This window comes from Puma concolor, chromosome B4 (assembly GCF_028749965.1).
Source record: "Puma concolor isolate L17-30 chromosome B4, mPumCon1.1.hap2, whole genome shotgun sequence".
Classification (NCBI taxonomy): Eukaryota; Metazoa; Chordata; class Mammalia; order Carnivora; family Felidae; genus Puma; species Puma concolor.
Genome location: NC_141673.1, coordinates 101,168,290 through 101,237,960, shown reverse-complemented (window position 1 = coordinate 101,237,960; position 69,671 = coordinate 101,168,290). Strand labels below are relative to the sequence as shown.

The 69,671-nt window shown below is 45.9% G+C and overlaps 3 protein-coding genes and 1 long non-coding RNA gene across 7 annotated transcripts; 2 read left to right on the top strand and 2 right to left on the bottom strand.

The window, feature by feature from the left end:
• Positions 1-11,421: 11,421 nt before the first annotated feature.
• C1S (complement C1s) lies at positions 11,422-21,236 on the top strand. Of its 2 annotated transcripts, none has more exons than XM_025930404.2 (12): positions 11,422-11,592; positions 12,552-12,663; positions 12,914-13,121; positions 13,253-13,430; positions 14,536-14,661; positions 15,332-15,531; positions 15,744-15,897; positions 16,337-16,452; positions 16,866-16,944; positions 17,434-17,562; positions 18,583-18,657; positions 19,988-21,236. In XM_025930404.2, the coding sequence occupies exons 2-12, from the start codon at positions 12,641-12,643 to the stop codon at positions 20,785-20,787; spliced, it is 2,088 nt and encodes a 695-aa protein (XP_025786189.1). In that variant the 5' UTR covers positions 11,422-11,592; positions 12,552-12,640; the 3' UTR covers positions 20,788-21,236. The 2 variants fall into 2 exon arrangements, with proteins under 2 accessions (XP_025786189.1, XP_086570303.1); XM_086714177.1 differs by having other exon boundaries at positions 12,497-12,663.
• A 20,529-nt stretch (positions 21,237-41,765) lies between these two features.
• C1R (complement C1r) lies at positions 41,766-51,412 on the bottom strand. 2 transcript variants are annotated; one of them, XM_086714174.1, is made up of 11 exons: positions 51,275-51,412; positions 50,315-50,543; positions 48,566-48,758; positions 48,099-48,245; positions 47,801-47,997; positions 47,365-47,512; positions 47,136-47,257; positions 45,266-45,344; positions 44,755-44,910; positions 43,132-43,206; positions 41,766-42,658 (listed from the first exon to the last, which is right to left on the bottom strand). In XM_086714174.1, coding segments are annotated over exons 1-11 (2,127 nt in total). In that variant the 5' UTR covers positions 51,277-51,412; the 3' UTR covers positions 41,766-41,879. The 2 variants fall into 2 exon arrangements, with proteins under 2 accessions (XP_086570300.1, XP_025786707.2); XM_025930922.2 differs by lacking the exon at positions 51,275-51,412 and adding an exon at positions 50,638-50,776.
• Positions 50,857-54,074, top strand: LOC147579360 (uncharacterized). The gene is made up of 3 exons (XR_015253836.1): positions 50,857-51,106; positions 51,647-51,743; positions 52,922-54,074. It is a non-coding gene; the product is annotated as an uncharacterized LOC147579360 (long non-coding RNA).
• A 1,439-nt stretch (positions 54,075-55,513) lies between these two features.
• C1RL (complement C1r subcomponent like) lies at positions 55,514-69,110 on the bottom strand. Of its 2 annotated transcripts, XM_086714175.1 has the most exons (6): positions 68,952-69,109; positions 68,256-68,484; positions 62,150-62,339; positions 60,324-60,437; positions 60,112-60,186; positions 55,514-56,838 (listed from the first exon to the last, which is right to left on the bottom strand). In XM_086714175.1, exons 1-6 carry the CDS (start codon positions 69,032-69,034, stop codon positions 56,066-56,068), a joined length of 1,464 nt encoding a protein of 487 aa, XP_086570301.1. In that variant the 5' UTR covers positions 69,035-69,109; the 3' UTR covers positions 55,514-56,065. The 2 variants fall into 2 exon arrangements, with proteins under 2 accessions (XP_086570301.1, XP_086570302.1); XM_086714176.1 differs by lacking the exon at positions 62,150-62,339 and having other exon boundaries at positions 68,246-68,484; positions 68,952-69,110.
• Between the last annotated feature and the right edge of the window lie 561 nt (positions 69,111-69,671).

Below are 69,671 nucleotides of genomic sequence, written 5' to 3'. Positions count from 1 at the left end.
ACCCTAGTACTTTACTATGATGATAACTTAGATAACATATTCATGACCTCTTGGACACACTGTAATGTTCCTTTAGCTTCTGACGCTTGGTTTTTAGGATATATATATTATAAAGGACTTTTATTAGGAAAAGTCTTTCAAAAAGGACTTCCTAACTCAAGTTTAACCTGCATTATGTATGACACTCAACAGATTGACCATTGTGGCTCTATAAACTTAGATGATAATTTATTAAGAAAGGTTCCTGGGCACAGTGGGAGCTTGGGTACAAGTGACAGCTTGTCCGACACGCCAAAATATCCCATGTATTCACAGACCATGTTTTTGTAGATGGAATGGCCTAAGCCAAAAAAACCAAAACCCAAAAAACCCAATGGGTATCTCCCAGAGATGCTACTTTAGCAGAGTGACTTGGTGGATTCATCCACCTTCTAAATCTGACTTTGTCTTAGGACCCAGAAGATTATGAGAAGCCTCATGGCATACTCAGACCAAATTACATTGAGAAGTTCCTACTACTCAATTAGCACTAGTCTGGCGAGCCCAACGCTTTTGGGTTCAAAATCTTTATCCTAATTGTACTAAAGCTGTTGGTTTACAATGGCAGCAACACGTTTGGTGGATAAGTCAGCACTGGCTCCAGTGAAGAAAGAAAACTTTGGGTGGCATAAGGATCAGGTCTGGGTATCCTCCCTCAGTCAGGCTGAGCTTGCCTTTCATAAAGACATGTCTGGGTGTCTGGGTGGCTTAGTCAGTTAAGCGTCCGACTCTTGATTTCAGCTCAGGTCACAATCTCACAAAACTTGAGATCAAGTCCCACAACTTGCTTGGGATTCCCTCTCTCTCTCTCTCTCTCTGGTCCCCCACCCCCACTCCTATGCATGCACTCTCTCTTTCTCTCAAAATAAATAAATAAAAACTTAAAAAAAAAGTTCTGGGGCGACCGGGTGGCTCAGTTGGTTAAGCATGCGACTTTGGCTCAGGTCATGATCTTGTGGTTAGGGGAGTTTGAGCCCAGTATGGGGCTCTGTGCTGACAGCTTGGAACCAGGAGCCTGCTTTGGATTCTGTCCCCCTCTCTCTCTGCCCCTCGCCCGCTTGTGCTCTGTCTCTCTCTCTCTCTCAAAAAATAAATAAACATTAAAAACAATTAAAAAACAAAACAAAAAAACCAACCAATGAAACAAACAAACAAAAAAGACATGTCAAAGGGAAAAAACACTCTTGGACAAAAAGGAAAATTAGAAGAATGTTTATTTCAGGAAGAAGGTAAAGGATGGAAATCTGCATCTGCTTGGGCTGATAATCTAGCCTTTAATAAAATGGCTAGGGGCACCTGGGAGGCTCCGACTCTTGATTTTGGCTGGGGTCAGGATCTCCTGGTTCATGAAGTCAAGCCCTGTGTAGGGCTCTGCACTGACAGCTTGGAGCCTGTCTTTCTCCCGGTCTCTCTGCCCTTCTCTGCTCGTGCGCACTCTCTCTTTCAAAATAAATGAACATTTTTTAAAAAATGGCTAAATCAAACAACATATTATGATGAAAAATGCTTGTAACCAACAATGGAGAAAAGCATGTACTTTAACCCGAGGGCTCCTAGACATGCTAATCCACATGAATCTGAAGTATCTATATGGCCAATGGCCTTTATTAACTGCAGAAACCCAAAATATACATTTATGGAAATTTTATAATTTCCATAAATATATATTTATGGAAATTATATAGCTCTCCTAATCTGTAGAAAATCCTTAAAGCCTCCTGTAACTTATATTAAATATTTAATTTCTGCCTTAGTACTTACGGCAACTTAGTACTTATGGCAAATTTAGGGTCAACCAGACTTAGGATGTTGTTCAATGAGTAGGAACAAAAACTGTTGTAAATACGAACAGAGTTCTTCCCGTTGGAGGAAAATGGGCCTTATTAGCCATTGATTCTTACTGGATTCCAATATCTACTAACATCTGTGAATTCAGGCAAAATATGTGGTTATTCCCTAACCAACAATGGAATCCTGAATTCATTCCAACGTGGCCTACAATGGCTATGCCTATACAAACTAACATAGGGTATACGGGAAAAGGAAGATTTTGTTGGGAAGGTTTATAAAACACCTCTGCAATACTCCTTGATTTATTTTGTAACCAGAGTACTTTTCTTCACAACACTACTGCTATATGGTACAATACTGGCTTTGCAACTCAAATAGAGTTGCCTGATGCTAACAAAAATTATACTAATATTGTTATTGATGACCAAATGGGGAGAGAGAATTACACCCACCACAAGACGTATTATCTATGGAAACTAATGGGCCAGAGAAGTCCTTACAGATAACAGAAAATGTAATTACCATTTTAAACCAATCAGCTCAAACATATCACAAAGCACAAATAACTGTAGATAAAGAAGATACTCAAATTAATTCAAGATTATCAGAATACCTGTGCTGGATTTTTTTGGATTCTTCTCTTGTCTTTCTGAATCTATACTTACTCCCCATTGGGTGCTTTAAATGTTATTAATTGGATTTTTATTACTATTTCTATATTTATGCTATGAAGGTTACAAAAAGGCAAAGGGGAAAAACACTCCACAAAGCACATGAACAATGTTTGCACGACAGGTTGATCTCATTGAAAAAAAAAATCAGTTGTTTTTTTTTTTTACTTAAAAAAAATTTTTTTTTTCAACGTTTATTTATTTTTGGGACAGAGAGAGACAGAGCATGAATGGGGGCGGGGCAGAGAGAGAGGGAGACACAGAATCGGAAACAGGCTCCAGGCTCTGAGCCATCAGCCCAGAGCCCGACGCGGGGCTCGAACTCCCGGACCGCGAGATCGTGACCTGGCTGAAGTTGGACGCTTAACCGACTGCGCCACCCAGGCGCCCCAAAAATCAGTTGTAATATTTCCTATTTAAAGGCCATACTGTTGACCTCACCGCCCCCCCCTCCCCCCACCATAGACTCCTAGGCCACCTAAATCAGGCCTAGAAGGGAGGGACATGATGGCCCCATGGTGGATAAGGAATCACCCTGACATCAAGGGACAAAATGATGATCATCAATGCTTTCTGTCAAAAAATTACTGATCAAATGGGGGAACTGATGAGAGAAAAACTCTCTTAAGTCTTGACCTGAGGGAGGCCATTTTAGATTTCCATCTAAGTCAACATGACTACATAAACGTTGTTTAAACCAAAAACTTGATTTAAGGCCCACCAAGCATGTGTAGGACATCTGCTTTATAAATGAGCAGCCTGGGGGCGCCTGGGTGGTTCAGCTGGTTAAGTGTCCAACTTTGGCTCAGGTCACGATCTTACTGTTTGTGGGTTCAAGGCCTGTATTGGGCTCTATGCTGACAGCTCAGAGCCTGGAGCCTGCTTCAGATTCTGTGTCTCCCTCTCTCTCTGCCCCTCCCCTGCTCGGACTTTCTCTCCAATAAATAAATAAATAAATTAATTAATTAAAAAAAAAAAAGAGCAGCTTGAAGGAAAGCCTCCTGTCCTTAAGATGTCGATCAATGCTCCTACTTCTTAGTCTATGATGTTAAAACTCGTAAATCCTGCCTGCATGTTAATTTATAATTTTTTTGAGAGACTATACCTCTGACATATTGATTTATGGCTCTTTATGTAAAAAAGTATATAACCCTGTAAAAACTGTTCATTCCCTGGATCACTTTCTTCCCAGTGAATATTGTGTTTCCCAGGCAGCTGTCCTAATCTGGGCTCAAATAAAACTCTATGCTCTTCTCATATTAGAGTTCTTTCTGGTCAATTTATGTCGACAGAACTAACATAGTGCTTTGTACTTCATAAGCCATAGGTACATGTACTTTTAATGATGTAGTTTAGGTGGGAACAGAGGAGCCCTCCAAATTGGCTTTACTTTGTTACTCTTTTAGTCCATTTGGACTGCTCTACCAAAATACCACAGACTGAGTGACTTATAAATAACAAAAATTTACTTCTCACGGTTCTGGACACTGGAAGTAAACCACAGGCTTAAAATGGCATCACTTAGGCTAAGATCTCAAGCCAATAAACCAAGGCTTAATACCTAACCTAACTGCAGTTTTGACCTCCCCCCCTCCCCATAATGTAACCTTTAGCCAGTCAACATGGGAATTTCCTGATAAGCACTAGGAAATTCACTGATGGACCCCTTCTGCTCTCCTTAGGAGGTGACCTTGCCTAAAACAATGGATTCTTTGCTAATAATTTCCTTTTTTCCACTCCCTCTCTACCTTTATTTATTTAAAAATTTTTTTTTACATTTATTAATTTTTGAGAGACAGAGCGTGAGCATGGGAGCGCAGAGAGAAGGAGACACAGAATCTGCAGCGGGCTCCAGGCTCCGAGCTGTTGGCTTAGAGCCTGACACAGAGCTTGAACTTGCAAACAATGAGATCATGACCTGATCTGAAGTCTGGGCTTAACCAACCGAGCTACCCAGGTACTCCTCCCTCTGTATCTTTAAAAACCTTTCTTTTTCTGTAGCCCTTTGGAGTTCCCCTCAACTTGCTAGATGGGATGTTGCCTGATACATGACTTGTTTAATAAAACCAGTCAGGTCTTTAAGGGGTGTCTGCATGGCTCAGTTGGTTATGCATCTGACTTTGGCTCAGATCATGGTCTCAAGGTCCGTGAGTTTGAGTCCGGCATCAGGCTCTGTCTGTGCTGACAGCTCAGAGCCTAGAGGCTGCTTGGGATTCTGTTTCTCCCTTTCTTGCTGCCCTTCCCTGCCCCCTCTCTCCCCCCAAAAATAAAATAAACATTAGAAAGAAGTTAAAAAAACCCAATTAGTTCTTTAAAATTACTTAAGTAGATTTTCGTTATTTAACACTCTTAATTTGGACTTAATAATACAGACTGGGTGGCTTATAAACAATAGAAATTTACTTCTCACAGATCTGGATGCTGGAAGTCCAAGGTCAGGGTGACAGCATGGTTGGGTGAAGGCCATCTTCGGAGTTGCAGAAATTTCGTTGTTCTCACATAGGGCTAGGGAGCTCTCTGGGGTCTCTCTGTCTCTTTCTCTCTGTCTTTTTCTGGGGTTTCTTTCAAAAGAGCACTAATCCCATTCTTGAGGGCTCTACCCCCAAAGACCTCATCTTCTAACACTAGCACATAGGGCGTTAGGATTCTAACTTGTGAATTTGGGGGGACACAATCATGCAAACTGTAGAAATTACTGCTTCTTTTCCACGTTTACTTTCTTGTAGCCCCCTCTCCCACTTACACTTTATTCTGATACAGCTACACTTTTTTAAAATGATTTTTTCCATGTCAAAAAAGTGCATCAACAAAATGATCTCGATTTGGTTTTATTGAACAACGAACTGGTATTTTGGCGAGCATTGTTTATATTCGAATTTTTGCAATAATCCGGACACCCTAGATGTAGTAGTCGTGGGGTCCTCTTCCATTAACTCCTGATGTTTCCTTACAGGAATACCTCCCGTAAGGAAGCTGAGTTCTGTGGGTGCTACAGAGCACTGGGAGAGTAGCTTTCATATGTGAGTGCCCGGCTAAGGTAATGAGTGCTCAACTGGCAAATGCCTGTCTACATTCAGGGCCAAGGAAGAAGTTGGAAAGACTGATCTTGAATTCAAGCGGCTTGTTCACAGGCTTGAGAGCGGCAGATTCTCAAAAAATTACTGAGTGGGTTTCAAGGTGATATCTTTTTTTTTTAAAATGTGTTTTTGATTTATTTTTTGAGGGAGACAGAGAGAGAGAGAGAGAGAGACAGAGCATGAGGGGGGGAGGAACAGAGACAGAGGGAGACACAGAATTCGAAGCAGGCTCCAGGCTCCGAGCTGTCAGCACAGAGCCCGATGCGGGGCTCGAACCCACAGACTGTGAGATCATGACCTGAGCCAAAGCCAGACGCTCAACCGACTAAGCCACTCAGGCACCCCCTCAAGATGACATCTTTATGGTAGGTAGGCTTTTCTGGCATTGCCTGTGCCCTAATTTGTGAGGTCACCATAATCTATTATTGACATTAAAAAGTGGAAGGAAACTGGTAGTAGGGTATCTGGCAGAGGTATTGGTCCTTCCCAAAGTGCACAGGCTTCTGAACCTTCACAATGAACCTCAGTTTCAACAATCTACTGAGGGTCTTTTTTGCAGCTGAAACAAACATGGGGACGAAGAGAAAGCCTTCCTTAGTGGGAAGGCTTTTCAGCTCTGAGAGATTCCATAAAAGCGGCAAAAGCCACGGAGGCATATGTTGGAAACCATCTGTCCTGTACATCGTGGAGGCTGGATTGTAGGCAAAGCTCACCTATCAGTGCAGCCCTGGGTGCCAGAGGCTTGGGACCAAGGCGGGAAATGGAAGGGAAATGTGTCATATAGAAGGACCCCCATATGGTAAATGTAGAATGCCCAGATTAGCCTTTTCCTAGATGCTGTCTTTCAGTGGTGTTTAAGTTCACAAGATATGGATTCTGAACAGTTGGCATAAACCAAGGGGCATTAAGGTGAGATCAAAAACTAAGATTTTCTCTTTCCCTCAGATGCTACTGAATTTCTTCTTCAGTCTTTGGCAACATGAAGTACTGGGTTTTGGAAATGTAATTTTAATTTTTCCTGGGATGTCTTCTTTGGGGTCTGGGGATGGCTTGTTTTAGAAATTTTGTGGTGGTGGGGCTAGTGTTACGATATTCTTGTGTCTCATGAACTCTTTGGACTTTCCAAAACTGGGCTCAGGAAAGGTGTGCCTCAGAGCTATCTGCACAGTCTCTGGGATTTTGCAGGAACTAAATCATTGTGGCTCCGGCTGCAGCCACTCAAGGAGCCACACCACCGCTCAGGTATGGAAACCCCCATAGCTGAAACTCAACTGAACACAAATTGGGACTGATGGTTTCATGAGTTTAACTTAAGAACTTTGGGCTTCAGTGCCTTTGGGATTTCTTTTGCAATGAGATTTGGACTTTGATTTTGGAGTTTGATAATGAGAGGTTTTAAAATAGTTGTTCATATTGGCAACACCTCTTTATTGTTGGCATTTTATTGTTGGAATTCCTTCCTCCTTTCCTTTCCTTTCCTTCATTTTTCTTCCTTCCTTCCTTCCTTTCTCTTTCTTTCTTTCTTTCTTTCTTTCTTTCTTTCTCTTTTCCTTCCTTTCTCTTCTTTCTTTCTTTCTCTTTTCCTTCCTTTCTCTTCTTTCTTTCTTTCTTTCTTTCTTTCTCTTTTCCTTCCTTTCTCTTCTTTCTTTCTTTCTCTCTTTCTTTCTTTCTTTCTCTTTTCCTTCCTTTTTCTTTCTTTCTTTCTTTCTTTCTTTCTTTCTTTCTTTCTTTCTCGTTTCCTTCCTTTTTCTCTTTCTTTCTTTCTTTCTTTCTTTCTTTCTTTCTTTCTTCTTTCTTTCTTTCTTCTTTCCTCTCTGATGACACCCGACACTATACTAGTGAGGAGCCTTGGTTTGGAGAGCAGATGCTGGGATGGACAAGAAGCGCCCATCTCAGGAGATTTTCCTGGACATCAGGTGTTCCTCCACGCAGATTTCGAGAAAACACCATCCTTGATGAAATCCCCAGAGGGCCGCGCTGTGACTGCCAAGCAGCAGGGGTAGGGGGCGCCCTAGGCACAGCAGGGCTTCGATGTCAGGCTTCATGTGGATGGTTAGAAAGCAGCAGCTGTCCCTGCGCATAGGCACACCATCTGGGCCTACCAGGAACTTCTCGAAGTTCCAGGTGACGTCAGTGGGGACACTGGAGACCAGATGATGAACTTGGGGCGGGTCGTGCGCGCAGTGGCGTCGTCACTAGGGGCAGGCAGAGCCTACCGCAGGAAGGTGAAGAAGGGGTGCGCCTGCGCGCTGTTCCCCTGGCACTTCTCAGCGTGAAGTTGGGCTCGAACCAGCTACGGCGTTGGAAGTACTCAGGGAATTTCGGATCTCTTTGTTCTTGGCATTCTCCTGATGCACGATCTGCTTGCAAGAGAAGCGGAGCACCACAGGCCTGGGGCCCGAGGTGCGGAGGCAGCTCGTTCATCTGGGCGTAGTCCCGGACGGTTGTGCCTCAGAGCAAGGCCACGTTCTCCTGTCAGCACTTGTCCCGCAGGGAACCCAGGCCCTGAGCTCCCCACAGGCCAGCAGGCACGCAGAGGTCTACACCCAGAGCGGGGCCTCGAGTAGAGAGGCGTACGGCGCGGGCTGTCAGGACAAGAATTTCTCTTGTTGGAATTTTTTAATACCGTCATTTAATCCCATTGCAGAGCTCTGATAGCTGTCTTGGCTGACAAGGCTGGGTGTAATCTGGGATGGGAATGGAATAGGTGAATTTCCAACCTTGGGTGCGGAATATACTTAATGTTAATGGATTGTTCAGAATCATTTGGGGGGGCTTCTGGGGCCAGTGGTGCTGGAGGACACAAAAGGGGAGCAGTGGTTGGCCTTGGCCGAATGGAGCCCTCATTAGATTGCTGAGCCTTTCTCCCAGGTAGTCTGCCTAGCTCATTGTATGCTTAATTGTCAAATCTAACAGGTTAAAGAAGAAAAGCCTTGGGAGTGTTGGGGAGAAATATTTGTACTACCTCTGATAGATCTTTCCCGATGGAGAGAGCTCCATGATATGACTCTTGTGGCCACTCCATTCCATCACTCACAGCCCTGGGGAGATAGAGTGATTTATCTACCTGGTAAAGGCAGAAAGAATACGTGGGCATGTCCTTACCTTGGCCCTTCTTCCTCTTGGGAGTGAGCTGTCCAAGGGGAGCATGTATTCTCTATTTGAGAAGGCCTTCCCTGGACTAGCATTGTCTGTGTCTAGAAGGGTAATTCTTTTTTTTTTTTTTTTTTTTTTTTTTTTTTTATAGTTTATGTATTTTGGGGGGAGGGAGGGGCAGAGAGAGAGAGAGAATCCCAGGTGGGTTCCACACTGTCAGCGCACAGCCCAGTGTGGAACTTGAATCCACCAACCGTGAGATCACGACGTGAGCCAAAACCAAGAGTCAGATGCTTAACTGACTGAGCCACCCAGGCTCCCCTAGAAGGGTAATTCTAACTCTGGCAGTCAGTTAGCCACTATTTGGCTTTTACGCTAGGCTACTTGCTCGATCTTGGCATTTATTGCTATTAGAGATATTACTTTGGGCTCCGTTTGCTGCTTTTGTTTTATTTCTCCATCTCTCTAGAACTTGGAATGGAAAGAGGGATGGTATTATTCAGCCCCTCAGAGACCCTAACATTGTGAATATGATAGTTAGGATTCTGAGTAGCACTAGTGCTCATATCCTAAAATGTACTTCTCATGTTTGTGGTGCTTGTGTAGCTCAGTCGATGAAGCATTTGAGTCTTGATTTCGGCCCAGGTCATGATCTCATGGTTAGCGAGATTAAGCCCCATGTTGGGCTCTGTACTGACTGTGTGGAGCCTCTCTCGAATTCTCTGTCTCCCTCTCTCTCTCTGCCCCTCCCTCCCTCTCTCTTTCTCAAAAATAAATAAACTTAAAAAAACTCCACTTGAATCAATCAATCAAGATAAAATGTCCTTTTCATGTTTATACCCATGTGTGTTAGTTACATTTAATACTAACACGGAAGGTTCTAAATTTGTGGTTTGTATATTAGCATTGTCACCTCAGCTGGGGTTCAGATGGCCCTGAGGATGGCGATAAGCACCATCATTTTTATGACTCCCCAGGATACTGGGAAGATTATGTAACATGTCCCCTGTCACTGTAAGAGCCCTTGGCTTGACCTCTTGCTGACCCAGGGAAGGTAGCAGGGCCCAGAGATGTCCTCACATGTGTCTTGAGATTTCGAGGGGAAAATAAAATAATCTAGTTGGATGACAAAATTGAAAAGGAGAGGTCAAAACACGGAAGAGTAGGAGAGAGTCACTAACTTTTCTGGTGAGTGTTGAATTCAGAAGGAAAAGGGGAAGGAATCCTGGACAATTTGGTAAGATGCTCTCTTTTTCTCGCCGTGTGCTGATGCATGCTGTGAAGCAGGCTTCGGGCTCTGAGCCATCAGCACAGATCATGACCATGAGATCATGACCTGAGCTGAAGTTGGACGCTTAACCGACTGAGCCACCCAGGCGCCCCTCTTTCACTGTTTCATTAGCGTCTTCTGACAGCCATGTAAGGTAGGCAGAATTGATGTTATCTCTCTCTGTTTTATACTTGAAGAAGCTGAGAAGTTAGGTAATGAACCCGTCCTGGACCCGTCCTTTGATTCCAGGCCCAGTGCAATCGATTTCAAGGCACGTGGTTTCCCCCAACATTTGAATGCTCCTGAAATCAAGATTCATCTTATAATCAATGATATATCACAGTTTAACTGGCAAGTGTTTATTCCTAGTGGTGTGTAAAAGAAGGGAGCATCTTCCTTCGATAAGGTGTAGATTCACTGGAATGCAGTCACCAAATAGGGGTAGGAAGTAAAAAGGGACACAAAGAGGAGGTGAGAGATCAGGGAAGACTTTGTGGAGGAATCGTACAGCCTGCCGTCCCTTGGTCCCTTAGCTGCAACTTTGAATTCCAAAAGCCTTTTTGTGTTTGTGTGTGTGTGTGTGTGTGTGTGTATGTGTGTGTGTGTGTGTGTGTTGTTTGTTTGTTTGCTTGTTTTGAAGTTTGACACCAAAACCTCTTTGGTGGCAACACCTGACCTGAACCGATGTAAGGTAATTTATAACTATAAGGAATGTATAAATATCATATTTAATTATAACCAAATTATATAATTTTAGTTATTCCGTTTACTGTGAAGGTCAATATGTTTAGCTGCAGAAATATTAATGTTTGATAATGGAGCATTGTCCCAGCCCTTCGAGGGGAGGGGGGGAGAAGGTGTTACCTAACATTGGGTCCATGTCCTGCAATGCCTTTCTAAAATCTGTAAAATTCTGAATTTTGAAACCCGTCGGGACCCAAGGGTTATGGATGAGACTGGACTGTATCTGAACTGGGGCTTGATTGGTGGATAGGATTTTGATGCTTGGAGGGGATTTTAGGAAGAGGAAGACCATCATCCCACACCAGCTCGGGTCTAGGTCTAAGTCATTATCTAACCATTAAATTTGCTTTAAGGGCAGCGATGAGAGGCATTTTTGGTAAGTACTCTCCCTTAAGTCGTGATTCATACACAGTTGGAGGGTTGGAACTTCTGGGTTTGGCTTTTCCCCCACCATATTAATCCCCTCCTTTTCCTACAAGTCACCTGACTTCTGTGAAAACTCTGTTAACACACCCTTTGGCTGAAAAAGAACGTTGGGCAATCGGTGGAATTTCCCTCTCCTCCTTTCTCCCCCTGGAGCCCCAGATGCAGGGACCTCAGTCCTGACCGGAGTATGCAGTTCTTGTTTCAAAAGCAGAGGGAGCTCCAAGATCAAGGCTGAGTTACCCTTTCCCTATGTCCCGGTCTCCCAGCCCCCCCGTTTGTTTAGATCAGGGAATTTCAGACATGCACACTGGGGTAGAGAATCATATGAACAGAACCAGGACAGGGAGGCCGGCAGAGGTTCCTGCAGAGGGAGCGTCCAGGCCCTGAGCTGCTCTCCCTGGGAGTCGGCAGGGTCGCCCAGCATGCCCGCTGGCACGAGAGAGGGGACTGACCCACTTGCTCCCATCAGCTGCTGAAGGTAAAAACCTTAAAAACGGAAGAGCAGAGCTTTGATGGAAGACAAAAGAAAGGCAGAAAACTTCACATAGGAAGGTTGCGGGCAAAGATGGGGGGGGTGCTGGAAGGAGCAGAATAAAAGAAGGCAGAAGAGAGGCAACCTATTTCTCTTAGGTTGCCCCCCTCCCCCCACCGCCACCCCGCTACTTACCACTGTTTTTAGGGTTAGAAACATTTTTGGCAAGCCTCTTAACTTTGAAAAGAGATCTCTTTTTAGTAAAGGGGAAAAAAAAAAACCAACAAAACAAACAACAAACCCAAACCCTGGAAAATTAACATAGGAAATTGAGGGAATACCTTTCCTTCCTTTTGTGTTTCTGGTCATTCAGCTGCCCTTCTTCTCATTTCCCACCCAACCCTGTGTCAGACCACTTCTCCCAAGGTCACTGCCTTCCCCTAGTAAAAGAAGCTCTTTCCTCCATCAGTGGTCATCGGGAGCACCAAGAGAAATATGTGTGACAGTAAACACAGTAAAGAGAGCTGGCGTGAAGTGATAAGGGGGATCTTTGCCAAAAGAGGAGGGAGAAATGTCCTAGATGGATAGTCATGATGGGGAAAGACGCCTGAAAGCCTGAGTGGAAACGGGGATATTGTTTTGCGAGGGCAGGAGAGAGGCTGATAGAGAGGGGGCAGGGGTGGGGGGTAGGGGTGAAGGAGGGCAACAGGGAAGGAAGAAAATTGGGAGAAAGTGCTTATTCTTTGGGAGAAAAACTGGGAGAAGATCCTGAGAAGCAATGGGAGAAGGATAAGCTCTAGTTTTAGTCTAGAAAATGAATTGAAGTAGAACCAGGGAGGCGGGGAGAGGACAGGCCTCATGCGGTGATCAGTGTGCGGCTTTGTTTAGCTTGTGTGTTATTGTCACGAAGGTGACACTGAACCCCAGGTGACCCCACCACCAAAGAAGGTGCCTGTGTTTGTTAGACAAATACAGCCGGGCCTGCCACCCCTTTGCTCCAAAGTCCAGAGGTGCAGAGAGCCAGGACCAAGAGGCGTACCGCCGTTCACCAGGGATGAACAAATTGCCAGAGATGCGGTAAGTGATCACGAGTCTACAGAGATGTACGTACATGGGCTCTATTCCCTTTACCTTCTCAAGAAGGCAGCTCGGCTCTGAAGCCCAGGTTTTGGTTCAGCCTAGGCCTTTTTGCTTTATTCCAACGAGATTCTCCATGTGCTCTTGCCCTCTTCCTTTCCCCTCCCTTCTGCCCATGACAAATGCTCGAGCACTTCACTAGTCTGCCAGTACCTGGGTCACCCACGTCTCCGTATGTCTTGTCTTTCAGGTGCGTCTTCCTGTTTTCCCTTTTGGCATCCGTTTATGCTGAGCCTACTATGTATGGGGAGATCCTGTCCCCGAACTATCCTCAGGCATACCCCAATGAGGTAGAGAAATCTTGGGATATAGAAGTTCCTGAAGGGTATGGGATCCACCTCTACTTCACCCATCTGGACATAGAGCTGTCGGAGAACTGCGCATATGACTCAGTGCAGGTATATTATAATAAGCGCATAAAGGATAGGGCTGGGGGTGGTGGTGGAATGTTCTATTCCCTCTCTCCCCTTTTCTGACCTCCATGCCAAAATATTACCCTTTCTCAGCTTCCTTTTGATTCTTCTCTTAGATAATGTCAGGAGACTTTGAAGAAGGGAAACTCTGTGGGCAGAGGACCAGCAAGAGTCCCAACTCTCCCATCGTGGAAGAGTTCCAAATCCCGTACAATAAACTCCAGGTGATCTTTAAGTCAGACTTCTCCAATGAAGAACGTTTCACTGGGTTTGCTGCCTACTATGTCGCTGTAGGTAAGGCTCACCCCTCTTTATGTGCCTCATGGGTCCAGCTAAAAGATTAGAAGCAGAACAAACAGCAATTCAGCAAATAAGGATCCTGTTTGTAACTCTTTTTTTTTTTTTTAACGTTTATTTATTTTTGAGACAGAGAGAGACAGAGCATGAATGGGGGAGGGTCAGAGAGAGAGGGAGACACAGAATCGGAAGCATGGTCCAGGCTCTGAGCCATCAGCCCAGAGCCCGACGCGGGGCTCGAACTCACGGACCACAAGATCGTGACCTGAGCTGAAGTCGGACGTTTAACCGACTGAGCCACCCAGGCGTCCCCCTGTTTGTAACTCTTAAGAGGTGTTGACTTGATTTGGGTCTGTCTTTCCAGGAATTGCCTTTGTGAAATTCAAACACGTGGTATCTTAAGGGTGATGATGATAATGGTAAAAATAGGTAATAAATAGTGATTTATTGAGAACCACTATAAACTGGGATTTTAAAACCCAGGAATTTTAAAATCCAGGAATTTTACCTATATTAACTTAAGCTTCACCTCAACTCTTCAAGGTGGGTATTATGATCTCCACTTAAAGATAAGGAAAGAGAAGACTAGGAAAGTTAAGTAACTTGCCAAGAATCACACGAAGAATGCGTGGTATTCAAACCCATCCGATGGCAAACAAACCTTCAAATTCTGGGTGCTTCTGTACCTAACTCCAGGTTAAAGTGAAGTTAGAACATCTCATAAGGCTGAACTGTTGTTTAGATTTAACGCAAGTGCCCAAATCCTATAAAGTGATAAGTGTACTAATTGCTCCTCCCTGAAGTAGACATTTCATCATGTTGAGCCTGTAGAGTGTTGTCTCTGGAGCCGAAATGCTCTGTGAGAAAGGCCAACGGTCTCTGGCATTGAGAGCTCCCTTATAGCTGTGCAATGGCAGGGCACAACTCTCGAATCATATTTCAGGAGAGTAACACAGAATAATACCATCCTGAAAGGTGATTCACTCATTTATTTAAGTAACAGGCCGTTCCTACCGTTTCTTACCCTTGTAGGGTTGGGTTTAAACTCATTCTTCCTTCTAAGTCTCTGTCCTTGACCTCAATCTTTCTCTGCTTTTTCTAGATGTAAACGAGTGCACAGACTTTGCCAATGCCCCTTGTAGCCACTTCTGCAACAACTTCATGGGTGGTTATTACTGCTCCTGCCCCCCAGAATACTTCCTCCATGATGATATGAAGAATTGTGGAGGTGAGCTTGGCATCAAGAGGGGTGCGTGTTCCCTGGGGTTTGGAATGGTTTGAGGCTTCAGTTAGATCTTTGTTGGCCTTTCTAATTTTTTTTTTTAACGTTTATTTATTTTTGGGACAGAGAGAGACAGAGCATGAACGGGGGAGGGACAGAGAGAGAGGGAGACACAGAATCGGAAGCAGGCTCCAGGCTCTGAGCCATCAGCCCAGAGCCCGACGCGGGGCTCAAACTCACGGACCGCGAGATCGTGACCTGAGCTGAAGTCGGACGCTTAACCGACTGAGCCACCCAGGCGCCCCAGCCTTTCTAATTTTGACTAGCCTCAGCCTTGCTTTGGCACCTATCTTTAGTTACCCATAAGCTGTGGAGGAGCCCCAAGAGTGGAGGAAGACAAGCCTACAGGGTCAAGTTAGTGAATTGGAGAGGAGAAATAGATGCCTGTAAAGAGTCTACCTGGGGCTGTTCATAACCATGAAAGGCTTTATCATATGCAATGTGATGGAAACTGAGTAGGCATTGGGTATCTCTACTGATTTGCATGGGGTATGTAATTGTGGCATGGGGGCTCCAGTTAGGGATGGTTAGTTCACGAGAAGAGTCACAGAATGGAGCAGGAACTCCTTTGCTTGACCCTATATTTGATTGCCCTTTTCTCTTTTTTCTCCCATAGTCAACTGCAGTGGGGATGTATTCACGGCACTGATTGGGGAGATCACAAGTCCCAATTATCCCAATCCATACCCAGAGAATTCAAGGTGTGAATATCAGGTCCTCTTGGAGGAGGGATACCAAGTGGTCGTGACTGTGCGGAGAGAAGATTTTGATGTGGAACCAGCTGATTCAGGGGGCCATTGCCCTGACAGTTTAGTTGTGAGTGATGAATGATTAGTTTTCCTCCCAACTCACACAGATCAATTTCTCCCCAAAGACAAATTGTCTTTCCTTCTGCCCCTTCTTTTCTTCTTCTCCTTCTTATTTTATGTTACTTTTATTACGTTCTTTACTTTTGTCCCCTCCATTTTACCTACCTGTATCTTTTAGTTCTTTCTCTCTTCCGATTTCACCATTTTGTTTCTTTTCAGTTTGTTGCAAGAGACAAGCAATTTGGTCCTTACTGTGGTAATGGATTCCCTGGGCCACTAAATATTGAAACCAGGAGCAATGCTCTTAATATCATCTTCCAAACTGACCAAACAGAGCAAAAAAGGGGCTGGAAACTTCGTTACCATGGAGATCGTGAGTAACCTATAAGTTGGTCTTTGGTGCTACCGAAGTCCCCGGACAATGTAAAATCCAAACAGGTAGATTGTTGTATGGATAGTTCACCTGAGATACGTCACTTCTTCAGCAGGATCTAAACCTGTCAGTGGTCATTAGAAATGCCTTGACCTCTAGGAATCCTTCAGCTGGGCTTGCGGGTGCAGATGACGTGGAGTGGTTAGTATGTACAACTTGGGGTGGTTTGTTAGTATGTACTAACACAGCTGGGAGGATGAAACTGCCTTAATGACTCTTTCTGGAGTAGGTAAGGCCATATTGTTTTAGACATCTGCATTGGAATGTTAAGCATCAGAACTAAGGATGACTGAATGATTTTAGAAAGTGTGAAGGTGATGTAAATAGAATAGAGATTCTCCAACTATTTGGTAATTTGATTCCCCCTGTTCTTTCCAAGCAATCCCTTGTCCCAAAGACGTCACTGACAATTCTGTTTGGGAGCCTGAGAAAGCAAAATATGTGTTCAAAGATGTGGTGAGGATAACCTGCCTGGAAGGGTTTGAAGTCGTACAGGTAAAGTACAAATTTAGGGGCTTATCCCTAATCTCTAAGTCAGGATGAGCATACTGGAATTATCTAATGGTTTACTGAATGTCCTTGTTTGAGCAAGGTATAACCCCTTTTCCATAAACAGAATACTGCAGGATCTTTAGTCCCTCCTTGTAAGTCATGGAGCTCCTTGGCCAGATTGACATTCTCCTTCTGCTTTCAGTCTTCTTGAGGAAGGGATTCTGATATGCTGGGACAAAGTTGTCTTTTAGCCTCCACTCCTGGGTGCTTTGGGTCATTCTGCTAAGATAAGATGTCCCCAAACTTCTTATGGTCAGGACTCCTCATTGATCCAAGGCCAGAGATAGATTCCATTCTTGATTTTGGCTTCTCATATCTCTCCTTATAAATTAATGGTGATGTGTATTATTCTCCAGGGAAGTGTTGGCTCGAGATCTTTCTATTCTACTTGTCAAAGTGATGGAAAGTGGAGTAATTCCAAACTGAAATGTCAACGTATGTATCTCTTTAAAATGGGACTTTTTTTTTTTTTTTCCTTTCTAAGGGAATTGAAAGATGGGTTCATCAAGATTCAAATTCATGTTTTCCTCTTAGGCTTGTGAGAGAGTGGGTTGGATTTTTTGAAGAGAAGCCAGCCAATTAATTGCCAGCCCAGTTCTGGTCCTAGACTGGCCAGATTAGCAGGCTTCTTTCAAAGAAAGAGGCTGTGGGGTTGGTAGACTTAGTAGCACCAAAGAGGTCCATTCCTGGCTTCTGCAGGGGCCTCCACCAACCACTGAGAAGCTACTACTCCTTATAGCTTTCAAGGGGCTATCTGATTTGGCAGGACTCAGTGACCTGGGGAGATTCAGCCCAGGTGTCCTTATGGATGTGCGGGTGGGGAAGGAGTGAGGAGCATGGCCTGGAGGATGGAACTGGCTCCAATGACTCCTTCTGGAAGGAAGTGGCTTCCCTGACCATCACTCTCCTGCCTTCCTCTGATAGCTGTGGACTGTGGAATTCCTGAACCCATTCAGCATGGTACAGTCGAAGATCCAGAAGATACTTTATTTGGTTCTGTCATTCGCTATACTTGTGAGGAGCCATATTACTACATGGAAAATGAAGAAAGTGGTAGGTTTCTTTGACTAGGGAAAAGAGGAGAAAGAGTGAGAGTTGGAGAGTGAATAGCACACTCTTTCTGGCTTGGAGAGAATTTGGAGAGAAATGAAGGAGATGGGATGGACTTTATTTATTCTCTTGGCTTGGTCTAGAGATGCAGTTTTCCTATGGGATATAGGATCATCCGTAGAGAATCAACTAGCTCGGTTTCACAACTGTGGCCGGAATTCCCCCTATGATATCCATATTCATGTGGTTATCCAGCTTTTGGCCAATTATTTAATGTAGAACCTACGGGAATAATGCTTCCAGTGTCAAGTCACCATACCAAATGATTGCTTAAAAAAAAAAAAAAATATATATATATATATATATACACACACACACATATATTATATATATATACACACATGTATATGTATATATATACATATGTATCTGTATACTTACATATATGTAAATATATATATATTTAATGTTTATGTATTTATTTATTTTGAGGGAGGGAGAGCGCAAGCAGGGGAGGGGCAGAGAGAGAGAAAGGGAGAGAGAGAATTTGAAGCAGGCTCTGCATTGTCAGTGCAGAGCCTGATGAGGGGCTCACACTCATGAACTGTGAGATCATGACCTGAGCCCAAATCAGGAGTCAGATGCTCAACCGACTGGGCCACCAGGCGCCCCCAAATGCCTGGCTTTCTTGATGGAGGGGACTTGGCAGTACTAGATGAAAGATGGGTTAAGACATAATATGTACCACTTTGTTGCTTTTAATTGAATTTATTTTCCCACTGGAAGCATTTTTCCAATCTCTACTGTAATCCTCTTTCTGCTTAGGGGACTCTTCCTTTCCCTCCTTTGGCCGAATAGAGGACAGAAGGATTGTTTCGAGGGTGTTCTCAACATTCTGTTCTAGTTGATTTGATTCGATTCCCTCCTCAAACGCCAGAGTTGTGGAGGCTCTGAATGAAAGGGGGGGGTGGAAGAGAGAAGATGTGGTGGTGAGTGTGTCCTGTGTCCCTTGTGCTATTGCAGGGGAGTATCGCTGTGCTGGCAACGGGAGCTGGGTGAATGAGTTGCTGGGCACCGAGCTGCCAAAATGTGTTCCAGGTAATCAGGGCTCAGGGTTGGGGAGAGACCACAGACATAGGTGGAGGTGAGGGGGGCCACTCTCTGAAAGTAGCTGCAGTCTTTTTGGGAAAGGACTTAACACTCTGGGTCTAGCCCAGGGAGGTGGAGATAACACTGGGCTGTGGGCCCGCCAGGGCCTTGGGGAATTCCTCCACCGCCCTGACTCAGGCCAACTGACAGGAAATAGAAAATCAGCCAGTGACAGTTGGTGGCAGAGGGAGGGCCAGTTAAGTTCGGTAAAGTAGATGCAATAAGGGGATAAAGAATTGCTAAAAACAGGGCCCGAAAATTGAGAGTGAGGATTCCTCATGCAGAAACAAGACCAGCTGAATAGCTCAGTTATTATGTAAGAGTCTATATGGCAACAAGATATAGAGGAATAAAAGAAAGGAAGAGTTGCAGACAGATCAGAGTTGAATAGAAGAAGGCTTTCAGGCAAAGCCAGAATAATACTGGTGATCCTGTAGTAACAACAGTGTTATTGAGAGCTAGGGACTGAGCTAATTAATCGCATTTATTATCTCATTCCAGTCCTTGCAACAACCCTTTGAGGTGTTACTAGTTCCATTTCAGAGATGAGTGAACTGAATACAAGGTCACAGAGTTAGTAACAGGCAGCAGTAGACTTTGAACCCAGGTCTGTCTGAGTCCAAAGCCTGATATTATGCTCAACTCAGAGTCCACTCAGGCTGACTACTGAGGGATTTAGGTAAACTGACTTGGTCTGGAATAAAATTCAGTGGTAGTTGCATTCGGTAATGGCAAAATATTCAGGCCTGGAATCAATGGGGAATTGAAATGAGCGATGAAAGAAGAGAACCCTCTCTTTGCCCTACCTCCATGGATTACTAGGAGGGCCTCGGCTGCGGTTAGGACTTCGGTACAGAAGGCGATAAGCATTTGGTCTGGGCGTCAGAAGGAGGTAGAACGCCTGCCTCCTCCATCATCTGTATGAGGAAAGAATTTCCCAGCACTGCCTCCAGTTGGGCCGCTGTCCCCATGTGCTGAACCTAGGATGAAGTGTACCTCTAGAGGGCTGTTTTCATAGTGTGAGGCACTAGTTCATTTGGACTCCTCAGTTCACACACCAGACTCTCTCCCATGAGCCTGCCTGGCTTTGGAAAAGTGAGATGTTTGGTGATTACATTCAGGATGAGTCAGATACTCAGATGGTTGACCAAATGGAGGGTTGGCCCTATTGTGCTAGAGAATTGTGAAGCCCGGCAAGTTTTTGAGTAGTTGGAGGATCTGTAGGAGGCCAATAATTTATTTCTTATTCCCTCTCCACCTTGTTCTTGTTCTTTCCTAGTCTGTGGTGTTCCCAGTAAGCCCTTTGTAGGAAGACAGAGGATATTTGGAGGATCTGTTGCAGATATTCAAAATTTCCCCTGGCAAGTCTTCTTTTCAGACCCACGGGCTGGTGGGGCTCTCATCGATGAGTACTGGGTGCTGACAGCCGCCCATGTCGTGGAGAGAAACCATAACCCAGGAATGTACGTTGGGTCCACCTCAGTACTCCGCTCAGATCTGACAAAAACCAAGATGCTTACTGCTGAGCGTGTGATTATTCATCCGGGTTGGAAATTGTTGGATGACCCAGAGTCACGGAAGAATTTTGACAATGACATTGCACTTGTGCAGCTGAAAGAGCCCGTGAAAATGGGACCCACTGTCTCCCCTATCTGCCTGCCAGGTACCTCCTCAGAATACAATCCCTCGGTGGGAGACCTGGGACTGATCTCAGGCTGGGGCCGAACAGAGAAAAAAGATCATGTGCGCCAGCTCAGAGGGGCAAAGTTACCCATTGCTCCCTTAGAAAGGTGCCGGGAGGTGAAAGGGGAAAATCTTAAACTGGATATAAATGCCTTCGTTTTCACTAATAACATGATCTGTGCTGGAGGACAGAAGGGTGTTGATAGCTGTGAAGGGGACAGTGGCGGAGCTTTTGCTGTACAGATCCCCAGTGTAGAGACCCCCAAATTCTATGTAGCTGGTCTGGTGTCCTGGGGCCCTCAGTGTGGAACCTATGGAATCTACACACGAGTAAAGAACTACATTGACTGGATAAAGAAGACAATGCAGGAAAATAGTCCCCCCAGTATGGACTAATCCATACATACACCACCAGCTTCTTCAAGGGCTATGACCAATCCATTTGCTTTCTGTTCCTCTCAATATTCCTACGATTTCACTATGACTGAAAAAAGACCTGGGAGTGTGATTTAAATAGAACTTGATTGTTGGGGTACTTGGCTGGCAGGAGTGTTTGAACATTACATTGTGCTGGCCATTCGGTGTGGTCTGAATCTGTGGGGGTCCTCTCCCTTGAATACCAACTATGGATAACAACACGAGAAGAATGCTCCTATCTTGCGCTATTCCCTAGTGAGTCCCCTCTCCCCTCTCCTGATGATTGCCTGGCGATACGGTTCTGATTGTGAAATTTATTGTTGGGCATACCCTTGATTTTTTGTTTCCCCTTTACTGTTTGAAGTTCCACTTACCTTATCATACTCAGTGTCTACTATCTACTTGTAATAAATCATGTTTAAAACTCAGTTTTGGCTGACTTGACTTATTCCACATCAGGACCTCAGCCCCAGAAAAGGGCGAGGAAAGGGCTGTTCTGTCATGGAAATTCAGTCATCTAGTAGCTAATATTTAATTGTCATGAAAAGGCAATTCAGATTTTCTCCTCTCTTCCAATTGAGATTTATTGAATATTGTGGGTCAGCACGAATGTCATCAGTACAAGGTACCATAAGGTGCGTTTGAAATTTAAAAAAAAAAATTTTTTTTAACGTTTTATTTATTTTTGAGACAGAGAGAGACAGAGCATGAACGGGGGAGGGGCAGAGAGAGAGGGAGACACAGAATCGGAAGCAGGCTCCAGGCTCTGAGCCATCAGCCCACAGCCTGACGCGGGGCTCGAACTCACGGACCGCGAGATCGTGACCTGAGCTGAAGTCGGACGCTCAACTGACTTAGCCACCCAGGTGCCCCTGAAATTTATGAAACAAACCCGAACCTCATGCAGAAGTCCACAAACGACAGTTAGAATTGGCTGTTTAAGATCTTTAAGTATAAAATTTTGAGGCATGAATTATTTGTGTCTCTGAAAATTAATTTTCCTTTAATACTCATTTGTATAATACAATATTTTTTGGCATAATACAATATTATGGCTTAATAAAGAAGAAAAGAAGAAATTGAACACGCTCTTATCTGCTTTCCTCGTGGCTTTGATCAGTTGTCAGTCAGGCAACAATGCCTTCTCTGGATTAAACTCTGTGCCATGACATTATAGCTGAAAATTCTGGTGAGGATGGATGGACCCAAAGACTGTCCCTTCTATTCTTTTACAAGGGAGTGAAAATTAAAAACAAACACAAAAACAACACAACCTTCCTCCTCCCCACAAGATGGATTAGGAATGAAAAACAACCACACAATTGAGACTAGTATTTTTTTTTTTTATTTTTAAAAAAAATTTTTTTTTTCAACGTTTATTTATTTTTGGGACAGAGAGAGACAGAGCATGAACGGGGGAGGGGCAGAGAGAGAGGGAGACACAGAATCGGAAACAGGCTCCAGGCTCTGAGCCATCAGCCCAGAGCCCGACGCGGGGCTCGAACTCACGGACCGCGAGATCGTGACCTGGCTGAAGTCGGACGCTCAACCGACTGCGCCACCCAGGCGCCCCTAGTATTTTTTTTTTTTAACGTTTATTTGTTTTTGAGTGATACAGAGACAGAGTGCGAGCGGGGGAGGGGCAGAGAGAGAGGGAGACAAAGAATCCGAAGCGGGTTCAGGGCCCTGAGCCGTCAGCATGGAGCCCGACACGGGGCTGGAACCCACAAACCATGAGATCATGACCTGAGCCCAAGTCGGACACCTAACCGACTGAGCCACCCAGGCGCCCCTGAGACTAGTATTTTTAAAACTGTGGACAGGAGGCCTGTCTTAGGGTGGCAGTTGCCCTAACTGGGTGTCTTATGAAAGCCGCAGACTGAGCGTAAGAGTAGGAGTTCAGGAAGCCTCTGGTCTGTTTGATGGGACGTGAGGCTTTTAGGAGACCAGTTTTTTGGTTTTGTTTTTACACAAAAAGTGTGTCTGTGTGTTTTACACAAAAGGTGTGTATTTGGGGCCCATCAAGAAAGGACTTTCGTTTTTCATAGACCAAAAGGGCTAAATTCAACAGTTGACCTTAGACTGGAGGTTAACACATGTTGAAGTAACCAGAATTGTAACTGAAGGTCTGAAGAATCAAAGGAGAAAGAATTGAAATAATAGGGGAAAACAGGTAGCCTGGAATCCGACAAATAACAGACAAAGAAAGCCCATCCAGGCCAGAATCATCAGTCTCTTTGGGTTTTTCCCTTGCTAATGAGCTGGGGTATTCCCTCATTGCCTCATCTGGGCAGAATTCCCTCACTGTTGCTGCCTTATGCAGTAGGATGGTTATGGTTTTTGCATGGTTAACTTTACTACAAGATCATTACTTCGGGTGTATGGCAGAGAGGGGTTCTAAATGCATCATCCTCAGAGACTTTAGAGCCAGGAAGGACTCGTCACCAAGGCCTAGAGAATCATGCACTGTGATTTAAAGGGTATCAGTCAGACTGCCTCACATGTCACTTGGGAATGACGTATGTCTGCTTCACCTGAAACTCAGGAAAAGACAACTTAAAGAATTTTTTTTTTTTTTTTTAATTTTGTTGGGAGACAGAGAGAGACAGAGTGTGAGTGGGGGAGGGGCAGAGAGAGAGGGAGACACAGAATCCGAAGCAGGTTCCGGGCTCTGAGCTGTCAGCACAGAGACTGATGCGGGGCTGGAGCCCACGAACTGTGAGATCATGACCTGAGCCAAAGTCAGATGCTTCACCAACTGAGCCACCCAGGAGCCCCAGGAAAAGACAACTTTTTAAAAGCAGGTCAGGGGTGCCTGGGTGGCTCAGTTGGTTGAGCGTCCGACTTCGGCTCGGGTCATGATCTCACAGTTCGTGGGTTCGAGCCCCGCATCAGGCTCTGTGCTGACGGCTCAGAGCCCGGAGCCTGCTTCGGATTCTGTGTCTCCCTCTCTCTCTCTGCCCCTCCCCCACTCACACTCTGTCTCTCTCTCTCCTTCAAAAATAAATAAACATTAAAAAAAATTAAAAAAAAATAAAAGCAGGTCAATGGTCACACTTTGGTCAGAAGAAAATGGACTGGTGGATCAGTTTCTCACGCCAGGGAGAATAGAAGGTGCCCAGAGTCCAAGAGGACTTGATGGAAGGAACCTAGTTGAAACCGGGCTAGCCCAGAAGGTGCTCGTGGAATTTTGAGACCTTCAAAATTTGCTTTTAGTGTGATTCCTAGAATCAGCAATTTCTTCTGTGGAGATGTGACTTTATGCTTCCCGCATACCTGGTTTTTTTTGAACTAAAAATAAGAGAAAACTATTTTTTCAACTTTATTGAGGTATAATTGACAAAATTGTAAAATATTTAAGGTATGCCATGTGATGATTTCATATACATGTATGCTGTGAAAGGTTCCCCCCCCCCGGCCACCATCACATTAATTAATTCATCGCCTCACATATTTACCCTTATAAATATTTTTTGGGTGGTGAGAACACTTTAAGTTCTACTCTTTTAGCACATTTCAATTATACACTATAGTGTTACCAGCTATAGTCACCATGCTATACATTAGATCCTCAGACTTTATTCATCTTATAACCGAAAGCTTTTACCTTTTTCCAAACTCTCCCTCTTTCCCCTACACCTCACCCCTGGTGACCACTTTTCTATTCTGTTTCTATGAGTTTGACTTAATTAATTAATCAATTAATTAATTAATTTTTTTTAAGATTCCACATATAAGCCATACCATGCAGTATTTGCCTTTCTCTGTCTGGCTTATTTCACTTAGCATAATGCCCTCCAGATTTGTCCATGTTGTCACAAATGACAGGATTTCCTTTTTCTAAAAAGCTGAATAATATTCCATTGTATGTAATAGACACCATATTTTCTTGATCCATTCATCTCTTGACACTTAGTTTGTTCCATATCTTGGTTATTGTGATTAATGCTGCAAAGAACATTGAAGTACAGACATCTCTTTGAGATAATAGTTTGGTTTCTCTTGAATATATATCCCGAGGAGGGATTGCTGGATCATATGTATTTTTATTTTTTGTTAAAAAATATGTTTATTTTTAAGTAATTTCTACACCCATGTTGAGCTCGAACTTACCACTCCGCGATCGAGAAATGCACTGTCTACTGACTGAGTCAGGCAGGCACCTCCGTATTTTTATTTTTAATTCCCTGAGAAATCTCCATACTGTTTTCCATGGTGACTGTAGCAGTTTACATTCTCAACAACAGTGTACAAGTGTTCCCTTTTCTCCACATCTTTGCCAGCATGTTATCTTTTTTTTTTTTTAAATAGCTATCCTAATAGATGTGAGGTGATATTTAATTGTGGTTTTGATTTGCATCTCCCTGATGATTAGTGACACTGAGCACTTTTTAATGCACCTGTTGGTCATTGGTATGTCTTCTGAAAAATATCTATTCAGGTCCTTTTCCCATTTTAAAATTGAGTTATTTCCCTTTTTGCCACTGAGTTGTAGCTGTTTTTGTGTTTTTGGGATATTAACCCCTTATTGGATATGTGGTTTGCGAATACTTTCTTCCATTCTGTAGTTTTCTTTTCCATTTTATTGATGGATTCTTTTCCTGAGCAGAAGATTTTTAGTTTGGTGTAGTCATCCTTGCTTATTTTTGCTTTTGTTGCCTTTGCTTTTGGTGTCAAATAAAAAAAGTCATTGCCAAGACCAATGTCAAAGAGCTAACCTTCTATGTTTTCTTCTAGGTGGTTTATGATTTTAGGTCTCATGTTTAAGTCCTTAGGATTAAAGACTTTTTTTTCCAGTTAATTTTGGTGTATGGTGTAAGATAATGGTCTAGTTTTATTGTTTTGTATATGGCAATCCAGTTTTCCCAACACCATTTTATTTATTTCATTTATTAAAATTTTTTTTAATGTTTACTTTTGAAGGAGAGAGAGAGATACAGTGTGAACAGGGGAGGGGCAGAGAGAGAGGGAGACACAGAATTCAAGGCAGGCTTCAGGCTCTGAGCTGTCAGCACAGAGCCCAATGTGGGGCTCAAACTCATGAACCGTGAGATCATGACCTGAGCTGAAGTCAGATGCCCAACCGACTGAGCCACGCAAGCGCCCCAATTTTTGGCTCCTTTTTACAGGATTAGTTGGCCATCCATATGGGTTTATTTTTAGGTTCTCTACTTTTTGCCATTGATCTGTGTGTCTGTGTTTATGCCAATACCATACTGTTTTAATTATTATAGCTTTGTAATATAGTTTGAAACCAGGAACTGCCTCCTTGGGTGCCTCCAACTTTGCCCTTCTTTCTCAAGATTGCTTTGGATACACAGGGTCTTTTGTGGCTTCATACAAATTTTAGGATTTTTTTTCTGTTCTGTGAAAAATGCCATTGGAATTTTGATAGGGATTGCACTCAGTCTATAGATGGCTTTAGGTAGTAGGAACATTTTAACAACATTAATTCTTCTAGTCCATTTAATTGTATCTTCTTCATTTTCTTTTATCAGTGTTTTATAGTTTTCAGTGTATAGGTCTCTCACTTTCTTGGTTAAATTTATTCCTAAATATTTTATTCTTTTTGAGGCTACTGTAAATAAGATTGTTTTCTTAATTTCTGATAATTTGTTGTTAGTGTATAGAAACACGAGTAGTTTTTGTGTATTTATTTTATATCCTGCAACTTTACTGAACTTATCTATTAGTTCTAACAGTTTTATTTTGGTCGGATTTTAAGGGTTTTTCTATATGTTTTCATGTCATCTGCAAATAGAGACAATTTTACTTCTTTTCTAACATGAATTCATTTTATATCTTTTTCTTGACTAATCACTCTGGTTAGGACTTCTGGTACTATGTTGAATAAAAGTGGTGAGAGTGGGCATCTTTGTCCTGTTCCTTATTTTAGAGGAAAAGCATTCAGGGGAGCCTGGGTGGCTCAGTTGGTGAAGCATCCAACTTTGGCTCAGGTCATGATCTCATGGTTTGTGAGTTTGAGCCCTGCGTTGGGCTCTCTGCTGTCAGCAGGGAGCCTGCTTCAGATCCTCTGTCTCCCTTTCTCTCTGCCCCTCTCCCATGGGCATGTGCTCACACGCTCTCTCTCTGTCTCTCAAAAAAAAAAATCTCTACAATCAACAAAACTAAAAGACAACTGACAGAATGGGAGAAGATATTTGCACATGACATATCAGATTAAGGGTTAGTATCCAAAATCTATAAAGAACTTATCAAACTCAATACCCAAAAAGCAAATAACCCATGAAGAAATAGGCAGAAGACATGAATAGATAGTTTTCCAAAGAAAACCTCCAGATGGCTAACAGACACATGAAAAGATGCTGAAATCACTCATCATCAGGGAAATACAAATCAAAACCTCAATGAGATACCACCTCACACCTGTCAGAATGACTAAAATTAACAACTCAGGAAACAACAGATGTTGGCGAGGATGTGGAAAACGGGACCCTTCTTACACTGCTAGTGGGAATGCAAACTGGTACAGACACTCTGAAAAACCGCATGGAGGTTCCTTAAAAAATTAAAAATAGAACTACCCTACAACCCAGCAATTGCACTACTAGGTATTTATCCAATGGATACAGGAGTGCTGTTTTGAAGGGGTACATGCACCCTAATGTTTATAGCAGCACTATCCACAATAGCCAAGTTATGGAAAGAGCCCAAATGTCCATCGACTGATGAATAGATAAAGAAAATGTGGTATATATATATATATATATATATATATATATATATATATATATTGTATATATATATACAATGAAAAATACTCAGTGATCAAAAAGAATGAAATCTTGCCCTTTGCAACAACATGAATGGAACTAGAATGTATTATGCTAAGCAAAAAAAGTCAGGCAGAGAAAGATAAATATCATATGATTTCCACTCATATGTAGAATTTAAGAAACAAAACAGATGAACATAGGGGAAGGGGAAGAAAAATAAGATGAAAAGAGACGAAAGCAAACTATAAGAGACTCTTAAATACAGACAACAAACTGAGGGTTGCTGGAGAGGTGATGGATGAGGGGGATGGGCTAAATGGTGTTGGGCATTAAGGAGGGCACTTGTTGGGAGCACTGGGTGTCATATGTAAGTGATGAATTGCTAAATTCTACCCCTGAAATCATCGTTACACTATACATTAACTAACTTGGATTTAAATAAAATAAAAAAAATATATAATACTCAAAAAAACAAACATTAAAAAAATAAAAAAACAGGAAAAATTTTCAGATTTTCACTGTTTAGTATGATGTTAGCTATGGACTTGTTGCATATGGCCTTATTTGTTTTGAGGTACATTCCCCCTATATCCAGTTTGAGAGGTATTTATCATGCAATGATGTTGAATTTTGTCAATGCTTTTTCTGAACCTATTGAGATGCTTATATGACTTTTATCCTTTGTTTTGTTAATGTGGTGTGTTACACTGATTTGTGGATGCTGACCCATCCTTGCATCCTTGGAATGAAGCCCCCTTGATCATGCTGTATAATCCTTTTAATGTTGATCATTTTTTTGAGGATTTTTGTATTTCTCTTCATCAGTGATTTTGGTCTGAACTTTTCTTGCAGGGTCTTCTCTGGCTTTGGTATCAGGGTGATGCTGGCTTCATAAAATGAGTTTGAAAGTGTTCCCTCAAAAAGGAAAAGTTTGAGAAGTATTGGTGTTAATTTTCTTTAAATATTTGGTAGAATTCACTGGTGAAGACTTCTGGTCCTGGGACTTTTGTTTGTTGGAAGGTTTTTGATTGCCAATTCAATCTCTTTACTAGTAATCGGTCTGTTCACATTTTGTATTCATGATTCAGTCTTGGTAGATTGTATGTTTGTAGGAATTTATGCATTTCTTTTTAGGTAGTCCAATTTATTGCTATATGTTGTTCACAGTAGTCTGTTATGATCCTTTGTATCTGTGTGGTATCAGTTGTAATGTTTCCTCTTTCATTTATAATTTTATTTATTTGAGTTCTCTCTCTTTTTCTTGGTAAATCTAACTAAAGGTTTGTTTGTTTTGTTTATCCTTTCAGAAAACCAGCTCCTAGTTTCATTTTCTTTTTGAAAAATTTTTTAAATGTTTATTTATTTTTGAGACAGAGAGAGACAGATCATGAACGGGGGAGGGTCAGAGAGAGAGAGACACAATATCTGAAGCAGGCTCCAGGCTCTGAGCTGTCAGCACAGATCCCGACGTGGGGCTCGAACTCATGGACCGTGAGATCATGACCTGAGCTGAAGTTGGACGCCCAACCGACTGAGTCACCCAGGTGCCCCTTAGTTTTTTTCCATTATCTTTTTAGTCTCCATTTACTTCTGCTCTAATCTTTGTTATTTTCTTCCTTCAACTAACTTCAGGCTTAGTTTGTTCTTTTTCTAGTTCGTTGAGGTATAAAGTTAGGTTGTTTACTTGAGACATTTCTTGTTTCCTAATGTAGGCATTTATCACTGTGAACTCCCTCTTAGAACTGCTTTTGTCGCATGCCATAAGTTTTGGCACGGTGTATTTCCATTTTATTTTTTAAGTGTCTTTATTAATTTTGAGAAAGAGAGAGCGTGAGGGAGGGGCAGAGAGAGAGGGAGATAGAGAATCCCAAGCAGGCTTCCTGCTGTCAGCACAGAGCCCCACACGGGGGCTTGATTTCATGTACTCTGAGATCATGACTTGAGCTGAAGTTGAGTCAGAGGCTTAACTGAGCCACTCAGGCGCCAGTGTATTTCTGTTTTCATTAGTCTCAAGATGTTTTTTGATTTCTGGTTTGATTTATTCTTTGACTCATTGGTTATATTCAAGAACCAATGAATTTTCCAGTTTTCTTCTTGTCATTGATTTGTAGTTTCATACCATTGTGGTCAGGAAAGATGCTTAATATTATTTTAATCTTCCTAAATTTATTAAGACTTGTTTTGTGACTTAACGTGTGACCTATCCTGGAGAATGTTCCATGTATGCTTGGGATGAATGTGTATTCTGCTGCTGTTCTATGGGTTGTTCCGTAAATGTTTTTTGGATCCATATGATCTAATATTTCCTTATTGATTTTCTGAAGGGATGATCTGTTGTTGAAAGTGGGTAGAGAAACTTTATTTATTTTGCTCAAATCCATGAACTCTGTCGTTTTTTACATGATGTTTAAAAAATCATTTTTGTTTGAAATATAGATTGACAGGAAGTTGCAAAGGTAACCCAGTGAGATCCTGTGTGCCCCCCCCATTGATTTCCTCTAATGGTTACATCCTATGTAACTATAGCACAATGTCAAAACCAGGAAACTTCTGTTGGTACAATATGCGTGGATAGTCTTGTGTGAGGTTATAAAATTATAAAGTGGTCACTTGTGGAGATTCATAATCACCACTGCAATCAAGATAACAGAACTATTCCATCTCCACAAAGAATTCCTTTATGCTACCCCTTTATAGTCACACTCTTTTCTTTTTTCTTTTCTTTTTCAATGAAAAAAAAAAAGACAATTTTGAAAGATCCAGATTTTCTCAGTTGTGCCAGGGGGCCAAGGGAATTGAATTTCAGGCGTGCCCACCCTTCAGCCAGAGAAAGAGGGCGACTAGATAAATGATGGGGGACAGTGGAACTGTGGCAACAGGAACCACAGTGGGAGAACCCAAAAGGGGAGAGCATAAATTTAAAGTGAGAGTCCCCTAATGGGTCTTGTTTCCCGGGGAGTAGTTTCTGTTTTTAAAATCTCTTGTTTTACTACAAGGGAATACAAAGGACACAGAATACCAACGACTGCCAGTAAGGCACTGGTTCTAATTTTAATCACTTCATTCTGTCTGACCTCTAAATAGGCTGTTTGCAATCCCTATCTCCCTTTATGTTTAGTGTGGAAGCAAATTATTTCTTTTGTCTTCACTGCTTGGGACTGACTGGTGAAATATTTTTGGCATAATATGCTCAGGTTTTTCTGGGTATCCATTTATTCATGAGTAAAATAAAAATGTTTCTTGATCTCCCTGGATAAAAAGCAAGAAGAATCTTTTAAAAATTTTTTTTTAAAGTCTTTATTTGTTTTTGAGAGAGAGAGTGCGAGTGGGCAAGGAACAGAGAGAGAGAGATACACAGAATCTGAAGCAGGCTCCAGGCTCCGAGCTGTCAGCACAGAGCCCGATGTGGGATTTGAACTCACGAACTGCGAGATCATGACCTGAGTGGAAGTTGGACACTTAACTGACTAAGCCACCCAGGTGCCCCCAAACCAAGAAGAATCTAAGGTTTCCAACAGGAAACAAAAAAGAATTTTTAGAATAAAAATTTATAGAAGCCAGGGTAAAAAGCAAAAATTCCTTGAGTAGATGTTTGAGAGAAAACAAAATAAAAGAGAAAGAGAATCCTGGGATCACAAGAGACCAATGTCCCAAAGAAATCCCAAAGGAAAGACTCTGGTCTTCTCATGGAACCAAGCAGAGGTGGTGAGTGTGGGGAAGAGCTGAACCTTAGAGGCTGGCCAGAGATACCCTAAGAGAGATTTCGGAAAACAATAATCATTTAGCTTGGGTCTAGGTGAACTCTGCTTCTAATTTGGGGGTGTGTGATTGACGTTCTCTACTTGTGACACAAATTAATGAAAAAAAAATTGCGGGGGGGGGCGCCTGGGTGGCTCAGTTGGTTAGGCATCCGACTTCGGCTCAGGTCATGATCTCACGGTCCGTGAGTTCGAGCCAAGTGCCCGGCTCTGGGCTGACAGCTGGGAGTCTGGAGCCTGCTTTGGATTCTGTGTCTTCCTCTCTCTCTGCCCTCCCCTGCTTGTGCTCTGTCTCTCTTTCTCTCTTTCTCTCAAAAATAAATAAACATTAAAAAAAATTTTTTTTGGGGGGGTGCCTGGGTGGCTCAGTCGGTTAAGCATCCGACTCTTGGTTTCGGCTCAGGTCATGAACTCACAGTTTGGGAGTTCGAGCCCCACATCAGGGTCTGTGCTGACAATGCAGAGCCTGCTTGGGATTCTCTTTCTCTCCCCATCTCTCTGCCCCTCCCCTACTCACTCTCTCTGTCTCTCTCTCTCAAAAATAAATAAATACACTTTAAAAAATTAAAAAAAAATTTCCTTAGCAATTTATGGCATTGTGTTAGTTTGTCATGGGTGGCTGTGAGCCCTTTCCAGCCTCCTTTCCTGGTCCTTGGCTGCTTGTTCCCCTTTGGTCATCCTGTGCTGTCGTCACTACCATCCTTTGGTGCAAATAGATATAAGTCACCTCATCAGGTTGACCTGTATCTAAATGTTGAAGGACGTTTGCTCCTTGTTAATGACATTTCAGTCATCAGTCAGAAATGGGAGGGATTACTTGAAGTTGGGGGGCTTAAAAGTCTCCCGGGACCCTAGAAATCATACCACATCCTTGTTTCTGTACCTTTACTGATAGTAATTTTTATTGCACTACGTCAGACTGAGTGAAAGCTGTGTTGAGAAAGTAAAGGGGTAAAAAGCACGATTCTAAGATCACAGCCACAAAGAAAGACCTCGCCCTCTGGTTGTGGAAGTTGAAGCAGCAAAGTGCCAGGAGGACATCTTCCTAGTACAGCTTACAATATGGCCGACACTGTGTTAGGCCTGTTACCTGTATTTTCTCATTTAACTGTTCGATATTTGTATGAGATACTATTGTATAAAATTGGCATGAGATACTATTAGACAAAGAAACTGAGGCTGAGAGAGGTTAAGAAACTCGTCAAGTTACCATGGGTAGAAAGAGGCCAGCCCCCTTGACACAAGAGTGAACTCCCTGAACTACTGTACCTCTTCCAGCTTACTCAGTTGGTGACTGCATTTTTCTTCCCCAGCCTCCGTTCCAGGGCTGGCATTGTGTGACTGCCCTCCTTGAGCCCCCTTGTCACGTACAGACCATGCTCTTCTCCTGGCCTCTTAGTTTTGAAGCTCATGCCCGTATCATCAGACCGTATCATCTACACCTACACATTGTTGTGGTCGTTCCTGGAACCTGGGTCGTTCCCCTCATTTCTCGGTGACTGTGGTAACTGACTCACTGTCATTCTTTTTTTTTTTTTTTTTTTTAATTTTTTTTTTTCAACGTTTATTTATTTTTGGGACAGAGGGAGACAGAGCATGAACGGGGGAGGGGCAGAGAGAGAGGGAGACACAGAATCGGAAACAGGCTCCAGGCTCTGAGCCATCAGCCCAGAGCCCGACGCGGGGCTCGAACCCACGGACCGCGAGATCGTGACCTGGCTGAAGTCGGACACTTAACCGACTGCGCCACCCAGGTGCCCCTCACTGTCATTCTAACACTATTCCTGTCATAGTTTTTATCAATTTCGGTGTTATAGATAGGCGATCCCTCTAAAGCTTTAGCCTTGTAGTTCCACAAATCGTCTTCTCTCACACCTTTATCTTCCACTTCATCTCAGCCACACATTCCCATGGTCATGCCTAGCTAGACCTTTTCATTCCCAATAACTGCCTCCTCTCCTATCGTCCTGACTTCACACATCCCTTTCTTTTGCCACCACCTCCTATCTTTCCAGGTCAATTCCTATATCCCACAATACCAGAACACTGATCCATCAGTCCTACTGCCTATTCACTGCCCATTACCCGCTCCGTACTTAGTCTCCTCTTTACCCAGCTTAAATTCAATATAATAACTCTTTCACCTGCAACTTGGACTCCCGTGCCCTTCTGTGGTTTCAATATATTCATGTGGCAAAAAGGAACCCCTCTGTGCCTTGTATCGGTGCAGCTGATAGTGGCTGGCCGAAGACATACAATCGAACTCATACAATGGTCTCACAACAGTGAGAACAGCTATCTCATTTTAATCCATGACCATGAATCTCAGGTGGACCCTTAATGCCCCCGGGCAATCAAAATTCCCTAATCCGTTCTCTCTCCCACTCTCCTTGATGACTTTTCATTCCTTCTTTTCTCTCCTCAACCCCCCATTCACACTCTCAGCGGATGACCCTGTTTTCTACTTCACCAAGACAAGTGAAGAATTGGAAGAACTACACATTTCTGTCACCACACCTACTGAAATACCAGCTTCTTATACTCTGCTTGCCTGTCTGTTAGCATAGATAACATAGCCATGCTTCCAACCGGATTCTATCTCTCGCCTACCTCCATTGATCACCATCATTTTCCCTCTATCATGTAACTTCCATCAACATACAGACAAGCTGTTCTTTCTCTAATCAAAAAAAAGCCACGCTTCTCTTACTGCAGTTCTTCCAATAGCTTGCCCTGTTTCTTTGTTCCCTTTTGCAGCAAATTTCTTAAAACAACTGATTATACTCTTTGTCTCCAGTTCCTCCTCTTCCACTCGCTTTCCAACTCCAACTCCAGTTTGACTTCCCGCCCCGCACCCCCACCCCCCCACCATTCCACCAAACTGTGCTTTGCTGGCTCTCCAGTGACCTTGGCATTGCTCTATCCCAGGATCAATCCTCAGTCTTCATCTTGACCCAGAAACGACGTTGGCTAAGTCAATCAATTGATCAGTCCTTTGCCTGGATGCACTTTCTTTCCTTGGGTTCAAAATTCTGCACTCTACAGTTTTCCTCCTACTTCAGCGGTCACTGTCTTAGTTCAATCAGGCTGCTATGACGAAATATTACAGACTGGGTGGCTTAAACGATGAGTGTTTATATCTCACGGTCCTGGAAGCTGGAAAGTCCAAGATCAAGGTGCTGGCAGATTCCCTTTTGGTGAGGTCCTTCCTCCTGGCTTGCAGTCAGCCGCCACACTGTGGGCTCACATGGCTTTTTCTTGGTGCCTATGTGCAGAGAGAGATTTTCCTCTTCTTTTCCTACCCTCATGACCTTATCTAAACCTAATTACCTCCGAGGAGCCCCACCTCCAAATACCAACATATTGGGAGTTAGGGCTTCAACATGTGAATTTTGAGATTCACATTTATTCTGTAACAGTCACAACTTCTGAGCCTTCTTTGCTGATTTTTCCTGTTCTCCCAGACTTTTTATAATGACATGCCTCAAGGCATAAGCACTGGTTCTTTTCTCTTCTCTATCTTCACTCCCTTGGTGGTTTCATTCAACCTTGTGGCTTTCAATACCCATCTATACACCTCCCAGTAACTCCAAACTTGACATTTTTAGTTTAGAGCTGTTCCCTCAACTCCAAATGTATGCATCCAACAGTGTATTCAGCATATTTTGTTGGGTGTCTAACAGACATTTATTTAACTTTCTGAATACAGAAGATGAAGTCACAGAAATTGTTTTAACCTCCCAGTCTGCTAATTCTTACAGCTGTCAGTTTTTGCCTGGTTTTGATGATTTTTCTTCTCATTACGGGTCATATTTTCCTGCTTCTTTGTATGCCTCATATTCTTTGATTGGTTGCCAGACTTTGTACATTTTATCTTGTTGGGTGCTGGATATTTTTGTAATTCTATAAATATTCTGGAGCTTTGCTCTGGGACTCAGTTAAGTTACTTGGAAACAGTTTGATCCTTTGGGGTCTTGCTTTTAACATTTGTTAGACAGGACTGCAGCAGCATTTAATCGAAGGCTAATTGTTCCCTACCACTGAAGCAAGACCCTTTCACATGCCCTGCACAATGCCCCGTGAATTCATTTTGGCTGGCAGGATCCAGCACTGTTCCCAGCCCTGCTGATCGCCTGGTACTGTTTCATCCGATCGCGTCATACAGCTTTATTCTCCATCCTTGAGTAATTTCCTCACTTATGGGTGAATACTGGTAGGGAGCTTTCGCGGATCTCTGGCGTTCTTTGTGGCTTTCTCCTTTCTGATCCTCACTTCTGTGAACTTGAGGGGCCTTGGTCTCCCTTCACTTTTGGCTCAGCTCAGGGAGTCAACTAAGCACGACCTGCTTTTCACCTTCCAGTACCTCAGCTTGGAAACTCTCGCCAAGAGCTAAGCTGGGGCAGTGGTAGGGCTCAGTCTCTCAGGGATCATTGTCTTTTGTCCCCTGAAATTTAATGTCTGGAGAACTATCGTGTCATATATTTGATGCTTTTTTTGCCATTGTTGCTGTTGCTTGTTTCAGGAAGGAGGGTAAATTTAATCCCTGTTACTCCGTTTTGACCCTAATCCAATAGGCATCTGATGTCGACATGTGCAAGACGGATCTCCTCATGTTTTTCACCAGACCTACTCTTGTAATCCTCTGTATCTATTTGACTTCTTTCTTTTCCTCATCCAGCTTTCTCCAGTATTTACTCCACCAGGAAATCTTCTGGCTCCTCCCGCAAATTTTATCCGTAATGTGATGACTTTACTTATTTTTTATTTTTTTAATGTTTATTTATTTCTGAGAGAGAGACAGAGAGAGATGGAGAGAGGGACAGAGCATGAGCGGGGGAGGGGCAGAGAGAGAGAGAAACAGAATGTGAAGCGGGCTCCAGGCTCCGAGCTGTCAGCGCAGGGCCCGACGCGGGGCTCGAACTCAGGAACCGTGAGATCCTGACCTGAGCCAAAGTCAGACACTCAACTGACTGAGCCACCCAGGTTCCCCAATAATATGATGACTTTAAATCACCTCCACTGCTAGCACTTGGTCTGAGCGACCTTCACTTCTTGCCTGGATTATCATAATTGCTTCCTAACCGGTTCCCTTTTATGCTCTTTCCCACCTGGAATCTGATCTCAATTCAGCGGCCAGAGCAAGCTTTTGAAAATATGAATTCGTATTACTCTGCATTGACTGCCTTGGCAATTCTCTAATGGTTCAAGCATGTTCTTGTCTCAGGACCTTTGCACTGGCTCTTTCCTCTTCCTGGAATACTTTTTCCCTAGATCTCTGAATATCTAACTTCCTTCATTCTTTGCCAAATGTCCACCTTCCCAATGAGGTTACCCCCGCCGTTTTTTTTAAAGAGGCTCCACGCTCAGCATGATGCCCAGCGTGAGGCGTGAACTCACAACCCTGAGATCAAGACCTGAGATGAGATCGAAAGTTGGACGCTTAAGTGACTGAGCCACCCAGGCACCCTGAAAGTTACCCCTTTAAAAGTTTTGTGTTTTTTTTTTCCAACGTTTTTTATTTATTTTTGGGACAGAGAGAGACAGAGCATGAACGGGGGAGGGGCAGAGAGAGAGAGAGACACAGAATCGGAAACAGGCTCCAGGCTCCGAGCCATCAGCCCAGAGCCCGACGCGGGGCTCGAACTCACGGACCGCGAGATCGTGACCTGGCTGAAGTCGGACGCTTAACCGACTGCGCCACCCAGGCGCCCCTAAAAGTTTTTTTTTAATTAAAAAATATTTTAATAGAGCATCATCTCTTTACTTTTTGACTAAAGCATCTACATGGCTTAAAATTGGAAAGATCAGAGTACACAGTGAAAACTTTTCTTTTTACTCCTGTCCTCTCCGAGAGATCACCATTGTTTCTTGCATATCTTTCCGGCAATATTTTATAGGTATAAAAGCGGTACATACCCTCTCCTCTTTTTGTACAAATAGTATTTTATACACCCTGTCCTGCTTTTTACTTTTTCATTTATCTTGGAGATCGAATGGCTACATTGTATTTCATTATTTGGATATTCCATGATATGCTTGGAACTTTGCTGCTAGACCTTTCAGAATCCAGGATTCTAATACTTTGCTGTCATAAACAGCACTGCAATGACTAACCTTGTCCATATGTCATGTATTTCACATGTGAGAATATCTGTGGGAAAAATTCCTAGAAGTAGAATCGCTGGGTCAAAGGCATGTGCACTTGTGGTTTTGATAACATGTTGCCAAGTTGTTCTTTACAGGGTGTGGACCACATTCCAATAAGCAATGCATGAGTGACTGTTATCTCCACATCTTCACCAACGTAGTATATTATCTCTAAAAAGCTTAAAGCTAAAAATATGGTGGGTTGGGGCACCTGGGTGGCTGAGTCAGTTACTGTTCAGCTCTTGGTTTAGGCTCAGTTGATGATCTCACGGTTTGGGGGCTCGAGCCCCGAGTTGGGCTCTGTGTTGACAGTGTGGAGCCTGCTTGGAATTCTCTCTCCCTCCCTCTCGGCCCCTCCCCTGCTTGGTCTTGCTCTCTGTCCCTCTGTCTCTCTCTCAAAATAAACAAATAAATAAGTAAACATTTAAAAAATGGTGTCTTAACTCTTTTCCTTTTTATGAGTTAGCTTAAGCCCCACAGCTTAATCTTTTTTTAAAAAAAAAAATTTTTTTTTTAACCTTTATTTATTTTTGAGACAGAGAGAGACAGAGCATGAACGGGGGAGGGTCAGAGAGAGAGGGAGACACAGAATCTGAAACAGGCTCCAGGCTCTGAGCAGTCAGCACAGAGCCCGACGCGGGGCTCGAACCCACATACCGCGAGATCGTGACCTGAGCCGAAGTCGGCCGCTCAACCGACTGAGCCACCCAGGCGCCCCCCGACAGCTTAATCTTAATTTGTATTTCCTTTTCTGACGTCTGTTCATAGAACATTGCTTTTATCCTTATTTATGCATTTATTTTTTTAACTCTGCACACCTGAAGGACAAGCCGCATCTGACTTTGGGTGAGGGGAGTGGGAACCAGGAAGGTCAGAGCAGTCCCTGGACTCTGCTGGGACGACCTTTGATGATTACAGTAAGGACAAAGGACTCAGAATCTTACATTTGCCAGGAACCTTAGAAATGATACAGTTCAATGTTTTCATTTTTGTTTCAGGTTTTGTTCTCACTACCTCCGCCTCTTCCACCCCACCCACTCCACTGCCATCTCCATTGGGATCCTGCAGGCACTTGGCTTCTGAAAAATACACGGTGACTGCAATTAACGTGTGCTCCTCAAACACTGCATACCCCCCTCCCCCCCCCCGTGTATGCTTTTGTGTAGACCGTGTGAAAACATGTTTTCCTGTCATATCTGCCTCTACAAGTCTGCAATCCTGACATCTAAAGTGCTCTTTTTTAAAAATATTTTTTAAATGTTTATTTATTTTTGAGAGAGAGAGAGAGAGAGAGAGAGACAGACAGAGGGAGTGAGGGAGTGCAGGGGAGGGGCAGAGAGAGGGAGACGGAATCTGAGGCAGGTGCCAGGCTCTGAGCTGTCAGCATAGAGCTCAACATGGGGCTCGAACTCATGAACTGTGAGATCAGGACCTGAGCTGAAGTCAGATGCTTAACCCACCGAGGCATCCACGCACTCCTCTAAAGGGTTCTTAAAACCTGAAAGTGTTTAAATAATTTGGCACCAAAAGTTATTTAGTGGCAAAACCTGACCTGATGGGTAGCTATTTAGAGTCTTTGCCTATCTCATACGCTGACAATATTCAAATGTTTTTCAGAAGAATGATTCCCTTTTCTTGTTGCAGATTGTTGCCCTAGACCCTGCTGGGGCCATGACGTAACAGTCTGCTACATTTCTGAAATCTGTAAAATCTGGAATATTGAAAGGCAGTTGGCCCTGAGGGTGTCAGATAAGGGATTGTGGACCTTCATTTGGATTTAACAATTCTCACTACTCCGGAAAGTTTTAACTCTGCACTGCTTTTTAAAATTCAGGCCTGTGTGTGTCAGTTCATGTAAAGCTGTTCAAACAAGTCCAGAAGAGTCAGTTGTGCAATAACATCCTGATAACATTCTATTATGAATACTTACAATGCTTATTCTCAGTTTCAGGTTCTTCCCTGACCTTTAAGCGTGTCTTGGGACGCCTGGGTGGCTCAGTCGGTTGAGCGTCTGACTTTGGCTCAGGTCATGATCTCACTGTTTGTGAGTTCGAGTCCCACCTTGGGATCTGTGCTGACAGCTCAGAGCCTGGAGCCTGCTTCCGATTCTGTGTCTCCCTTTCTCTCTGCCCCTCTACCGCCTGTGCGCGCTCTCTCTCTCAAAAATAAATAAACATTAAAAAAAAATGTGTCTTAAGTAATACAAGTTATCTAAAAATATTGTTTTTTAAAAAATTTCTTTTTTATGTTTTTATTTTATTTTTGAGAGAGTGGGAGTGGGGGAGGGGCAGAGGGAGAGGGTGACACAATCAGAAGCAACCTCCAGCCTCTGAGCTGTTGGCACAGAGCCTGACGTGGGGCTCGAACTCACGCACTGTGAGATCATGACCTGAGCTGAAGTCGGGTGCTTAACTGACTGAGCCATCCAGGCACCCCTAAAAATATTGTTAATCTTTCAACTTGGAAACAAAAATGTCATATCACTTCTTTAAAAAAATTTTTTTAAATGTTTATTTATTTAAAAAAATTTTTAAATGTTTACTTATTTTAGAGAGAGAGAGACTGACAGATAGGACATGAGTAGGGGAGGGGCAGAGAGAGTTGGAGACACAGAATCTGAAGCAGGCTCAAGGTTCTGAACTGTCAGCAGAGCCCAAGGTGGGGCTTGAACTCACGAACTGTGGGGTCATGACCTGAGCTAAAGTGGGACTGACACTTAACTAACTGAGCCACCCAGGTGGCCCTCATTACCACTCCTCCCTTAAGAGATACTTAGAGGGGCGTCTGACGGGCTTGGTCAGTAGAGCATGTGATTCTTGATCTCAGAGTTGTGAGTTCGAGCCCTACATTGTGTGCAGAGATTATGTAAAAATAAAATCTTTAAAAAAACCAACGGGCACCTGGGTAGCTCACTTGGTTAAGCATCTGACTTTAGCTCAGGTCATGATCTCACGGTTTGTGGGTTCAAACCCCTGTCGGGCTCTGTGCTGACAGCTTGGAGCTTGGAATCTTCTTCAGATTCTGCCTCCCTTTCTCTCTGCTCCTCCCCCGCTCATGCTCTCTCTCTCTCTCTCTCTCAAAATAAATAAACATTAAAAATAAATAAATAAATAAACAAAAAAAGAAACATGTAGAAGTTGTAAAGGGAGCTTTTATTTGCTTATTTTTAAAATTTATTTTTTAAAGAATGTTTCTTATTTGTTAATTTTTATTTTTTTATTTGAGAGAGAGAGAGGAAAGAAACACTTGAGGGAGGGAGAGGGGCAGAAGGAGAGAGGGTGAGAATCCCAAGCAGGTTCCATGCTCTGCTTCCACCGGGCGCCCGACTCAATATGGAGCTCGAAGGAGGACTCAATCCCACAGTCCTGGAATTGTGACCTGAGCTGTAATCAGGAATCTGACAATAACCGACGGAGCCACCTGGGCCCCCTGGAAAGGGAGCTTAAAAAAAAACTGTTATATTTGCAACTACATGTGTGGGGAAATCAGGATTTTCTTCTTATATAATCAAAACAAAATTAGAAATAAATTGTTATCTAGAACCCTAATTGTAAATGTGTGCATAAACATTTTTGATTCTGATTGTCTTCTTAAGTAAGTATTAAAAAATTTTTTTCTTGGGGCGCCTGGGTGGCTCGGTCGGTTAAGCGTCCAACTTCGGCTCAGGTCACGATCTCACGGTCCGTGAGTTCGAGCCCGGCGTTGGGCTCCGTGCTGACAGCTCAGAGCCTGGAGCCTGTTTCAGATTCTGTGTCTCCCTCTCTCTCTGCTCCTCCCCTGTTCATGCTCTGTCTCTCTCTGTCTCAAAAATAAATAAACGTTAAAAAAAAAAGAAAAAAAAAAGAAAAAAAAATTTTTTCTTACTGTTTATTTTTGGGAGACAGAGAGACAGAGTGCGAGCCGGGGAGGGGCAGAGAGAGAGGGAGACACAGAATGTGAATCAGGCTCCAGGCTCCGAGCTGTCAGCACAGAGCCTGACGCGGGGCTCGAACCCTGGAAGCGCGGGATCATGACTTTAGTCCGATGCTTAACCGACTGAGCCACCGAGGTGCCCCTTAAGTATTTTGAATATGATCTTATTAAATATTTTTATATTGGTTAAATACTACTTTTAACTCATTCTGCACACTGGCATTTCTCATAAAATTTTCTTTGGAAAGAGTTTCAATTGCCCAAGGGTATAATGACAGAAGAGGACACTGATAACTAGAGATTGTGGAATACATCTTCTGCAATCCTTGGAGGAAATAAAGGTGACCTTTGGGTTGTTTCAGGGATGGGATTATAGAAAAGAGCATTTATTTCACACAGTGTCTTTCTGCATCAGTGATTTTAATATGGATTCTTAGTGGTTATCAATAACTGGTCAGATCATTTTTTTTTTTTTTAACGCACTGCTGTCTGGATTTTGACCTAGTGAATTGTGGGCTCAGCCCTCTCCCTCCTCCTCCCCCATCTCCTTCTTGATCCAGTCCACGTAGTTGAGTAATTTGGTGTAGAAGCCATAGCCCCTGCCACACCCGATGCCCCAGGATACGATGCCCGTGGCCACCCAGCGATCATTGTCCTCATCCTTCACTGCAAAGACCCCTCCGCTATCGCCCTGACAAGCATCCTGCTTTAGAGACGGGTCCCCGGCACAGAACATGTTTTGAGAAAACACATCGTTCCTATTTTTTTTCCGGAGCCAGCTCTCACATGCCTCTCGCCTACCTACGGGCAGACGGATAAACTTGAGGTCATAGGAAAGCCTCTCCTCCATTATCCCAAAGCCACTGACATAGCCCATGAGGCCCCTGTCATAGAAGGTCTCGTTGTCAGGGAGGCAGATGGGGAGGAGGTTGGGCCCCAGGGTGACACTATTTTCCAGCTCCAAGAGGGCGATGTCCGCCTCAAAATTGTTAGACTCGTCCTGGCGGTAGTCTGGGTGAATGCTGACCCTGCGGACAGGGTGGTTTGCTAGTTTTGTGATCTCTTCCACGTTTACGTGGCCCAGGAACACATCCCTGGTGGCGTTATTTTCCCCGTTGTAGTCCTTGGGGTAGAGGGTGTGGGCAGCCGTGAGGATCCAGCGGTCGCCCAGCAGGGCCCCCCCGCCTGGCCCGTAGATGTTGGTGTATGCCTGCCAGGGGAAGTTGCCCAGCTTGGCTCTTTGCCCTCCAATGATGCGCTGCTTCTGTTCCACGGGATTGACGGGTTTCCCACACACTGGAGAGGAGAGACAGAGAAGGCAAGTTCAAGTCAGTCCGGCCCATCCTCTTTCCTTCTGTGATCAGGCAGTTCCCCCTTGAGGCCTTTATTTCTGGCTCCGGGGGGCCAGGGCCGTTTCCTCTTTGTTCTCCCATTCCCACCCTCCCCCTGAGTCTTTGGCCTTCGTCAGCCTGTCTTCCTGGCTCTGGTTTATTTCTTCCTGGGGGTTTTCTTGCTCTTTTTTTTACTCCCCGATTCCCCATCTGCTCAGGGAAAAAGCGGGAATGTCAGGACCGAGTCCAGTTGTCTGGGTCCCTCTGTCCGTTTCTCCTGGGCCTTCTCCTTTTCTTTCCCCTTTACTCCTCCTATTTTTGACCTCAAGCTGGAGTGTCTCTCCATTCACTTTGTCTCCATGCTCTGTGCAGGCTCTTCCTGAGGCCCCGCAGGGTTGCCGAAGGCACTGGGGATGGCCCCAGAGGGCTTCCACTCACCTGGCAAACACCGAGGAATCTTTTGTCCTTTCTTTTCATTCTTCCAAATGCCCTCGGCGGTGCAGGTATAGGCCCCTGTGGGAAAGAGGGGGCGATGAGCAGGCTGGGAGATGGTGGGCGGGAGAAGCGGCTCGCAGAGGCCAGTAAGCACAGAGCGCGCCAGATGGGGAGAGGGGAGATCCGGAACCAACACGGACAAAGGGAAGGTTGAAATACACAAGGATGGAATATCACAAGTGTTGTGAGGCCCCCTACGTATATTTTTTTGGTGTTGACATTCGGTGAAAAAAATCAGAACATTAACTCTACGTTTGATGTGCTCCCTGTTTGTGAAGGTAGACATAAAAACCGGAAGGAACATTTGAACATCTTGTCAGTGACTGCACCTTGGAAGTGGGTTTGTAGATAATAATGGTGGCTACATTTTCTGATGGCTGACGGAGTACCGTACCTGTTGCTAAGCACTTTCTTGACATTATCTCCTTGAAGCACCACAGTGACACTTTCGGGGATGCATTATTATCCTCATTTTTTTGGAGGAGGAAAATGAGCTGAAATAGTTTGCACAAGGTCACATAATGTCTAGGTTACAGAACCAAGATGCAAACTAAGGATTGTCCGACTTCAAAGCCCAGCTCTTTAATAATACTATATAATTTCAGTATAAGATTGTTTCTTTTTTTGGATGTTTCTAACCTACAAAGCATGTCATTTATTTCATTTTATTTTAAAAAAGTTTATTTATTTTGAGAGAGAGAGAGACAGAACAAGTGAGGGAGGAGCAGAGAGAGAGAGGGGGAGAGAGAATTCCTAGCAGGCTCCATGCTGATAGTGCGGAGCCCAATGCGGGACTTGAACTCACAAACTGTGGATCATGACCTGAGCCAAAATCAAGAGTTTGACGCTTAACTGACTGAGCCACCCAGGCGCTCATAGGATGTGATTTATTTTATTTTATTTTATTTTATTTTATTTATTTTATTTTAATGGTTATTCAGTTTTGAGAGAGAGACAGAGACAGAGACAGAGACAGAGTGTGAGCAGGGGAGGGACAGGGAGAGAGGGAGACCCCGAACCCAAGAAGGCTCCAAGCTCTGAGGTGTCATCCCAGAGCCTGACATGGGGCTTGAACTCACAAACTGGAAGATCATGACCTGAGCAGAAGTCGGATGTTTAACTGACTGAGCCACCCAGGCACTCCTGATTTATTTTAAAGAAAAGTTTGGAAGATAAGTTTGAGAGTCATTTAGTAAATCTAAATGCAAAAAAGTTGCAACATAGTAGCCTGAGGGGGTGTTGGAGGTGGTGGGGATGGTGGTGGTGGAAATGATGATGACGGAGGTCGGGATGGTGACGCTGCTTGCGCGGGTGGGAATGATGATGCTTGTGGTGAGAAGGAGCGGACCGTTTATGAGATTTGAGATTTTCTTTGTATCGGCTCAGGTGCCTCCTTATTCAACCCTACTAGATGCCTCTTGGCATCGTACTTTAGGCCCCTGAAGCCAGTGTTCTGGGAAGATACCGTAATATGCATCCATTCTCTAGGGATTATGTTGGAAGAAATCTCAGAAGATGTCCCGAGAAGATGGAAGGGAGGAGGCTGCCATTTGCATGGGTCCCTACCTCGCTCGGTTTCACTGATGCCTCCTCTGGTCTGCATCTTGTAATAGGGCTCCCGGCAGTAGTACTGGATACGGGCCTGGTAGGTGTTCACCCCCTTTGCGGTGGTGTAATTGAAGTCCCCGTTAGTCAGGCTTTGGGGCTGCCCACAGTCCTTGACTTGGAGAGAACACAGGGCCGTATGAGAGCTGAGAACGTACTGGAACTTCAGCGGAGGGACCACGAGTTGTCTGCCCACAGAACAAGCTGAGAACCTCAGGGCACTACGGTCGGTGGGGGGAACTTATGACGGATGGGAACTGGATGGAGTGAAATTCAGTTCTGGGGAAAGCCCCCAGTACAGCTGAGCGGAGGGCCGACTGGTTCCTGCTGTGGGCCATAGGCTTCAGAGGACAAGTGGGGGGGACAGTCCTTTGAGGAGTGGCTTAGCCCAGGCCCCCTCTTCCTTTCACATCCCAGGTCCCCATGGCCAGGGGGTGGGAGTAGGGGCAGATACTCCTGAGTTGTGACTTACTCTTGCATCTGGGCATGGCACGGTGCCACGTGCCGTCGTCCTGACAGACAGCCGTGAAGGAGAGCAGCACCTGGTTTCCCTGTGTGAGAAGAGGGACAGAGGTAGCTGCGTCATTAGTACAAGAAGGCACTGCGGTTCCCTTCCCGCCTTTCCCACCCCAGAGCAGCAGCCAGTGCAAGAACATCTCAAACTCGCAGACCTCAGAACCTCTGTGGGTGCGGCTCCTTTGTCCTTCTCAGACCGGGGCTACAGAGGGGAGCCCCGAGTCACACAGCAGCAAGTCAGAGCAAGGACTCATTGTCAGGCCCAATAATCCTCTCTAGACTCTTTTTTCCACGGAGGCCCATCCGGACTCCACAGGTTTAGATTAAAAAAAACAGCAAGACTGGCTGGGTGTTTTCTGCGTTGGAACAAAACACCGTGCCCTGAAGTAGAACCATGTTTCTCCTCCTTTGGAGTACCCACTGGTCTCGGCCTGCATCACTTCCTTTCTCCTAGACCGCAGTTTTCCTTTTTTTAAAATTTTTTTTAATGTTTATTATTGAGAGACAGAGAGACACAGAGCGTGAGCAGGGCAGGGGTAGAAAGAGGGGGAGACACAGAATCTGAAGTAGGCTCCAGGCTCTGAGCTGTCAGCATAGAGCCCGACGCGGGGCTTGAACTCGCAAACTGCGAGATCATGACCTGAGCCAGAGTCGGTTGCTTAACCCACTGAGCCACCCAGGTGCCCCTAGACCGCAGTTTTCTGAAGGGCAAGGGCCCAGCCACTTTCCAGGGTGCTTGAGATACTGATGTGAGCCAAATGCTATAGTAGTTGAGTAGATAGCAAGCACAAAGCAAGAAAATGGCACCCTCTGAGATGAAAATTAACCGGACCCTATGAATGAGTTTTATTAAGGCCAACAACCATCCCAGCGAGTTAGCCCTGGAAAAGATTGCAAGAGAGTGCGTACGAGAACAAGGATGTTTGAGTGAAATGCAAATAACGGGAGACAAGCTGTGTGGCTTGCTTTAAATTCTATGATGTGAGTCACACATGCCAAGGTAAGGGTGGTGGCAGCAGAAGACAGGGAGGGTTGTAAGGTGAGCAAAGAGTACGGGAGTCTCCAGTCTTCTGGGCCTGGGACAGCCAGTCCTCATGATGTAGCTGGAGACATCCAGGGGTAAAGAGCAACTCGTCTGGCTAGCTCAGCTTGATGCAACATTCATAGGTAGGCTGAATGAAGGCTGTCGTGAATATGCGCGTTTCTTTTTACTGACCTCCTGCATCTAGAACACCGCCTGACCCTCGGTGAACACTCAAAATGTTTGCTGAATGAATTAACTACTATTTGAGGGCGTACCAAAGATCTTCTCTCTGATTCTGATGAGGTCTTCCAAGTGGATCTATTGAACAAAGATGGGATGTCCAGTCCCGTGCCCCTGCCCAGGGGTCACTCTAACTTTCATGTCTTTCAAAACCGCATTTTACTTTACCGGATTTTGTGAGATTAACCAATAAAACCACATTCTTTACTGCACATCCTACCGTTACTGCCCAAGGTTAGTAGTTCATAAACTTGGCTGCACATTAGCTTCGAGTGATCCTGATGCCCTAGGTGCCAGGCCGAGGAATCAATCTCCAGGTCAATGGAATCAGTCTCTTACAGGGGACCCAGACATCAGTATTCATCAAATTCCAAGTGTTCCCAGTGTATAGTCAAGTTTGAGAGCTGGTAGACCAGGTGACCCTTCCAGCTCAAGCATCTGTGAGTCCAATCGGGACTGAGCCTAAATCTGATGGGGGCGGGGGGGGAGGGGGCTGAGCTACCCGTGTGAATTGCCCCCGGAAGGCTGGGCCAGCTGCTTTCCCTCAGCATCGGGCTCTTACCTCCACAAGCTGGTAGCCCTGTTTGCAGGTGACAATGAAATAGTCACGGAACTGGTATTGAGGCTGCAGGTCCTGGATGATGGTGAACTTGTCTAGGGTCTTGGGCTGGGGGCACTTGATGACTGTTGGGGAGACCAGAGGACATATTCATGTCAGAGCCACTGTCTCTTCTACCCATCTGATTCTGCCCCAGTGCTGCCTAATGGGAGAGGCCCCCGGGAAATCTTACTTTCAGTCGTATAATGCAGCTTCCAGCCTCGGCTGTCCCCTGAGTCATCCGTGAAGAACAGCAGATCCACGGCATTGCTGCTGCTGTCAAAGTCAGCGGGTCTTTGCTTCCCACAGAACTCGCCGATATTCCTCCCACTGGCGTAGATCTGGTGGGGAAGAGGTGAGGGCCATCTCTCTAATTCAGACATTTCCCCACTGAGCCAGGAGGGCGGCGGTGGTGGGAAGTCTGCTTTTTGTGTATGCTTTCAGCTGGAGGGGGAAAGGGATCCCTAGGATCCACACCCAGTTGTGTGGGAACTTGCCTAGCCCATGTGTGACGTTGGTCATTCCTGTCCCGATTGGCCAGAGGATCTAGCGGGAAGCAGGGGTGAGGGGTGCCGGGTGAAGAGGGGAAGGAGAGGAAGGCGGTCTCTCAGGGAGTAGGACGGCTGTACCTGTAGCTGGTCATAGGGGCAGTGCACTTGCTGGTGGTCATCGATCTCGAAAGGTTCCAGGAACTTGAGGTGGAGGGTGAGGCCTCGCTCTACCCGGATGCTATAGTTGCAGCGCAGGTCAGGGGGGTAGGGCTTGGGGTACTCCAGGCTGGAGACGTAGCCCGATGGCTCCGTGTACAGCTCACTGCTGCACTCGGCTGTGGGAGCAGAGCCGGGTGGGGGGTCACCGGAGACTCTCGGGCTGGCCAGCAAGCCCTTGCTCCATCCCTGCCTCCCTTCCACAGTGCCCCAACCTCACCCTGGCAGGAATGCCCATTCTTCTGAAGCTCATAGCCTGGACGGCAGGAACAGAAGTAGCCACCAGGATAGTTATGACACAGGTGCTGGCACTGGGGCTGGAGATTCTCCTCAACCGAGTTGCGCTGGGCGGCACATTCATCGAGGTCTGGAAGAGATTCCAGAAGGAGAGGTTAAATTCCTGCCGGGGATTTCTGTACTGGCTCTGCTCTCAGAGAGATCACTCACCGGAGGCCGAAAGACAAAGTCTTGGCCACCTGAACTTCCACGCCTGTCTAATAATGTCTTCTGGAAATCCCCCAATGGTGACAGAACCCAGGTTGGCAGGCCCCTTTTGGACAAAGCTCTCTTGAGGGGAAAAGGAAGGAAGGACAGGCTTCCTACTCCTTTGGATTCAAGATTTCCCCTTTTCTGGTCCCTAGTCCATATGACTAAGGCCAGAAAAAAAGGCACCCAGGGACCACTCACCCACAGCTTGGTAGTAGGCCAGGAAGCCCTTGTAGAACATAATGGTGCCATTCTCCTCATTGGAGAAGTCCGTGTGGAAGGTCAGCAGCATCTTGTTCCCTTCAGACATAAATTCCTTTGCTTCTGGGGGGTTTCCCAGTGGAGAACCCAGTTGCCCACAGAACCTCCCCAGAGTTTTCTTGTCAGCAGAGATCTGGTGGAGGAAGGAGAAGGGGCGGGAAGAGGAGCTGTTAAGGAGACACGTCCCATGAGGAAGGTCAGTGAAGGTCCTCCTCTTGTTCCAAAGAGCGAGTGTCCCAAAGAGTTCCACTCTACTGGTGGAATAGCCTCTGCCTGGTTTCTGCCTGCCGGGATCTGGCTGTTGTAAACTTCTCCCCACCCTGGCGGGACTTCCATGGTGCATCTGAGTCTCCCAGTGGGTAGCTCCTTGCATGTCACCCTGTGCCTGGTACATCATCTCTTCCTTGTTCTACGTCCCCCAGCACGTTTCAGACCTTTCTTCATTTCCACCACCTCCTGTGCTCGTCTTCCACTGGAATCCTGGTTGTCTCTACCCAAGTCTTTAGCATTCCTTCATTCTGAGAGCCCGACAGGTCTGCTTTATTTTCTGTCTAGTTACTCCACCTCACCTTATGCAAACCATTCACATCCAGTCATGCTTCCTGATAGACTCAGCTGAGAGTGAGCCTCTCCAGCCTTCATATCGGCAAGCATCGCCTAGAATCCCTTATCTTTCCTTTCGTAAAGAAATTTTTTTTAAGTTTATTTATTTATTTTGAGAGAGAGAGAGAGAGAAATTGAGAGAGAGTGTACACAAGTGGGGGAGGGGCAGAGAGTGGGAGAGAGAATTCCAAGCAGGCTCCACGCTGTCAACGCAGAGCCCGACTCGGGGCTTGATCTCAAGAACCCATGAGATCATGACCTGAGCTGAAACTGAGTCAGATGCTTAACCGACTGAGCCACCCAGGCGCCACCCCCCACTTTATCTCTTTCTTCACAGGTTCCTTAACCCCTCAAAAGTGGAAGACATCCTGCCCCCACCCCATCCCTCTCTATCCTTACCCCGGAGACCCTTCCCCCCAACCCTGCAAACTTCTCAAGTCCTCTGGGTTAGGAAGATGTATCATTTTCTGATCATTCTCACATAGCCTCCAGAGGGTATACGCTCCTGGGAATGGTATTTATCGGATGTGTGTAGGCTCTACTTGGATCCTGAACCTTAAATCTCATTTTTATTGGATATAGAAAGTTGAGACTTGGAAGGCCCTCTTGGTTGTTTCGAAGGTGAGGAGACTGAGCCCATTGACTTTGCTGAGGGCTATGTTTGAGCTACTACTGCATACATTTCTCTTCCCCATGTTCCTGTTTAGGCAGGCAGCCATGGTGATATTCTACATGGAAACAGGGAAACTGAGGCACAGCTGTTTTCCAAAGACTCCCAGAAAGTCAGCAGATGGGGAAGGTTTTTCTGACTCTTATGGACAGTAAATTTCCTGGAAGTGGGACCTGTATGTTCCTTCCTCCATGTTTCTCCCTTCAGTGCTCACTGAGGGCCTCTAAATCCAGTGGACCCCCCCCCCCAACATCCAGGGTGTCACCTGACTCTCAGAGCTCCACTTGGCCATCAGCTCTTGAAGGGCTAGGGCTCTGTCCATGTGTGAGGAATACTATCCAGGGTGGTTAGAACACAAGTCCTCAGTTTCCAGAGACACCCAGCTCTCCCTCTGCCCTCCCAACCCGATCCCATACCTTGACATAGTCATAGAAACAGCCTTCAGAAGGCTCCAGGTCAAATTGCCAGAAGACGAGCTTCACCCTGAATCCTGTGGGCACCGTGATCACAGTGGTTTTCTCAAAGTTGTTGGGGTAAGGCTTGGGGTACAGAGGAGAAGTCACTTCCCCAAAGAGCTTCTGAGAAATGGGGATGGAGCCTTCCACCCTACAGAACAGGATCATCACCAGGAGGTATAAGAGCCACCTGCCGAAAAGAAAGTGGGTGTCTGTAGGGCTGGAGGGGTGCAGCACCCTTGCCATTTTGGCAGTGACTGGGGTGGGGGCTGGGATGGTCATACCGCTCGGCATTTTCCACTCTGGCCATTCTAGACCTCATAGAGATGTTCTCGGTGGGGGTGGGTGAAGAGGGGAGGCTGGTCTCTGCAGCCGCTGCATTGGGTATTCCTCCCCCGGGGCAATGTCCAGTCCAAAGGTTCATCATACTCTCTGTCCTCTCTCCCAATCCTCCTCCCCTGCCCTCTCGCAACACTCCCCTCCCTTTCCCGGAATAGGGCTGGCTTGGGACCAGTTAACTGAGGGTGAGGGTTTCCAGTCATGGCTCTCTGATATGGCTCCCAAGGGCCAGCAAAGGCCTCTGGGAGAAACGGCCTATAGAATATGGAGTCACACACAGAGCGTACCCCTCCTGGGCAGAGTGGGTCTCCCCATCTTGCTGCTCCCCTGCTATGAGCTGGGAGGAAGAAGAGAGCGTGGCCATCACCTCACGTGTGTAAGGTCTCCTTTTGTCCTCATGAGGAGGGATGGAAGGTATGTGTTTGCGTGTGCCCGCATGTGCATACCGGCATAAGGTAAGATATACGGGGAGGGGAAGGGTGTTCCTGTCTCCCTGAATAAATTTGGGAGCAGAGTTGCCCAGGATTCTCCCTTCTGGCTTCTCCCTCCCTCCCTCCCTGGGTCCCCATCAGCCTTACTCACATTTCTCCAGGCCTGTTTTTGGATCCTAGACTCTCCTGACAGCGTCTTCATCCACTCTGCGTTGAGGGAGACAGCGGTCATGCAGAGGAGGGAAGGGGGAGGGAATGAGCGTGGAGGGGAAGGGGGGTGGGAACCATTCCCGGAGGAATGTTGTAGGGAATGAACTATTTGCATAAACAAAATGAAAAAAAAGTCTGTTTCCAGTTGAGTAGAGTTTTGGTTTTGAAATCCCTGATGGTGGCGCCACCTGCTGGCCGATCTGGGGAAGGGCTAGGGAGACGGGCCTGAGTTTCTCCAGTGGAGACAGCCTTTGGTTTGGAAAACCCAGACCTCGCGGTTTCTAAATCTGATCTGAATTTTCATTTTCTTCAGGGACCGCCGTTGTCTTTACAAGGTTCCTACACCAAAGGCAGTGGAAATCGCTGTTGAGGGAGACTCTCTTTTCTGCATCACCTGTTCCATCAATCTGGTTCGTCCTGCCCTTAGTCACCCAACGGCCCTGGTCCAGGAATGGCTAGGATTTTCATGTCCAGGAACAACGAGGTAGAAGAGGGACAGAAGAGAATGGAGTTTGTTTGCATTGGGGCCCCGGCCTATTCACCCTTGAATGACAAACACTGAATAGGGCTTGTTGTGTCAGGGTGACCCTAAAGCAACACTAGGGACTCTTAAGATGCTTCCTCCCCACTTCAATGAGCTCAGGCCTGCCAGTGAAGTTGGCTTTTAGAGAGGCAAGGGAAGCTGAGCGGGGGTAGAGACATCTCTTCTTCTGGGCATCTGGTCAAATATTGGAGCCCCTGAGAGTCATGGCTGCCTAGGGCTAGCCAAACAGCAGTGTGGCTGTGGACCAACAGTGACTTGGCCTTTTCTGAGAGAAAGCCAGGCCCTGGGGTGGGGGTGGGGGACTCTTATCTTTCCTGTGCTCCAGGGCATAGTCTCCTAATTTAAAAGTATGCTGTCTGTGGAAGCCTTTCTTTCTCAACTCGCCATGGCTCAAATACCGTATGTGGCAAAACCAAAATACCAATATGGCACCATATTTTATAGGGCAGCTCAGGCAGAGCAGTCGTCTGAGTTTTTAGACCTTCGGAGTGTATCCCGCTTGTTTCTCCAATGAGATTAATCCCTCCATCCCTCCACCTGCCCGCTCCACCTACCCACTCATTCTTCCATGTAGGGACTTACCTATTTAATGTGCCAGTCACTTTCCCAGGCAACGGATAGCGAGGACTCACAAAAATGAGGCAGTTTCCCATTAGGCAGTGGCCAAGTCGTCACTGAATGTACTTAGCCGGCACAGGGAAGACGCAAAGTCAACCAAGGTGTGGAGGGTTCCTCCAGCAGGCCTGTACGTCAGAGCTGAAGAATGGATCTGATGGCGGGGCTGATCCATGACTTAATCCCTGACATGACCCATGACCTTGTCAGGTTAGGAAAGGCAAAAAAATAGAGGAGAGGGATAAGGACCAGATCAGGAGACAAGAAAGACGGGGAACCTTGCTTAGCGAATTGCGCGTCAGCAGGCTGACAGCGCTGTGTGTATGTCTTGTGTGGTGTTCACAGTGGAGGCAGAATAGCAGAGGTTACGGGTTAAGGAGCGGTGGTCCAAGAAGTTAAGTCTTAGCTGAGCTTTCCCATCCGTCCCAGGGATCCTGAGTTCTGTCCTGATGTAGACGACATGACTGGAAAGTGACAAACCTGGGGCGCATCAGCTCAGTCCCAGCCCTGCCTCCCCACTGCCCGACCACTGAAAGGAACCCTTGACTAACTTACACCAAGGATAGAAAGAAACAGCCAAATGAAGATTGCTTCTGCCCTGGCCTAAAAACCGGTATCGAAGATGGTCTATTTTATTGTTCATTCCTCTCAGGATTTGATTCTGGGGGGAAAATTTTCTCTCCTAAAGTTATGGTAAGTTTCCTTCTGTGGATATATCTAGATCTAGACAGATGACTCTATATAGATATAGGTATATAATTTTTGGCTTGGCTGGGAGAAACATCATTTTTTACAAAAATCTTTTAAAAATTATTTTAATTTTTGAGAGAGAGAGACAGCATGAGCAGGGGAGGGACAGGGGTGGGGGGACAGGATCTGAAGCGGGCTCCTCACTGACAGTTGGCAAGCCCAACACGGGGCTCGAACCCACGAACCGTGAGATCATGACCTGAGCCGAAGTCAGACGCCCCCAGGGGCCCCAATTTTGTTTATCTTTTCAAAAAAACCAGCTGTTAGTTTCACTGATCTTTTTTTTTTTTTATTATTGTTGTTTTGGTCTGTATTTCATTTATTTCTGCTTTAATCTTTGTTATTTTCTTCCTTCTGCTAACTCTCTATTCTTCTTTTTCTAGTTCCTGAAAAAGAAATGTATTCCCATTTATAATAGCCTTAGTGTTTATTTATTTTTGAGAGAGAGACAGAGTGCAAGCAGGGAAGGGGCAGAGAGAGAGGGAGACACAGAACCTGAAGCAGGTTCCAGGCTCTGAGCTGTCAGCACAGAGCCTGACGCGGGGCTTGACCTCATGAACTGTGAGATCATGACCTGAGCCAAAGTTGGATGCTCAACCGACTGAGCCACCCAGGTACCCGTCATTTTTTCAATGATAAAAATAAATAAAATAAAACTAATATATGCTCATTAAATACAGTTTAGCAAAGTTTAGCAAACCCAAAAGACTAGGGGAAAACAAAACAGCCAAAATTAACTTCTGATTAATATTTTTGGGTATTTTTTTTAACTTTTAGGCTATTTTTAATCGTCTTTTATACTATAGGTTTGAAAATGGCTTTAAAAAATCGACGTAACCACCTGTATGTACAACTTTGCATCCTGCTGTTTTTTTTTTTTTTTGTTTTTTTTTTTTTTAATTTTTTTTTTTTTTTTCAACGTTTATTTATTTTTGGGACAGAGAGAGACAGAGCATGAACGGGGGAGGGGCAGAGAGAGAGGGAGACACAGAATCGGAAACAGGCTCCAGGCTCTGAGCCATCAGCCCAGAGCCCGACGCGGGGCTCGAACTCACGGACCGCGAGATCGTGACCTGGCTGAAGTCGGCCGCTTAACCGACTGCGCCACCCAGGCGCCCCGCATCCTGCTGTTTTTCAAGATCAATTCAACCTTTAACCACATAGCTAACTTGACCTTCCATGTTAGCACATTGGCTCTCTTCTGTGTTCTGGCATTAATTTCCTATTTCCATGTGAACAACTGTACTTTACTCGGGTCTTGCGCTGTAAATCACCTTGAGTCCTTACTACAAGTTAAAGAGTTGGTCTTCTCAGGTGGAGCCTGGACCGGGGTGTCCCGTGGTGCTGGAGGCTGTCTGTAGAAACATCCAGCCCCGGGCTGGGCTCAGCTTGGTGTCCACAGGAGGTGCGGCCGGCAGGAAAGTGTGAGCAGGTGCATCACGATGCATTTGTTAAAGACCTGCTTCTGTGAAGTGCTCTCTCTCTCCTGTCTCCAGAGACATTAAAAAAAAAATCACTCTTGGGGTGCCTGGGTGGCTCAGTTGGCTGAGCATCCCACCGAAGCAGGAACTCCCAGGGGGCGTCCGTAAGGATGTGGGGACTGGGTAGGGGAGGTACAGGAGGTCTTGAGGACAATCAGGAGGTATCATGGTGTACCAGAAAGCAGACGGCCTTCGCTGTCCGGTATCCGCTGGGGGTTTGGGGCAAGCCACTTTCTCTCTCTGGGCTTCAGTTGCCTCATCTGTGAAATGTGTCCCGTAACACATCCATGGCAAACCTGGTGTGAGGAGTCCATGAAATAACATGGGAAGCACCTGGTGTGTGGCAGATGTCAAACAGAACGAACTATTCACTTCGGTAACTGCAGCTAGGAGATAGGGTGAGGGGTGAAGCCGATACTCTGAACACGGGAAGGTCCACGAAAGGGGCTTTGGAATGTTTCAGAAATGAAAGCATTTAGGACCGCATCCCTCATACTCCACGTGAACAGGGGGATGAGAAGGTGACAGACTCCCAGGAGAGTACAGAAGAAGCCATGTCAGCAGGAGATGAAGTTTATTATTACTATTTACTTTATTTATTGAAAAAATTTTTTCATGTTTTTATATATTTTTGAGAGAGAGAGAGAGAGAGAGCGAGAGAGCAGGGAAGGGGCAGAGAGAGAGGGAGACACAGAATCTGAAGCAGGCTCCAGGCTCCGAGCTGTCAGCACAGAGCCTGACGCGGGGCTCGAACTCCAGGACTGTGAGATCATGACCTGAGCGGAAGTCGGACGCTTAACCAACTGAGTCCCCCCAGGCTTTATTTTATTTTTTGAGAGGGAGAGAGAGGGCGCAAGTGAGCGAGGGACAGACAGAGAGAAAGAGAGAGAATCCCAGGAAGGAGAGAGAGAGAGAGAGAGAGAGAGAGATGGGGCTGGAGCTCACCTCATATGGGACTGGAGCTCATGAAGTCCCATGAGATGATGACCTGAGCTGAAATCCAATACTTAATGACTGAGCCACCCAAGCGCCCAGAAGATGAAGTTTAGAGACTGAGCCACCCAAGCGCCCAGAAGATGAAGTTTAAAGGCAACCGGCTGAGATGTACAGGGATTCCTTGGGCGGAGCACAAACTCGCAAACTGGAAGGAAGGGAGAGGATGAGGAGGAGGGGGCCTTGGGAAGGAGGAGGAGTTCTGTCGCATGAGGGATAGGGCAGCAGGAGCTCGAATAGAGATTCTCTGCCCCCATCCCCGTCCCCGAGCCCAGTCCGAGCTCCCAACCCTCTCCTTTCGGGGTGGGGGCCTCCAGAGTTGAGGGTCACTGCTCAAGCGCCCCCAGGGTCAGTCCTTCCCCCCCATCACTCCTTTGATCCAGTCCAGGTAGTTGAGCACTTTGGTGTAGAAGCCGTAGCCCTTGCCGCACCCGACGCCCCAGGATACGATGCCCGTGGCCACCCAGTGATGGGCGCGCTCATCCCATACCACATAGACGCCACCACTGTCCCCCTGGCAGACGCTCTGGTGCCTCATCTCATCCCCAGCGCAGAACATGTTGTCCGAAAACACCTCAGACCTCTGCTTCTCTTGGAGCCAGGCCTGGCAGGCCGCCCTCGGGGCGACGGGAAGCCTGGAGTACTTCAGCTCAGTGGTTAACCAGCCCCTCTCCACGCCGAACCCACTCACATAGCCCAACACGCCGCTGCGGTAGAGGGTCTCACTGTCGGGCAGACAGACCGGGAGGAGGCTGGGCCCGAGGGGGACGCTGTGTTGGAGCTCCAGGAGGGCAATGTCCCCGTTGAAGTTGTGGGACTCGTTCTGGCGGTAGTCGGGGTGCACGACCACACGGCGCACAGGGTGACTTCCCAGCCGCAGCATCTCGTCTAGGCTTGTGTGGCCCAGGAAGACATCCACCCTCCGGTTCTTCCAGGGAAAGACGCTGTCCTTGGGATAGATGGTGTGGGCGGCGGTGAGGATCCACCTGTCGCCCAGCAGGGCCCCCCCTCCACGGCCGTAGATACTGGTGAAAGCTTGCCAGGGGAAGTTGCCCAACTTGGCTTTGGAGGAACCGAGGGCCTCCTGGTTCTGGGCGATGGGGGTGAGTGGCCGGCCACAGACTGGAAGAGAAGAGGGGTACGGGTGACATCAGCAGCTGCATCAGGATACATTTGTTGAACGGGGCGCCCGGGTGGCTCAGTCGGTTAAGCCGTCTGACTTCAGCTCAGGTCAGGATCTCACTGTTCGTGAGTTCGAGCCCCACGTCGGGCTCTGTGCTGACAGCTCAGAGCTTGGAGCCTGTTTCGGATTCTGTGTCTCCCTCTCTCTGCCCCTCCCCTGCTCATGCTCTGTCTCTCTCTGTCTCTCAAAAAATAAATAAACGTTAAAAAAAAAAAAAGATACACTTGTGAAAGACCTGCTTCTGTGAAGTGCTCTCTCTCCTGTCTCCACAGATACTTACAAAAAAAAAAAAAATCACTCTTGGGGTGATGAGCATCCCAGTCTTGATTTTGGCTCAGGTCATGATCCCAGAGTCATGGGATTGAGCCCTGTGTCGGGCTCCACGCTCAGTGTGGAACCTGTGTAGGATTCTCTCTCTCCCTCTGCCCCTCTCCCCTGGTCTCTCTCTCTCAAAAAAATATCACTTATTTATTTTACCTGAATAATGGGATTAAAGGGGCGCCTGGGTGGCTCAGTCAGTTAAGCATCTGACTTCGGCTCAGGTCATGATCTTGCAGTTCGTGAGTTCAAGCCCCACGTCGGGCTCTGTGCTGACAGCTCAGAACCTGGAGCCTGTTTCAGATTCTGTGTCTCCCTCTCTCTCTCTGACCCTCCCCCGTTCATGCTCTGTCTCTCTCTGTCCCAAAAATAAATAAACGTTGAAAAAAAAAATTTTAGGGGCGCCTGGGTGGCGCAGTCGGTTAAGCGTTCGACTTCAGCCAGGTCACGATCTCGCGGTCCGTGAGTTCGAGCCCCGCGTCGGGCTCTGGGCTGATGGCTCGGAGCCTGGAGCCTGTTTCCGATTCTGTGTCTCCCTCTCTCTCTGCCCCTCCCCCGTTCATGCTCTGTCTCTCTCTGTCCCAAAAATAAAAATAAACGTTGAAAAAAAAAATATATCTCTACTATAAAAAAAAAAAATTTTTTTTAAAATATAATTTATTGTCAAATTGGTTTCCATACAACACCCAGTGCTTTTCCCAACAAGTCCCTCAGCTATTTTAAAGCCACTTCTCTAGACTCTTGGTGGGGCCAGCCTGAGCACAATCATGCAGCAAGCCGAGGTTGTCCTCAGCGTCTGTTGTCTTTGTTTTCTGTGCCCTTCCTTCATTTTTTTATTTTATTTTTTTTCAGTTTTTTTTTTGTAATTTTTATTTATTTATTTTCAACATAATACTTAATTATATATATTTTTAATTTACATCCAAATTAGTTAGCATAGTCTTCTTTCATTTTTTAAAAAATTTTTATGTTTATTTAGTTTTTGAGAGAGTGCAAGCGGGGGAAGGGGAAAGAGAGAGGGACGCACGGAGTCCGATGCAGTCTCCAGGCTCTGAGCTGTCACAGCACAGAGCCTGATGTGGGACTCCAACTCACGAACTGTGAGATCATGACCTGAACCAAAATTGGATCCTTAACCGACTGAACCAGCCAGGCGTCCCGACCTTCCTTCATTTTTAACATCTTCCACTATTACCGGCCCTCCCACCCACCCCCCAAAACAGTGCTCAGGCTGGCCCGAGAGCCTTCTGAGGGTCAGGAGTGGTACCTGAGAAGTTTGTTCCGACAGGGTTAGAAAGGCAATGCTTTGGACTCAAAAAAGTGGGTTTCTTTTTTTTTTTTTTAATTTTTTTTTTCAACGTTTTTTTTATTTATTTTTGGGACAGAGAGAGACAGAGCATGAACGGGGGAGGGGCAGACAGAGAGGGAGACACAGCATCGGAAACAGGCTCCAGGCTCCGAGCCATCAGCCCAGAGCCTGACGCGGGGCTCGAACTCACGGACCGCAAGATCGTGACCTGATCTGAAGTCGGACGCTTAACCGACTGCGCCACCCAGGCGCCCCAAAAAAGTGGGTTTCAAAAACGGTGAACTTGAACCCTTGTATTTGCTGGTGGGCGTGTAAAATGAGGCAGCCACAGCAGAACACGGTCTGGCAAGTCCTCAGAAAGTTAAACATACAAGTATGATGGGACCTAGCAATTCCACTCACAGGGACAGACCCAAGGGAACAGAAAGCATATGTTCACACAGAAACGTGCCCACGAAGGCTCATAGCAGCACGATCCATAAAGGGCAAAATGTGGAAACAGCCCAAATGTCTTTCACGTGATGCATGGGTGAGCAAAAGGCAGGGCATCCCCACGACAACGGACTCCCATTCAGCCACCAAAAGGAATGGAATCCCGATACCTGTTCCCACATGGCTGACCCTTGAAAACGTGACGCTAAGTAAAAGAAGCCAGACACAAAAGGCCACATACTGTAGGATTCCCATTATAGAAAACGTTCAGAACAGGCAAATCCATGGAGACAGAGAGTAGATTAGTGGTTGCCACGGGACGGGGAAGGGTAGATGGAGGTACGGGGTTTCCTTTTGGGGTGATGGAAATGTTCTGGAACTAGTGGGAATGGTGGCACGAGCTTGCAAGCGTATTAAAAATTATTGCATTGGAAATTTTTAAACGATGAAGGTGGTGAATCTTATGTTACATAAGTTGTATCTTAATAAAGAATCTTTTTAAAAAAATGGTGGACTTTCTGGCACTGTGACATCTAGGTAGGGAGATATTTTGGGGACAGAGAGCCTGTCTATGTATGCTTCAAGCAGACCATCCCAAGAGACGGGTTTCCCTTATTTCCACTCTGCGGACCTCTCTTCTCCTGTACTGTCCCATTTGATGAACTTCCTTCCTGCTTTTCCTTTCTCAGTTATCTCTTTTGTTGTTGTCGTTAATTTTGTTTAATGTTTTCTTTATTTTTGAGAGAGAGAGAGAGAGTCAGAGCATGAGCCGGGGAGGGGCAGTCAGAGAGGGAGACACAGAATCCGAAGCAGGCTCCAGGCTCTGCGCTGTCAGCACAGAGCCTGACACGGGGCTCGAACCCGCGAGCCATGAGATCGGGACCTGAGCCGAAGTGGAACGCCCAGCTGACTGAGCCACACAGCCACCCCTCCTTTCTCAGTTATCTCTTGATCCTGAAGAAAAAGAGACAAGATCCTTGCCTCTCCTTCTCTGGGCCCTCCTGGTTCCCCTTTCCCCCTGTACTTCTGCCTTTATCTCTCCCTTTCTACCCCAGGGCTTAAACCTCCGTGTCCTGCTCCCACAGGCCCCATGTGCAGCTTAGACTTCTTTGGGAAGTGGCCACCAGAGGGGCGCTGGCAGGTCACTACTCACCAGGTTCACAGCGAGGAAGCTCCTCCCTATCCTGTGTCTCCTTCCAGAGGCCCTGGGTTGTGCAGGGGAGTGCCCCTGAGGAGTGAAAAGACAGGAGGCAAAGAAACAGGCTCAGACTTGGGAGGTGGGGGTGGCGGGCGCCCAGAAGGCCTCAGGCCTCTTGGTGGGAGTGAGGCAAGTAGGAGCCAGTTCCCCAGCAGGTGGGGGCTTACCTGCCGGCACTGCCTGATAGTAGGGCTCCTGGCAGTGGTTCTGGATCTTGGAGGAGTTGTCTTCAGCTATGCTGATGGCCTCAGAGCCCCCACTGGGCCGACTGTGGTTCACCCCTGTAGGAAAACAGTGGTCATAAGGACCTAGAGCTGGCAACCCCGGGACCGATTCTGGCCCACGGCCATATTTTAGTCTGACTTGCACAATCTTTTGTTTAGAACAACCGAAATGGGGCGCCTGGGTGGCTCCGTCGGTTGAGCGTCCGACTTCGGCTCAGGTCATGATCTTGTGGTTCGTGAGTTCGAGCCCCGCGTCGGACTCTGTGCTGACAGCTCAGAGCCTGGAGCCTGCTTCGGATTCTGTGTCTCCTCCTGTCTGCCCCTCCCGCTCCCCTGATCGTGGTCTATGTGTCTCTCTCAAAAAGAAATGAACATAAACAATGATAAATTTTGAAAATAACCATGATAAATAGGGTATAGGGAAACCGGTAGTTTCAGACATGGCTGGTCAGTATATATGAGCAAGACTTCTTGGGAGGGAAATTTAGCAATACCAAGATTTAAATTGCAAGCGTTTTTTTTCACCTAACATGTACACTTCTAAGAATTCACCTTCATACACGTGCTCAAGGTGTATAAACAAGGAAGGATACCCTTAGCAGCAATGTTTGTGGCAGCAAAGTATCAGTGGAGGGCTGGTTAAATCCATTGCATGCATCAATCAAAGGAATATTGTGTGGTCATTCAAAAGAATTAGGCAATGCTAACCACATGTACATGGGATGATCTTTAAGACATATTATTGTGTGAAAAATACTACATTTAAGACGTTTCATCAGGGGCGCCAGGGTGGCGCAGTCGGTTAAGTGTCCGACTTCGGCCAGGTCACAATCTCGCGGTCCGTGAGTTCGAGCCCCGCGTCGGGCTCTGGGCTGATGGCTCAGGGCCTGGAGCCTGTTTCCGATTCTGTGTCTCCCTCTCTCTCTGCCCCTCCCCCGTTCATGCTCTGTCTCTCTCTGTCCCAAAAATAAATAAAAAACGTTGAAAAAAAATTTTTTTTTAAATAAAAAAAAAAAAAAGACGTTTCATCAGGCAATCCTTTCCTTCCCTGTAAGAATATGTATAATTGAATGGCATAGATGTCTTTGGAAAGATACCAGGAAGTGGACAACAGGGTTGTTTCTGGACAGGGTAGCCAGGGACTAAGGGCCAGAGATCAGAGGAAGACTTACTTCTTATATTATTACCGTATTACATTATTTTTATTCACCATATTATGTTATTTAAAAAAATTACCATGTGCTAGCAGTATCTTTCCAAAAAAATCCGAGTTACCATTTGAAAATCCAGAATTTCACTTAAAAATCTGGAATTTTGGGGGTGGCTGGGTGACTCAGTCGGTTAAGCGTCCGACTTTGGCTCAGGTCACGACCTCACAATTTGTGAGTTTGAGCCCCACGTCAGGCTCTGTGCTGACAGCTTGGAGCCTGGAGCCTGCTTCAGATTCTGTGTCTCCTCCTCTCTCTGCCCCTCCCCTGCTCGTGCTCTGTCTCTCTCTGTCTCTCCATAATAAATAAACATTTTTTAAAAATCTGGAATTTTTGGCTTCGTTTGAAGGATGAGATGATCTGTATGCATTTGGCCTAGAAGTCTGCATGGAAAGGAGTGCTGGAACCGAGCAGCGGCTGCTCTTTGAATTGGGGCACAGGTGGGGCCGGGAGGGATCACTGGTCCCTGCCTCAGTAGTCACTCAAGCTTCCACATGTCACTTCAGGATACTAGGGGCCATGGCTGTGGGCAGAGGCTGCACCCCCGGGACAGACACTCACCCACAGCTTGGTAGAGGGCCAGGAAGCCCCTGTGGAGGCCAGTAGTCCTGTCCTGAGAGGAGGCGGGTGCTCGGAAAGTCAGCCGCAATCGATTCCCTGGGGACACAAACTCCCTCTGACCAGGGTGGTTGCCCAGCGGGGAGCCCTGCTGCCCACAGAACCGGTTCGGATCCATCCCACTGGCTGTGATCTGGAAGGGGAGGGTGGGCAGGCAGGTGTGGGGTGAATCTGCACCGCAGGGTCACGTCCTGGGCGTAGATTCTAGAAGGTCTGCCCACCTCTGGGGCCCAGAAGCTGTCCCTCGGGGAGATTTCCTCAAGTAGCTTTCTGTTGCATTACTGACGCCCAGGTTTCTTTCATCCATGACCAGATACCTCGCACATTTCTTTCGCCTACCATAATTACCTCAAAGCCCACCATAGTCACCTCCTTTCAAGAAGCTCCTTGGGAACCCCAGGGTTTCTCCAAACAGTCCACTGGATTCTCAATTCTAAGAAGGCAGGAATTACATCTATTTTGCTCACCACTGACTCTCTGACGCTCCAAATGGTACATAGAGCGCCACAGCCTTGAATCAACAAATATACAGATGTAAGTCCTTCCCATCCAGCCTCCTCCACTCCCATCACCTTCCAGTTCGAGTAACTTCCTAGGACCAACGTCTGTGAGGCAAAGACCCTTTGCAAAGACTGAGCCCCTTGGGTTCCTTGCCTTCCTGTTCTTCTTCTTTTGGAATGTTCCTCCGCCTATACTCCATAAACTTAACTGTGGCCACTGACACGGTGTGAAATCTATGGACACGGGCTATTGTTGCTTAATATGTTCTTTGAGCAGGCTGTCTCTGTTTCTGCCCCTTCTGGCTGCCTCCCCCTGGCTCAAATCCCTTCCTGTGGGTTCCCCAATCCAAGGAAGGGCACCTTGGAAGGAGTCCCCCCCGCCCATGCTTCGTGCCTAATCTCTGTTCTGGGTGCACCGCTCACTGGTCAGCTCATTTGATTTCTGAACCTTCATGTTGACACACATACTCTGGGTTCTTGCTAGCTCTCTGCTTCCTCATTCTCTCTGAATCTCGAATTCCCTTAAGACCCCATCCAGCCCGTCTCTTCATGGTCACAGCAGCTGGGTGGAAGTTGGCACAAAGAAAAATTTTGTCCCAATGCTTTTGCTTCCTTAGAACATCAACAAAACTAATCTCCCTATTTCAGAGAACTACCTCTTGGGGAAGAAGCATTTTACCCTAGAAAACGGTCCTTTACTGATATACTTGGTTGTTAAATGCCCAGTTTTCTTCTTCCCCTACCTTACGAGCTGTTGGCTAACTAAAGTCACTTAAGAGTCTAACTAGCAACGTAGAATGAACACCCGGCTGCGAGTCATCAGACTTGTGTTAAATTCCAGACTTTGCCCCGACTCCCCGTGTGACATGGTGGGGGGGGGGGTGGTTTCTTAACTACCCCAGCTCTCAGTTTCCTCCTATAAAGCGAGACTTCCTATAAAATGGCCTGTAAGGCCTCTTCTAGCCAGGACAACATCACGCCCTATGATAGCTGTCAGCACCTGCACGCGGAGCCACCTGCTCGTTCAAAATTCATTTTGTTGTATGTTCTACAGAGGCTTGGGTTCCACTCATTCTTTCATTTAGTCCTTTATTTATTTTTTAAAGGTTATTTATTTACTTTGAAAGAAAGAACATGAGCTGGGGAGGGACAGAGAGAGGAAGAGAGAGAGAATCCCAAGCAGGCTCCACGCTGACAGCGTGGAGCCCGATGAGGGACTCGATCTCATGAACGGTGAGATCCTGACCTGAGCTGAAATCTAGAGTTGGACGCTCAACCGAGCCACCCAGGTGCCCCTCATTTATTCCTTTAATAAAAAGTTATTGGCTATGTTCTATGTGCTAGGCAATAGAACACCATGCTAGGTGTTGGGGGTGGGGGGGGTATAGATACAAACACACAGTTCTGCTACCGAGGAGCCCACAGGCTGGCTGAGTACACCGACAAGTAAAAACGGAACTGAACTACAGGGTGTTGAATTCTGCATTTGAGGTGTCTGTGTGCTTTGCTCCAGACGCAGAGAGGAGGGAAGAGTCCTATTCCTGAGCTTAAAGTCCCTCATTGACAAGGGAAGAGTCAGGCCAAGATCACAACTGTCCGTGACTGAGAAGAGCAGGGCTCACGGTAGGTGCTCAACGGACAAAGGCTGAATTGAAGAAAGTATAGTCCCGACTGCCAGTTAAATCTGAAGCACTACACACATGCATTTATCTCCTCTCCCACCTCAAATCCCACCAACGTGACAGCAAAGGGATAAATGGTATTACGCGAGCAAGGACAAAAAAGAGAGAGGACGACGTGACAGCGGATGAGAGCTGTCCACACTTTGGAAGATAGAATGGAGATGGACCATGGCAATGAGTCTGCAAGGATAGAAGCCAACACAGAGCGGGCAGATTCTCATCACACAACCCAGGGAGGTTCCAGAAACTGGGGTAACCAGGAGCCCCTGAGGATGAGGACGAAGGAAGGGCTGATGGAAAGCCTATGCGGGGAGACCTCAGAACTCTGGATCCCTTTGCCCACCCTGTGCATCCGGGCAACTCCTCTGGCTCATCCTGGCAGATGACCTGAGCGTGAGCCAGACAGCCTGGACTTGGGGTCCGCCAGCACACTTGACGGAGGAGGTGAAAACCACGACTGAGAGCAGAGGGATTAGGTGGAAGTCCACGTGTCAAACAATGAGATTCCCTTCTCTGCTTGTTTGCCAGAATGTCAGCAACCCTGAGCAGGAGGCCAGAGGATTCTGATCTGAGGTCGGCTGTCCCCAAGGAAAATACTTCTGCGAGCTAATATCTGGGAGGCGCCCAATAGCACAAATAGGTCACCGTGTTGATAACTCTATTTCCGAACCTGTCACTGCACAAGTTTTAGCTACCCACACAGAGAATCCAGTGCCAGCCAAGTATTTCACCCTTAAATATGAATGGACAGCCAAGGATTATCAGACATTATAGGATGGTTTCGAACACAAAAAACAGAGACCAAAACAAATGAACAATAAAAGGGAACTTGGGTGGAGCAGAGATAATACGAGGAACAGAAGAAACCTTTAAAAATAATCCCCGTAGAGGGAAAGGAGTAGATATGGCCTCAATGAGACAAGAACAGTATTCTATAAAAAGGCACGTTTTGAAGAATGACCTTTTAGACGTGAAAAAATATGTTAGCAGAAAAAAATGGATTAAAATGTTATTTAAAATGAAGAGATCTCCCAGAGAGTGGAACAAAAAGAAAAAGAGACGGAAAACAGAACAGAATGGATTAACAAAACGAGAGAATCAGTCCAGAATCTACAACAACTCAATCACAGGAGTTCCAGAAAGAGAAAATACAGAAAGCAGACATCTGGAACTTATTTAACAAATAATACATGACTGGTGGGTGGGGAGATAGGTGATGGGGGTTAAGGAGGGCACTTGTTGTGATGAGCACAGGGTGTTGTATGTTGAGTGTTGAATCACTATATTGTACACCTGAAACTAATATTACAATGCATGTTGACTGGAATTTAAGTAAAAACTTTAAAAAATTATTAAGTGATGGAGAAGAAAAGTACAGCATAAGGAATGTAATCAATAATCAATAATATTATAATAACATTGTATGGTGACAGATGGTGACTACACTTATTGGGGTAAGCACCGAGCAATGTAGAGAATTGTGTATTCAATATTTTGTACAATTGAAACTAAGATAACATTGTATGACAACTATACTTCAGTAAAAAAAAAAAAAAAAAAATACAAGAACATTCCCAGAATTGAAGGATTAGATTTAAAAAGTCTCTACGTTAGAGGGCGCCTGGGTAGCTCAGACAAGTATCTGACTTCAGCTCAGGTCATGATCTCATGGTTTGTGAGTTGGAGCTCCGCATTAGGCTCTGTGCTGACAGCTCAGAGCCTGGAGCCTCCTTTGGATTCTGTGTCTCCCTTTTCTCTGCCCCTCCCCCGTTCATACTCTGTCTCTCAAAAATAAATAAACATTTAAAAAGGAAAAAAAAGTCCCTACATTAGGGGTGTCTGGGTGGCTCAGTCGGTTAAGTGACTGACTCTTGATTTTGGCTCAGGTCATGAACTCATGGTTGTGAGATCGAGTCCTGCATTGGGCTCCGTGTTGGGTTCCATGCTGGGCATGAAGCCTGCTTAAGGTTCTCTCTGTCCCTCTGCCCTTTCCCGCAACCCCTGAAACTAACTAACTAAATAAATAAAGTGAACAAACACAAATAAAAATAATAAAAAGTCTCTAGGTTAAAAAAACCCTGTACAATGAGTAGAAAAAGACTCATATCAAGGCTCATCAGAATGAAAATTTAGAAAATTGGCAATAAGGAAAATGTTCCAAAAGTTCTGGAGAGAAAGAACTAAGGACCAGGAATCATAATTGTACCAGCCTAACAACACTAGAGCAAGTAGACAGTATCATCCAAATTCTGAGGGGAAATGACTTCCAACCCAGCAAGCAACCCAAATCAATTGTCCATCAATGGTGAGGGTAGAGCTGGGACATTCAGGGTATGTACGATCCTTTACAAGTTTTTTTCTCTTGCTCTTTCTGGAGCAGAATGTTCTCCCCCCAAATGGGGTACTATACCAAGAAGAGAATGATACGGGATTCAGTTCCAACACAGGACACGTAAAGGAAATGCCCAGAAGGAAGGGTAGGGAACTCCCAGAATGCCTGAGGCTCTAGACAGCAGGGGACTCAGACTGAGGAGATAAATCACCAAGAGCTCTTCAGGGGGATGTCACCAGTACAAAGGAGGACTAGAGATTGAGATGTGTGGTTGATTGTGTCGATTATATAGAGAGGATATTTACTTTCCTGGCTAAGAGTCTGGGGAGATTAGTTACAGACAGAACTAAAAATCAAATAAAAAACAAACAGAAAACCCCTAAAAGTCCATGTGGTTACCGACTCCTGGGAGACCCAAAAGTTGGAGAAACAAGGACATAGAATTATGGTACACCATATGCTCAGAAGTGAATATTTTAATTGTTTTAATGTTTTCTTTATTTTTGAGAGAGAGAGAGAGAGAGTTAGAGCGGGAGCAGGGGAGGGGCAGAGAGAGAGGGAGACACAGAATCTGAAGCAGGCTCCAGGCTCCGAGATGTCAGCACAGAGCCCTACGTGGGGCTCAAACTCATGAACTATGAGATCATGACCTGAGCTGAAGTCGGATGCTTAACCGACTGAGCCACCCAGGCATCCCTGAAGTGAATGTTTTAAAGTCAAGAGAATGCAAATAATGAGTACAGAGTTAATTAGAAATGCTAATGGTGGTTGACAGGGATGACGGGGGTGGGGACATGTGGAAGGTCTAAGAGAGGTAAATAGAGTCCTCATCTTCTATAGTTAGATATTAAGTGATCAGATGCAAAAAAGTAACATAATAAGCATGCTATTTATACATATGGGCGTAAATGCCAGACGGAGCAGCTACATGAACTGTAGGTGCTTCCCCGGGAGGGGCAGTGGGGCTGGGAAGAAGGCTGGACCGCTGTTTCCCTGATCAGCCTTGGACTATACTCATTTTTAAAAAGAACTATGTGCACGGTATTATTTCGATAGGAATAAAATTTAACCCAAGAGACAAGATAAGGGGCCGTTTCTAGAGTGTTCTTATTCTGCAACTTGAACCGTCACCTGGTCTTTTATGATTATTTACGCCCAGCCTCCTGATCTGACAGAGCCTGCGCTCCACCAATACTCGATGGATCTTTAACGACTGCTATGTGAGTCCCCGCTCTTTTACTCCAGGGTTTGGCGGTACTTGTGTGTCCCTCTGTACGACTTCCAAAGGCAGGGAAGTCTTTTTTGCTCTTTTGCTCTGTGGGGCCCACACGGTAACGCGGGCAGGGACAGGGTCGCTGGTTGAAGGCTGTGCCCTGGGGCAGATCCTGGCCTCCCAGGTAAGCTGCCTGAGCCCCTGACTTGGACTCGTCAGCCATCTTTTGCCATTCAGGGCACAGCCACACCCCCCTGCCTCTGGGCTCCAGGCCAGGAGCCTTCCTCCCCAGAGTCCCTCCAGGACCCCCACCACAGCTCACTGTGACAGAGTCCTGCCCGCAGTCCTGGGACGGCTCCAGGTCAAAGTCCTGGAAGACAAGTCTCACGGCAAAGCCCTCTGGAGCCTCGATGTCACTGCTGCTCTCTTGGCCTTTGACATATGGCTCTGGATACCCGGGGGATGTCAGCTGCTGGGGTAGCTGCTGGGCCAAGAGCACGGAGCCCTGTGTGGGGCAAGCCTGGAGGACTCCCCAGAGGAGTAGCCACCACCTGTGCGTGGGTGAGAGCAACATGTGGCCACAGAGCTGTGGCCTCAGTCCTTGGGGCCCCGGCACCTGCTGGCCACTCCCTCATCGTCCCTCCTCACCCTGAGCCTCCTAGCCAGCCTGAGCTTGGACTGTGAGTTTTCCACCATTGCTCATCTCCCTGGCGAGTCTCAATCAAAGTAGGGGGCTGCTCCCTGCTTCAGCAAATTTCACCCCCACCCCCCCGCCCCCCGGGATCTGAGGGAGCAATGGTGGTAGGAGGGAGGGACATTTCAATATGTTGGTTTCCTGGCTCGGGCAGGAAGGCTGGGGAAGGCTGCTAGAGGCTACAGGCAAATTCCAGCTCCCTGGGCATTAATTGGCTGTGTGTGTGTGTGTGTGTGTGTGTGTGTGTGTCCCTGGGTCTACCTCCCCCTCCCCCGCCCCAGGGCCACTTCCCTTTCTTCCAGGCCTCTTCAAGGGCACACTCACATCTTGCCTTGGCAGCTTGTGGAGTGGGGGCTTCTCCAGAGGTAATTTCCCCACTCTGAGACCAGGCATCTGGAACTGGACATCTGGGAGGCTTGGCCCACGCCGGGGAACAGGAGGTGGGGCTGGGGAAGGCCTTGTGGGGGAGGAGGGAGAAGTTACTGGAAATGAGTTAAGTAATTCGCCGCAGTTCTTTTTTCAATTCTCTGAGTTGCGCGCCACCTGCTGTCTGATTCGGGAATAGTTTGCCCACCAGGATTTAGAGGAAAGACCTCTCCAAAACCACATTTGCCCTCAGAAGACATCGGGGGCTGGGGAAGGTGCTGACTCTTGAGTCTTGTGTACTACTTAAAACTAATTTTTGCCTCATGCATGTATCACACGGTAGGGTCGCTCCCTCTGAGTTAGGGCTGTCACCTTCAATGGCCATATGTCTCCCTGCCTGATTTTTCCACTCATTTATGTTACCAGACTGCGTCTTGTAGAAATGAAAGTTTGTGACCTATGAACTCCTTCCTCCTCTCTCCTCATCCAGGATGGGTGGGGGCACTTGCTGAGGTTGTCTTTTGAATTCTGCCCACAACCCGTGGGAGCTGCTTGTCCAGTGGGGTCATGCTGGGGCAGGTCTGGGGTCAGGCCCAGACTCACGCTTCTTTTTTTTTTTTTTTTTTTTTAATTTTTTTTCAACGTTTATTTATTTTTTGGGGACAGAGAGAGACAGAG

Bases quoted from the DNA above. Each gene is read 5' to 3' on its own strand.
- C1R (XM_025930922.2), bottom strand. From the start codon at position 50,675: ATGAGGTCTAGAATGGCCAGAGTGGAAAATGCCGAGCG. The intron at 44,911-45,265 runs GTAAGTCACAAC...GTTCTCTCCAAG, and splicing joins TGCCATGCCCAGATGCAAGA to TCAAGGACTGTGGGCAGCCC. The intron at 42,659-43,131 runs GTGAGTGGAAGC...TCTCCTCTCCAG, and splicing joins GATTCCTCGGTGTTTGCCAG to TGTGTGGGAAACCCGTCAAT.
- C1RL (XM_086714175.1), bottom strand. From the start codon at position 69,034: ATGTCCAGTTCCAGATGCCTGGTCTCAGAGTGGGGAAATTACCTCTGG. The intron at 68,485-68,951 runs GTGAGTGTGCCC...ACCCACGCACAG, and splicing joins ACAAGCTGCCAAGGCAAGAT to GTGGTGGCTACTCCTCTGGG. The intron at 60,187-60,323 runs GTAAGCCCCCAC...TTCACTCCTCAG, and splicing joins CTATCAGGCAGTGCCGGCAG to GGGCACTCCCCTGCACAACC.
- C1S (XM_025930404.2), top strand. From the start codon at position 12,641: ATGAACAAATTGCCAGAGATGCG. The intron at 12,664-12,913 runs GTAAGTGATCAC...CTTGTCTTTCAG, and splicing joins AACAAATTGCCAGAGATGCG to GTGCGTCTTCCTGTTTTCCC. The intron at 17,563-18,582 runs GTAGGTTTCTTT...GTGCTATTGCAG, and splicing joins CATGGAAAATGAAGAAAGTG to GGGAGTATCGCTGTGCTGGC.